The 71570-nt window shown below is 51.7% G+C and overlaps 2 protein-coding genes across 2 annotated transcripts in view; one reads left to right on the top strand and one right to left on the bottom strand.

Moving 5' to 3' along the window:
- Window positions 1–877, bottom strand: part of TMEM114 (transmembrane protein 114) — a gene marked incomplete at both ends in the record, with an annotated part of 12834 nt that extends 11957 nt beyond the window's left edge. The window contains 2 exons of the mRNA XM_080702850.1: window positions 249–326; window positions 658–877. Coding sequence (XP_080558976.1) covers window positions 249–326; window positions 658–877 — 298 coding nt within the window. The remainder of the gene's footprint in view (window positions 1–248; window positions 327–657) is intronic.
- A 36850-nt stretch (window positions 878–37727) lies between these two features.
- On the top strand, window positions 37728–50708 carry METTL22 (methyltransferase 22, Kin17 lysine; the record flags this gene model as incomplete). The annotated part of the gene is made up of 10 exons (XM_080702849.1): window positions 37728–37833; window positions 40161–40520; window positions 42447–42487; window positions 42568–42712; window positions 45100–45171; window positions 46374–46427; window positions 47291–47371; window positions 47578–47680; window positions 49108–49276; window positions 50673–50708. 10 exons carry the CDS (start codon window positions 37728–37730, stop codon window positions 50706–50708), a joined length of 1167 nt encoding a protein of 388 aa, XP_080558975.1.
- Between the last annotated feature and the right edge of the window lie 20862 nt (window positions 50709–71570).

Here is a 71570-nt window from a genome sequence, read left to right as displayed (position 1 = left end):
CCCCAGCCAACTCCCTCCAGGGCGTGGCCGGGGTATAAATCCTCAATCAGCTAGGTGCCTGGCACCTAGGAATCCTCCAGTCCACATTGGTTGAATGAATTCTAAACCACACATTACACGTAAAGCAAAAGAGACCCCACCCCCTTCTCAGACTCCCCTGGAGCTCCCCAGCCCTGCTATTCTCAGAAGGGGCCCCAAACTGAGAACCAGATGGGGGCCGCCCCTTCTGTCCGCCTTCCCCGACTCACTGAGAAGTTGTCGGCTGGAGTCGCTGACTGTCACGTCCTGCCAGAAGGGGTTCATCAGCGGTGTGCACTGGCTCTGCACTGGATGGATGGATGGATGGATGGATGGATGGATGGATGGATGGATGGACAGACGGACAGATGGATGAGTGGGCGGGGCCCTGGAGCTCAGACCGTGGTCGCCCTGAATGTCCCACCCGGGAGGCAGGGGGGGGGGCTGGAATAGTTGGAGCTGAGCTGGGCATCTATGAAGGGCTCTCCAGCCCCAGCCCTCTGCCATCTTCCCCCGCACCCCTGGACGTTGCAGTTGGGGGACTGTGGTTTAGGAAAGGTGTGCACCAAGCAACAAGTCCCAGGCGAGCAGGGACCCCGTCCGCGGCCCCAGCCCCGCTCCCCCACCCATGCACCTTACCCCGGCAAGTCCGCCAGAGGCCTGAATGGGAGCTCAGAGATTCGGGCTGGCTGCGGTTGGCGGCCCCCCGCCCGTCCTGCGCACCCCCGCCGCTCCTCTCCAGCCGCTCGGTGTCAATGATGTACCAGAAGTCAGTGCTGATGGCGGCCGCCAGGAGCACGAAGCTGAGCGCCCCGGTCAGCGCCGCCGCGCCGGCCAGCGCGCCCAGGTGCACCCGCATGGCCAGCCCGGCCCCGGCCCCGGCCCCTCTGCCGCGCGGCGGGCTCCAGCCACCCGGCCTCCCCGAGTCCAGACTCGAACCGCCTGACCGGCTCTGCCCTCGGACCCGCACCTGCGCCCCAAGAGAGCACGAGCTCGGCGCTCGGACAGCGCCAGGCTCCCCACGCCCCTTCCCTCCAGAGACTTCTTTCTGTGCCGCCGCCTCCCCTGGCTCCCGCTCTTCTCGCCTCCAACTCTGGACTCAGCTCCCTCCACTTCCCGCCAGGATCTCCACCAGACCTCTGTACAGCCCTCCACCCCACCCCACCCCCGCACCGCCCTGAGGGATCTGCCAGCCCTTCCCACAGGTCAGCTCCCAGCCCAGTGCGCATGGAGGGCGGTGCCCAGCAGGCAGGCGCCGAGGCTGGAGGGGGTGGGAGGGAGGGGAGCCTGCCCACACCTGGGAAGTAGGAGCAGCAGCCCCGCAGACCTGCCTGGGTTCCCAGATATTCTGCAATGCGCCCCTCCTTCTGCTTCCCATAACCCTGTTTCCAGAATCCAACTTCAAAAGGATTTTCTGCGCTGGCTACAGAGGGAAAAGGCAGGCTTGTTTCTTCTAAAAGTTTTTAAACCAATGGGGTAGCCCAAATTTTCTGAGGCCATAATATGATACATACCACCCAAGCCTTTTCTTCATCATCAGAGTTATTACCATTACCACCACCATCATCACCATCACCATCTCCACCAACACCATCAATCACCATGACCATTACCATCATTACCATTACCACCACTGTCACCATCACCATCATCACCACTACCACCATCATCATCACCATCTCCACCATCACCAAAGTCATCACTATCATTACCACCATCATCACCATCACCATCTCCACCATCACCATCAATCACCATGACCATTACCATCATTACCATTACCACCACTGTCACCATCACCATCATCACCACTACCACCATCATCATCACCATCTCCACCATCACCAAAGTCATCACTATCATCACCACCATCATCACCATCACCATCTCCACCACCACCATCACCATGACCATTACCACCACCACCATTAACACCACTGTCACCATCATCACCACCACCACCGTCATCATCACTATTACCGTCATCACCAACACTACTACTACCAACATCAGCATTACCACCATCACCATTGCCATCACCACCATCATCATCACCACTGTCATCATTATCACCACTGTTACCACCATCACTACTGCCATCATCACCATTATTCTATCATCACCATCTCTATCATCATTACCAACATCATCACCATCACCACCACTACCACCATCACCAAGACTATTACCATCACCATTACCACCACTGTCACCATCACCACCATCACAATCAAATCACCACCATCATCATCGCCATCATCATCACCATTACTAACACCAACATCACCACCATCATCATTATCACCACTGTTACCCATCACATCACTACTACCATTTCCATTATTCTACCATCTCCATCATTACCAACGTCATCACATCACCACCACCACCATCACCATCACCATCACCATGACTATTACTATCACCACCATTACTGCCACTGTCACCATCACCACCATCACTATCAAATCACCATCATCATCACCACCACCACCACCGTCATCACCATTACTATCACCAACATCATCACCACCATCACCTACATGGCCACCATCATCATTATCACCACTGTTACCCCATCACATCACTACTACCATCACCATTATTCTATCATCACCATCTCCATCATTACCAATGTCATCACATCACCACCACCACCATCATCATCACCATGACTATTAGCATCATCACCATTACCGCCACTGTCACCATCACCACCATCGCTATCAAATCACCATCATCACCACCACCACCATTACTATCACCAACATCATCACCACTATCATCTACATCACCACCATCATCATGACCGCCAGTTACCACCATCACATCACTACAACCATCATCACCATTATTCCACCATCGACATCTCCATCACCATCTCCAACATCATCACCACCACCATCACCATGACTACTGCCAGCATCACCATTACCACCACCACCGCTATCACCATGACTACTGCCATCATCACCATTACCACCACCACCATCACCACCGCCACCATCAAATCACCACGATCATCGCTACCACCACCACCATCAGCAACATCACGAAGTGTGCTTGATACTGAGACATGAAAGAGAGCAGCATATCTGGAGTCTGGTGCATAGAACTTAAAAAGAGGCCAATCAGTCTACAGCAGAGTGAGGGGAGTGAGGAGAGAGGGGATGGGGTGTAGAGGAAGGTGCTGCAGCTGGAGAGAGAGAGAGAGAGAGAGAGAGAGAGAGAGAGAGAGAGAGAGAGAGTGTGTGTGTGTGTGTGTTACTGGGGATGGAGCCCTGGCTACACTCCCAGACCTATTTTATATTTTATTTGGAAACAGGGTCTCTTAAGCCAGCAAGGCTGGCTTCGAACCCGTGTGATCCTCCCGTCTCTGCCTCCCAAGCGCGGGGATTACAAGTGTGCGCCACCACGCCTGGTGGGAGTTTGGGTTTTAATCCCAGCCTCTAAATGGATTTGAGCCAAGAACTCTCACTTCACTTCCAAAGCCTCAGTCTCTACAGTGATGTGAGTGCACAGAAAGAGTGCTCATGAGAAGGACACTGGCCAAGGGAAGGAAGGGAGCTGGTGTTTTTAAACTGAGAGGGTGGAGCCGGGCGCGGTGGCGCAATTTGTAATCCCAGTACTTGGGAGGCAGAGACCAGAGGATCGCAGGTGTGCACCGCCAGCCTCAGTAGCGAGGCCCGCAGCACTTCAATGAGACCCTGATTCAAAATAAAGAATAAAAAGTAGGGCTGGGGTGTAGGTCAATCCCCAGTATTGCAAAAAAAAAAAATTGAGGGCAAGAAATTGATAGAGCCTGGGAATCAACTGATATTGAGAATTATCTCTTCCCTGTAAGTGCCTTCCTTACCAACGCGGCCTTGATCTTCAGACCTTTGCCGCCCTCCTCCGCTCTATGAGCTCCAGAAGCATGCTGTTGGAGCTGTCACCAGCAAGCACAGCCTCCCTCCACCCCGCACCCCAGCTCCTCCATCACCCATCTATCTCCTTCTTGCCAAAGACCGATCTTCCCCAGCCATCCCCACTGGCAGCTTGGCTTCTAGCCCCTCGTGTGATTACCACGACCTCCACTTGCACCATCCCTGAAACAATTCACACCCTCAGTTCCACAGATGATGGTAACGCTCACCTGAGGATGCCCTCGACGTCGGGTCTCTCCTCCTCTCTCCCCTCTCGGTTGTTTTCCGCTTGCTTGCCTTTATTCTTCAAGTAAACTCAGCTGAGCCATAGATGCTGCTGTTGCAGTTGTGACCCAAACAAAAACAACCTCTCTTTCAGTGGTGCAGCCGGATTGCCAAAATAAAGCTCATCTCCCTGTCTTTGATCACACGCTCATCATGGATTCCTGGCCCAATCCTGGAGCCAAAGTAGGATAACTCAGCAGTTTTGGGGCTCCAAACACAGCAAATAAAGATACAGGATGTCCAGTTAAATCAGAAGTTCAGATAAATAATGAATACCTTTTAGTATAAGTATATCCCATGCACTACTTGAGATATACTAAAAATGTATTGTTTATCTGAGGTTTACTTTTAACTGGGTGTTCTGTGTTTTATCTGGCAAACCTAGCTGGGTTCCTAAAGGAAGATCAGGGTGTCTTTACCAAAACCAAAAGAATGGACAGTAGCAGGCAAAACCAGTAGATGTCCCTGGTCCCAGGCATGGGCATGCCTCTTCCCTGGACCCTACGTTTCTCACCTGCATAAGGAGACCTTATTCCAGGCCCTTGTGCAAAGACAATTTTGTGGGTCTTGAAAATTCTATTTTTCCTGAGGATTTTAATGTAATCTACTTGAATCATGCTCAGTCACTCCAAAGCGAACAGAAAGTAATGTTTTTTAATGATCCCAGGGAGGGAAAGAGCACATCGAACAAGGTGTAATATCAGCACTCAATCAACCAGTCAACAGAAGAGGCGGCAGGAAACTCAGGGCTCCCAAAGCGGGACCCCAACAAACCGCAGCACAGGGAGAGGAGAGCATTTGACAGATACCCCAAAGGCTGAGCTTACCCCGGCATGGGACAGGCCGAGTGAGCCAAAAAACAGTGATACTCCTCCCTACCAATCCCAGCCAAGCAACATGAAGAGGAGATGGAATGATGGGTACAAAAGTCCTTTATGGTCTGAGGAGCCACTCCAGTGTTCGTATTAAAAATAGGTGGAGCAGGGAGTTGTAGCACATGCCTATAATCCCAGGGCTGGGGAGGCTGAGATAGGAGGATCACAGGTTCAAGGACAGCCTCGGCAACTTAGCGAGACCCTGTTTCCAAATAAAAATAAATTAAATCGGGCTGGGGGTGTAGCTTAGAGGTAGAATGTCCCTGGGTTCAATTCCCAGCACCACACAAGAAAATATTTTATATGTATACATATATAATTACACATGTATATTTTATATAGTCATATATGTATGTATATATGTATGTGTATGTACGTATGCATATGTATGTGTATGTGTGTATATAAAGCACTGGGAGAAGGAAGTACATTTTAGCAGTTAAAGGAGAGCTTTCTGTGTGTGTGTGTGGTACTGGGAATGGCACCCAAGGCCATCCTACCTCTGAGCTACACTCCCAGCCCTATTGCATTCTTTTGTTTTGAAACAGGGTCTCACTAGGTTGCAGAGGGCCTCACTGAGCTGCTGAGGCTGGCCTCGAACCCACGATCCCTCTGTCTTAGCCTCCCAAGTCCTGGGATCATAAGCCTGCACCACCATGCCTGGCATAATTTAAAAGAAATAGGATGGTAGAGGAAGGCAGTGGGGTCTCATGGAGAATGTGTGTTTTTTGAATCAGGGAAACTTGGGTCTGACTCTCGTCTCTCTCTTATCAGCCTATGAATGTGAGTAGGTGGTGTTTGCTGGAGCCTCAGTTTCCCTATTTATACGTGGTGCTTGATGGCGTCACTCCAAGCATGGGGCCCTCTGCCCTGGGCACCTTTCCAGGCCTCCATATAAGGACACCAGTTCCTGGCTCAGGGCCAGCCCCCAGCCCAGTGTGAACTCAGCTGAATGCATTACGACTGCAGAGACCCTACTTCCAAGGAAGGGCACATTCTGAGGTCCTGGGTGCCCATGAATTAGGAGGGACATCATTCAACTCACAGTCACATGGAACCTATAGGGATCCGGCCACCCCCTTCTGAGGAGGGAGCCATGGTCTTCTTCCTCGCTGGACCAAGGGGTTATAGAGACAGAAGCAATAGTAGGCTTGTGCCTGAGCATAGGATCAGCTCATAGGGCTGCTTCCGCCTCACCCCTACACCTGCTATTAAAATACACCTGCTAGCCGGGCGTGTTGGCACACACCTAGGATTTGGGAGGCCAAGACTGGAGGACCGCAGGTTTGCAGCCAGCTTCAGCCACTCAGCAAGGCCCCCTGCAATTTGGTGAGACCTTGTTTCAAACTTTAAAAATAAAATAGGGCTGCAGTGGTAGCTCAAACCCAACACTACACACACACACACACACACACACACACACACACACACACAGACTCACCAGTTATTACCCCATGAGCACAGGTTTGAGTCTTACCTGGAAGCCCCGCCCCTGGGCGGGTCTAGAGGCCCTGGGCCCAGCAGGGACTTGGGCAGCTCGTTGATCACCCAGGTGACTGGCAGCTAGGAGCCAGCTGGCTTCACCGGCCCCTACCCGGGCCTACATGTCCCCACAGGGATGGTGCTCCTTCCCACCTCCACGCCACTCTTCCCTTTGGCTGGAACACTGATCCAAACCCTTCTCCTCCTGAACTTAAAATTCACTTTTTCAGAAAGGGCTCAGTGAGTACCCCACCCGAGTTAAAGCACCTGCGACTGGCTGGCGTGGGTGTGTCTGGGCTCAGCCAGGTCGCTCATGTCCATGGCTTCCTGCTCCACATTCCGGTGGCCCTGGCCCTCCACGCAGGCCCTCCCCCAGAGGGAGAAGGCGGAGCCCGCCTCAGGAAGCCCCCAGCCGAGGACGGATGGGCGGGAGGGTGGACAGCCCGCAGCCTCCTGCCCTAGGGGCCGGTTGAGTTCCGAGGCGTGTACTGCCCAGGAGGAGCCCAGGGGAGACAGTCCCTGCCCACGGAAAGGGCCTCTGGGTAGCAGGTCCTGCAAATGCGGTGGTGGTCGTTTGCATTACACTATTACACGTAAAACTATTACATACATAACTATTATAGGTAATACAAACGATTATGCAATATAAGCTTATACAAGACAGACAAAACTAGTGTGTATAAAATAGAACCCATTATTTATAATTAGACAAGGCAGAGCCAGGCGTGGTGGCACAGGCTTGTAATTCCAGTACTTGGGAGGCTGAGACAGGAGGATCACAGGTCTGAAGCCAGCCTCAGCTACTTAGTGAGGCTCTCAGCAACCTAGTGAGACCCTGTTTTTAAATAAAATATAAAATAGGTTCTGAGAATGTAGACCAGAGGTAGAGGGCCCCTGGGTTTGACCCCCAGTTCCACAAAAAAATTAGACAAGTCAGTCTATGAACATACATATATAAGAACAGTTTATAATACATATGTATTTTATATAAATACATACATTCTACATAGACAATGGATGGGGAGTAATTGCTTCTAAGCATGTTATCCTTTTAAAATGTGGGTTCTTGTCGGGCATGGTGGCGCACGCTTGTAATCCCCGCGCTTGGGAGGCTGAGACAGGAGGATCGCGCAGGTTCGAAGCCAGCCTCAGCTACTTAGTGAGGCTCTCAGCAACCTAGTGAGACCCTGTTTCAAAATAAAGTATAAAATAGGTCTGGGAGGATAGCCCGGAGGTAGAAAACCGCTGGGTTCCACCCCCAGTACCACACACACACAAAAAAAAAAATGTGGGTTCTTTTATAAAGTGGTTCTAGCAGGACCTGTATGAAATAATAAGAATCGACAGAAAATGGGTCATGAGCATGTGGCATGTATATATATATATATACATGTATATATATATAGTGATATGATCACACACATGCACGCGCACACGCACACGTAACACATACATACCACTAAAGGACCTAAAATAAATAAATATAGCATATCATGTCGTGTGTGTGTGTGTGTGTGTGTGTGTGTGTGTGGTGTTGGGGATTGAACCCAGGGCACAAACCCAGCACTTTTTATTATTTTTTATCTGGAAACAAGGTCTCGATAGGTTGCCAAGAGTCTCGCTACGTTGCCAAGGCCGGTCTCAAACCTGCGATCCTCCTGTCTCGGCCTCCCTAGTACTGGGACTACAGGTGTGCCCACCACGCCCGGCTAGAGCACCTCGTACACAGGTCTCCGTCCCCTGCCCTTCCCCATCTCAATCCCCACTCTCAAACCAGGGCATCCTACGGGCACCTTCAAGTAAAGCTCTCACCCTAGAATCCTCGTCTCGGGGTTTGCCGGGACATGTGCACTCCTCACTCCTCATCCTTCATGAGCCCTTCCCAGTGGCAATCGACAAGTATGTAGTGATGGAGTCATTTGCTACCTGCCTGTCCACTCCTTTGAACTGTGAGCCTCGCTTGGTCTTTAGGATGGACACTGCAGGATGACTCTTTGTACACCATTCTAATCCACCCACAACCATTTTCACACTTTGAGAATTTTTTCCAGCCAACGGTGTCCATATAACACAATTCTGATCACTGAAGGAAAAAGACAGTGTATTGGTAAGGACCTCCCTGAATAAAAACACAGGCCTTGGGAGGAGAAGGCTTTGGGTCCACCCGGAATGTACACATGATGCCTGGAAGTATGGCAGCTATTTTGTAAGCATGAGGATAAACATCCTCGTGAATGGCAAAAACAGAAAGGTATAGAGACTCTGAGTCCCCGAGAGCATCACTGAACATCTGACCCATCCTCAAATTGTCTGCCTCCCGATTTCTTAGTAGAAGACAAAAAATGGCCAGACGTGGTGGCGCACACTTGTACTTCCAGCACTTGGGAAGCTGAGACAGGAGGATTGCAGGTTAGCAGCCAGCCTCCGCTATTTAGTGAGGCCCTCCACAACTTAGTGAGATTCTGTTTCAAAATAAAGAATAAAAAATAGGGCTGGGGGTGTAGGTCAGAGGTAGAATTCCCCTGGGTTCCATCCCCAGCACCAAAAAAAAAAAAAACCCAAAAATATTAGTATAAGTCCTCTCTGAGAATCCATGTCTGCAACAGCAAATTTATGTACTGAATCATTAAAACCTGGCAGCAGACAGGACAGATGTATTTCTTATCTGAACTGTCACATCAATCAAACCAGAGATAAGTCTGATTATTAAAATCACATCACAGAAGAAGACCGACAGCAAGGCTCAGAGAGGGTAAGAGAGTGAACCAGTACCACTCAGCTATTTAGCAAAGGAGCCGATTCACACACAGGTGTCGCCACCATGTTCAACTAGCACCCCAGTCCTGGGAGGTGGACTTGGCCGGTGTCAGAGAGAACAGGGGTCCACGCTCCAAGCTCGGGGGCAGGCTGCCAGATCCGCCTGCTCCTGCACCTGTCCTAGCCTTGGGCCTCAGCCAGATGGGAAGCATCATGGAACCTCAGTTTCCCCATCTTTAGAGAAGGCATGAAGACAGTCTTGACCTTGCCCCAGGGCACATGGCTTTGAGTGACTCCCGCGCATTGTTGAGGGGGACTCCAGGTGGCCCTCAGTAGCCAGTGAACATCAGCTCCCACCACGAGCGCCGGTCCCCGTCCAAAACGCGGCACATCCGCCCAGCATCTGACCCGGCAAGGTCACACGGCCAGCCAGACACAGACTTGGCATTCAGAGCCAGGTCCGACTCCACACAGGGCTGTTGCCGCTGCCTGGGTATTAATCTGGACAATTAGGTCTGACAAGTCGCCTGCCCCAGCACCACGGACAGCTGCCAGCCTGCCCGCCCCGCCCCCTGGACGCATTTGCAATTCTCTGCAGATTGTAAATGCCAGAATGGTCACAACCGGGCCCAGGGCCAGCCTCCAGCCAGCTCCCCACAGCCCTGTGAGGCTGGGGCACAGAAAGGCCACGCCAGAAATCCGCTGGTGGAGGTTGTGAGCGTCACAAGGGGTGGAGGTGGGGGGACTGGAGTCAGCCAGCTCTCTGGGGTTGCCTTGAAACCGCCAGCGCAGGCCACTGGGCCCCCTTCCCCAGCTCTCTGGTGCTGGCCAGCACCTGTGCCATGCTGACTCCAAAGACTCCCACACAGGGCACTGAGTGGCCAGGCTCTTCTCTCTCTCTCTCTCTCTCTCTCTCTCTCTCTCTCTCTCTCTCTCTCTCTCGGCTTCAATGTTGTGCACGGATGAAGTCTCATCTTCAAAGCAGCCTGTTAGGATCCTAGGGTTGCTGTGCCAAATTATCAAAAAAGGTGGTGGCTCAAAATGACAGATAGAGCCGGGCGTGGTGGCCAGGCCTGAAGTTCCAATACACAGGAGGCTGGGATTAGACCATCACAAGTTCAAGGCTAGTCTTGCCAATTTAACCAGGTCCTGTTTCAAAATAACAAAATTAAAAAGAGCTGAGGGTGTAGCTCAGAGATAGAGGGATGGGTTTCAACCCCAGTGCCACAAAAATAAACGATAGATAGGAGACAGAGATAGATAGATAGATAGATAGATAGATAGATAGATAGACGATAGAGATTAGATGGTGTAGATAGATGATAGATAGATATAGATATATAGATGATAGATATCAATTAGATAGATAGATGTAGGAAAGAAAGAAGGAAAGAAAGAAAGGAGAGAAAGAAGTGAAAGAAAGAGACGAAAGAAAAATACAAAAGAAAAAGGGACCCTGCGTGGTGGCACACGTCTGTAATCCCAGTACTGGGAGGCAGAAACAGAAGGATCTCAGGTTGGCGGTCAGCCTTAGCAACTTAGTGAGGCCCTCGGCAACTTGGTGAGACCCTATTTCAAAATACACTAGGGCCGCAGGCGCAGCTCAGAAGTGCAGCCTGGGGTTCCCGTGCCACATCAGCGTCACTGTAGCACAGATTGATTATCTTGTGTGTGCTTCTGGAGGTCTGAAGTCCAAACACCATCAGCCAGCTAGCATCACTGCCTGGGCGGGGCTGTCCTCCCTGGGCGGGGCTGTCCTCCGCAGGCTCCAGGGGAGGACGACCTCACCTTTCTGGCCTCCTGGGCTGCTGTCTTCTGTGGCTTCCAGCTCTTCCTCCACCGGCAGGCCAGCGCTCGCCCTTCTCCTGCCTGACCTCTGCTCTGCGCTGCCCTTCACTCTCTGACGCTTTCACCTCCCCTTCCAATGACCCTGTGATCTCACTAAGCCCACCTGAACCATCCTGGAAAACCCCACCCTCAAATCCTTGGTATAGTCACACCTGCAAACCCCACTTTGCTTTGAGAGGTAAGGCGGCCCCAGGCTTGGGAGACTGACATGTGAATATCTTTGGGGACCACACTTCTGTCCCCCAGGAGCCCCGGCTAGGTAGCGACTCGCGACCACTCACATGTCAGACATGAGGGCACTGAGGTGGGAGCGACGCTGTGCTTGGGCGTGTCTTGTGCTATGTGGGTCTCTGTTGGAAGCTGGGGCCCCGTGTGGCAGTGTAGAGGTGGTGGGACCTTTAAGAGGCCCTTGGATCAGTGGGGGCACACCCTCAGAAAGGAGCTAGCTCTTTCTGGAGGGTTACTATAAAAGGTGCCAGCCCAAGCCAGGCGTGGTGGCGCACGCTTGTAATCCCCGCACTTGGGAGGCTGAGACAGGAGGATCGCACTGGTTCGGAGCCAGCCTTGCTGGCTTAAGAGACCCTGTTTCCAAATTTAAAAAAATATAAAATAGGTCTGGGAGTGTAGCCCAGAGGTAGAAGAGCTTCCAGGAACCCCAGTACCACCAAAAAAAAAAAAAAAAAAAAGTGCCAGCCCAGCCCCACCCAGCTCACTGGCTTCTTATTTGGTGAGGTAACTGTTTTTTGTGCATACCAAGCAGGATCCAAGAGGGCCCCCACCAGCCCAACTTTACCATGCAGCCTAGAGGCCCTCACCAGAACCCAGCGGAGGCAGGCTCCTAGACCCTGAACTCCCAGAATCGCAAGTTCAACAAACCTCTTTATAAAGCTAAGCAGCCTCTGGCATTTCGTTACGGTAGTGGAAAATGAACAAACATCGGAGGTAAAGTAGAGAGACACAAAAGGAACGGGGCTTTGAGCCCTGGTATGTGATCCCTGAGCTCGGGGTCCAGTCTCCACTCTGCTAGAACAGACAGTGGGCGCTCACGAGCAGACCAGCCAAAGAAGGCTTTGGGGTGGGAGGAATGAGCAAGGTAAACAGGGCATTCTGGGCTGAGCTGGAAGGCACCCGCCTGCACTTTCAAAATAGCACCACTCTCCATGCCACGTTGGGAGAGAAACCGGACGACCAGTGTCCCCAGAGCGCACCCGGCCAGCTTCCCCTGCAGCTATATATCACCAAGGCAAAATGACCTCGGTGGAAGAGTCCCCAGCCAGGCGGCTCTCTCTATCCCCCAACTCATTTGAGTGACTATTTTTTTTTTCTGTTCTGGGGATGGAATCCAGGGCCCAAACATGCTGGGCAAGAGCTCTAGCCCTGAGCGGCACCCCCGTACCCCTCAACTCATCTGAATGGGAGGCCTCTCTGATCAACAGTCTCCCGACTGAAAAATGGGCCCAACTGATACCTGTTACTATCTGCATATTGACGTCCTCTCTCCCTGACCCACTTCTTTTCTTCTCCCTGGAGTTTTTGTTGTTATTGTTTTTTTTTTGGGGGGGGTGTTTTGTTTTGGTGGTTTGGGTGTTTGTTTTATGGTACTGGGGATTGAACCCAGGGGCATTCTACCTTCGAGCTACACTCCCAGCCCTAGTATTTATTTATTTATTTATTTATTTATTTATTTATTTATTTTGGTGGTCCTGGGGTTCCTGGAAGCCCTTCTACCTCGGGGCTACACTCCCAGACCTATTTTATTTTTGGAAACAGGGTCTCTTATGCCAGCGCGGCTGGCTTCGAACCTGCGCGATCCTCCTGTCTCCGCCTCCCAAGCGCAGGGATTACAAGCGTGCGCCACCACGCCCGGCTTATTCTTTATTTTTAAAACAGGGTCTCACTAAGTGGCGAAGGGCCTCATCAAGTAGTTGAGGCTGGCTGCAAACCTGCTATCCTCCTGTCTCAGCCTCCCAAGTACTGGGATTACAGGTGTGCGTCACCTCACCTGGCTCTTGGTTTTGTTTTGTTTTGTTTTTACCAGGGATCAAACCCAGGGGCCTTCTATCTGTGAGCTATACTCCCGCCCTTTTTATTATTTTTATTATGAAACAGGGTCTCACCAAGTTGAAGGTGGTCTTCCTAACTTACTGAGGCTGGCCTCAAACCTGCCATCCTCCTATCTCTGCCTCCCAAGTGCTGGGATTCAAGGTGTGTGATAGCATGCACGGCTTTGTTTTGTTTTGTTTTTAATGGACTGCTTGGTTTTTTCAGAGCAGTTTATAAGTTTGCAGCAAAACTGAAGAGAAGACACAGAAATACCCCACCCACACCCTGCTCCCCACAATACATCCCCCCCCCCGTTACCCATGGCCCCCACAAGAGAGCTATGTAGGTGGACTCCCATTCATCACAATCACCAGAACCCAGCATTCTGGTCAGACGCATTTACCAATGTTAAGAAGGATCAGAATTCTACAGCAGGCGAGGGAAATAAAACGTCTAGACACAGGCCAGACAAGCCCGTCCTTACCCAGCCTCGGCCCGATACCTACTGTCTGCACAGAATCCCCCGGAGGACCTGTGGTCAGGACTCCTGGGCTCATCAAGCTGGGACGGAGCAGGACGGTTCATGATTAAAAAAAATAATAATAACTCACATCACGCTTTCAAATCCTGGGGAAAAGAAGAATGCAAGTCAACTCTTATCCCAACCAGAGAAACTTTTACTTACACGTCCAGCTTATTCAAAATAGTTTTCCTATGGATAAAAGAACAATTTTAGCACTGGTAGGGCTGTCTGTGAGGCAGGTCCCCGCTCTGAGTGTTTTATGTGTATCACCCCCATTTCTCAGGACGATCCTATGAGGCAGGGTTCTTATCCTCCCCAATTAGCAGGGGAGATTATCCAGATAGAAATAGACCTAAACGGAAGTCACCACGGCGAAGTCCACGGCACGGACTTTGGAGGTAGACTGCCAGGGCTTTTTGTGCTTCTCTGGCTTTCCATATTCCTTATGTAGTAATATTGGCACAAGTTGCAAATATATCCACAAGTGTATGTGTGTGTGCATGTGTGTGCATGCGTGCGTGCGTGCGTGTGCGTGTGTGTGTCTGTGTGTCTGTGTGTTTTACTGGTGATTGAACTCCGGGGCATTCGACCTCCAAGCTATATCCCCAGCCCGATTTTATTTTTCAGTTTTGAAACAGCTAAGTTGCCGAGGCTAGTCTCGAACCTGTGAGCCTTCTATCTCAGCCTCCCGAGTACTGGGATTACAAACATGCACGACCAGTGCTCAGCAACCAAGTTTTAAAATACAAAAGCTATGGAACGCCACCCAATGGAAAGCGCCCCTTTCTCCTGAGATCAGTCACCCAAAGGTGACCGTGATTTGCAATTTCTTTGGATGTTTCTAAAGATGCTTATGCAAACATGTAACTTTGTGTGCGTGTGTGTGTGTGTGTGTGTGTGTGCATACACTTTTACATAAGTGGTAGTATATCTGCACACCCCCCATCAACCTAGAAAACCATCTTGTGAGCTGTGACAGCTCAGTCAAGGGTGACCTGTCATCATCAGACGCTTCCTGCCACACCACTTGTCTCGTTCCACCTTTCACAGGTCATTGTGAGACGCAAATGAAATAGTGCAAGTGCACACCTACCCAGGGCCTTCCTTGCACACAGTAGGTGGGCAAACACGACTTGTTATTAGAGCTGCGACCGTTCTGAGTGTATCGTTTTTCCTTCCTGGGCCCTTGAACTAAAATTGCAGCGCTCCACTGCAAGTCATATTAAACTTCGATCTTTACCTTGTACCATCTACAGAAATTAACTCTAGGTCAGGCATGGTGGCGTGTGCACACCTGTAATCCCAGTACCCGGGCAGCTGAAGCAAGATGGCGGGTCCAAGACCAGCTTCAGCAACTTAGTGAGACCCTCAGAGACCTAGTGAGATCCTGTTTAAAAACTAGAAAATAAAAAGGGACTGAGGGTCCCTCTGCACCCACCCGGCCGCCCTGTTCGGTGATGATCGCAGCGGAGGGACTTTGGAAAGGCCAGCCCGCGGTCAGAGCCCGGCCGGCCAGCTCCTGTGCGCATGCGCCTCTTTTCCACGCGCCCATCCATCTCCCACCGTCTGCTCTAACCTTTTCAAACCCCAGGGCAGCTCAGGTGATGAGGACGGAAGGCTGCTGACAGCAGGACTGGAAAACAGCTCTTCCCCTGACAAGGAGCGAGCGCTACGCAAAGGTCAGAGCCTGCCCCCTCAGCAACTGAACAAGACCCTGCTTCTAAATTAAAAAAAAACAGAATCAAGGGGGTAGATGGGGAGGGTGTAGCTTGGCGTTAGAATGCCCCTGGCTGGGTCCAATCCCCAACTGTAAAAAAATAAAAAGAAGAGAATAAAGCCGCTAAGCCTTATTGGGTACTTCCTGTGTGCCACGCCCTGTTCTTAACACTCCAGCTATGTTGATGTAATTGACCCACTGACGAAGGTGCTCTCTTTATATCTATTCTATAAGTAGAGAAACTGAGACAGGTACGAAAGCAGACCTGCCCAAAGGCGCAGCGTTGAACGCAGACTCTCGTGCCCGTGACACTTTACTAGCTCGTGCTGGGAATCAGGACTTGGCTGCGGCCCTCTGAGTCCCACCACGAGCCCCACCCCAACACTGAGCTCCGCGGCCGCAGAATGCCAAGGAGAAGGGGCTCAGGAGCCCCCTCGCTCCTCGGTTGGGTCCTTGGGATAACCCCCAGCCAAGACACAGGAAGCCATGATTCCTAACACCCGTCGGCCACCCAGCGTACGCGTGGCACCCACTGCTGGCCGTGTGCCAGGGGCTGTGTGCCAGAGACTCACACACGGTCATTTAAACTTCCCCACGGGCCCAGCGCACACCTGCGATCCCAGGACTTGGGAGGCTGGGACAGGAGCATCACAGGTTCAAAACGATCCTCGGAGACTTAGCGAGGCTCCCATCAACTTAGGGTGATCCTGTGTTCAAATTAAAAAAAAATAAAATAGGGCTAGGAATGTAGCCCGGATGTTGAATGCTCCCGGGTTCAATCTCTAGCAAAAGCAAAGCAAAGCAAAGCAAAGCAAAGAAAGAAACTTAAACTTCCCAACTGCTCTGTGCCAGAGGCACTTACTTTTAGTTCATTTCTATTTGGAAGAAAAAAAAACTGTGGCAGAAAGTCTCATCTGAGACCACACAACTGAGTGTGTCAGGATTTGCACTCAGGTCTATTTGGGTCCAAAGCATGACACCATGGCTACCCCAGCCTTTATTTTATTTTATTTTATTTTATTTTATTTTATTTTATTTTGCAGTACTGGGGATGGAGCCCAGGGGCATTCTACCACCGAGCTATACCTGCAGCTCTGTTTTTTATTCTTTATTTTGAAACAGGGTCTCACTGAGTTGCAGAGGGCCTCACTAAGTAGTAGGTGAGGCTGTCTGCAAACCGCCATCCTCCGGTCTCAGCCTCCCAAGTGCTGGGATTACAAGCGTGCGCCACCACACCCTATTTTTTATTCTTTATTTTGAAACAGGGTCTCACTGAGTTGCAGAGGACCTCACTTAATTGCTGAGTCTGTGTGGTGAGCCGCCATTGAAAGATGGCGCCGGCTTCCTGCCTCTGAGCTTGATTAGGCACATGGCTGTGCAGGAAGCAACTCCATATTTGGAGGCTAGGGTTGCGTAACACATGACGTGGTGGTGACCTGACGAGCGTGAGCCAGTGAGTGAGTGAGATGTGGCAAGAAGTGATTGGGTGAGTTAATGTTTATAATGCCCTGCGCGAGGCAGATCTTCGCCATTCCGCCATTATGAGTATCCTGAATAAACGGCTTGCAAGAAGAGCTTCGTGTCGTGTCTTAATCGCTGGTCGAGGGACGCGACAAGTCTGGCCACAAACATGTGATCCTCCAGTCTTAGCCTCCCAAGTACTGGGATTGCAAGTGTGCAGCACCGCACCTAGCTCTCTCAACCCCCATTTTATAGGGGAGGGAGACTGAGAGTTTGATACATTAAAAACTCGCCCAAGTCACATATGTAATAGCTTTGGAAAAGAGTCAATACTTGAATTCACCACTCCAAAACTCGAGCCTTGGTACCCACACCACGGCCCCGGGTATTCCATCCTTGGTACCCACACCAAGCCCCCTGTATCCCACCCAGGGTCCTCAGCTGTGTGTATCCCAGCGCTCCAGCCTCCTCATCCAGCTCCACACGCAGCCTCTTTGCTGAGAGAAGGAGTTGATGGGGTGATCCCCTTGTTGCCTGCGCCCCTTCCTGCCCAGCCCCGGTCCCACTCCCGAGGCCCCCCGGCCCTGCCTGAGCTACCCTGTCCTCCCTTTCCCGCAGAGCTCGGCCCTGCTCTGTCTGGAACATATTTTCCCCAGCTGGGAAAGGAGAAATCGAAAATGTTGTTTTTGTACAATCTACCCTTTCGCCCATGGCTAAAATTCCCCCACAGGACAGCAGTAATATTCAAAATGATGCAAAAGTCAAGCTGGAAACTTGGCCCTCCATCAGCCAATATTCACTGAGCCTGCAGGGAGTGAGGAGACTGTCAAAGGGTGGAGGGCTTGGAGGACTGTAGGAACTAATGACCGGCCATTCCCAGAGCCAGCCATGGCTCTGCAGAAACGCCTGCTGCCCAGCCATTACAGTACAGCCACGGGGTTTGCAGAAACACCAACAGCTCAGCAGGCTGCGGAAGGGGCTGGGCAGTGGGCATCTGGGGACGGAGCTGCCCAGCGCCCCTTCCCCCGCCAGGCAAGCACGGTGCATCTCCGAGCCTCAGCCTCATGATCTGCCAGGTGGTGTGGGTCATGCCCCCTTGCCCTTAGCCAGCTGGAGACTCAGCGACCACCTGTGTATGTACCAGTGCGGCAGCAGGCCAGGCCTGGGGGTGCGGCCAGGGTGGGTGTGGCTGGCTGGGAGGGCGGGTCCCCATCACACAGCTCACCCCCAGGAGGAGCACCCCGGGAGCCTGGGGAGACCGGGACCCTCGCCAGCACCAATTAGATTTGGTTTGCAAAATGTTCCCAAGATGAAAGGAGCCAGATAATCAAAGCATAGTGGGGAGATCTGAAGGCTTGGGGTGTATGTGGCCTGGAAAAGAGAAAGGCAGGCTGCAGGGAGGAAAAGAACGAAAGACTGGGAAGAGGGGGAGAGAATGACCCCCGGCCGGAGCCCCGCCCACTCTCGGGGTGGTGAGGATGGGGAGGTGCCCCCAACGCACACACACATGCACACACATACACACATATATGCATATGCACATATACACACATACATACATAGACACATACACACATACACACATACACACATGCACATACACGCACATGCACATACACACATACATAAATATACACACATGCACATGCAAATATATACACATAAACACACATACACATACACACATAAATATACACAATACACATACACAAATATATACACATACGCATACGCATACACACACATACACACATATATGCATATGCACATATACACACATACATACATATACACATATACACCTACACACATACACACATAGACACATACACATACACACATATGCACATACACACATACACACATACATAAATATACACACATGCACATGCAAATATATACACATAAACACACATACACACATACACACATAAATATACACAATACACATACACAAATATATACACATACACATACGCATACACACACATGCACACATACACAAATATACACATACACACATACACACATGCATACATATATACACATATATACACATACACACATACACACATAAATATACACGCATACACAAATATATACACACACATACACACATACGCACATATATACACACATTCACACACATACATACACACCTATATACACACATACACACACATATATACACGTATACATACACACGCACACACACACGCGTGGGGAGTAAGCGTGCCCTGTTTCTCGGTCAGGAGGGGTGCTCGGCCGTCACCTGCAGCCCACGAGGCAGGCGCCAGCCCAGGTGCTCCAAGCCCTGCCTTGGCCTCCCCTATGCTGCCGCCATCTTCCCCGGGCGCGGATCCATTCTTTTCTCTATCCTGCAGCGAATTGCCACCACCAGGTTCTGCTTTTCTGTGTGTGTGTGTGTGTGTGTGTGTGTGTGTGTGTGTGTGTGTGTGTGTTTCTCCCATTGGGGGGGGGCACGGCCTCCCCAGATTACTGAGGCTGACTCTGCATCTGGGTCCCCCCGCCCCAGCCTCCCACGTCGGGCATCGCAGGCCCCATCTCAAACCACCGCACGTCTTGGACCCCTGCTCGGTACAGCGAGGACACGAGGGGCTGAGACGCGCAGGCCGGCGTCCACACCCAAGGCTCCCTCCCCGACCAGGCGACCCCGGTCCACGCTCCACCGTGAGGACAAGCCCGCACTGACGGCCGCAGAGGTCCAGGTCACCGCGGCTCAGCGAGAAGCCCCCCGAGGTGGCTCCGCGTTCCCCATAATGAAAGAGACCCGACGGGAGGAGCCCAGAAACCCAAGCGCGTTAGGGCGGCATTTCACCCCGACGGGCCGCGCGCAGTCTAGAACGGCCTCTCTGTGCACTGCGACGCAGCAAGGGATGTCCAGGCATCTGAAATTTGGCTGCATCGTTTTTGCCCCTCGTGGTGTCAACACAGCCTAAGACACTGGCAGAAACAGGGGCAAAAATGGCTGAAATGAAACCAGCTAAACACCCATCGCATTTATTTTGAACAAGCAAATCATTTATGTCCATTCCATGAAATAGCTTTTATTTTGCGGTATTGGGGATGGAACCCAAGGGTGTTCTATCTCCAAGCGACACCCCCAGCCCTGTTTTTTATTCTTTATATTTTGAAACGGGGTCTCACTGAGTCGCAAAGGGCCTCACTAAGTTTAGCTGAGCCTGTCCACGAACCGTGATCCTCCTGTCTCAGCCTCCCGAATGCTGTCCGTGAAATATCTTATTGCTATTAAAATAAATGAAGTTCACTGGACACAGCATAGACTGATTTTATAATACTGGGCTGAACGGCGGAGCATGGCGGCACACACCTGTAATCCAAGGACTTGGGAGGCTGAGATGGGAGGATGCAGGTTCGAGGCCAGCTTCAGCTTCGTAGCAAGGCTCTCGGCAACCTAATGATAACCTGTTTCAAAATAAATAAAATAGGACTGGAGTTATAGCTCAGAGGAAGAATGCCCCTGGGTTCGACCCCCAATACCACACGCAATATATATATATATATATATATATATATATATATATATATATATATATATATAACAGAGAAAAACAGGCAACAGAATAGACATGGTGTGATTCTATTTAAAGCTCAAAGCAGGCAAAAGTAAATTATTGCATGGAGTCTGGGGCAGGCAGACAACTGAACACCAGAGAAGGAAGGAAAATAGCCATTTCAAAGGAGGATGGAAATAGGAATACGTAGGGACCTCTTGAACCAATTGGCAATAAGATGGGTGTTTGCTTTATAATTATTTGTTACTCTATACACTTCTAAAGGATGAGTTACATGAGTGCTGTTTTCCTAATAGAAATGTTTGAAGAATGGCCCTAGGGGATTGCCAATTAAAACAGCCAAGGTACCTGGGAGGCTGAGACAAGAGGAGGGCGGGTTCGAGGCCAACCTCAGCAGTTTAGCAAGACCCGGATTCAAAATGAAAACTAAAGCCGGGCGTGGTGGCGCACACTTGTAATCCCCGCGCTTGGGAGGCAGAGACAGGAGGATCGCGCAGGTTCGAAGCCAGCCTCAGCTACTTAGTGAGGCTCTCAGCAACTTAGTGAGACCCTGTCTCTAAATAAAATATAAAATAGGTCAGGGAGTGTAGCCCGGAGGTAGAAGGGTTCCATCCCCAGTACCACCAAAAAAAAAATTTGAAAGGGGGAGGAGCTGGGGATATAGTTGAAAGATAGAATATATTTGGGTTTAATCCCCAGTACCAAAGTATAATAAAATTTTTAAAGGGATGGGGGCGTCGGTCAGTGGTTGAGTGCCCCTGGGTTCAGTCCCCAGCAAGGAAGGGAGAGAGGGACCCAAAAGGGTCACCGGCCGGGCATCCCCACCCCACCTCGTAGCTCCCCATTCTCAGGTGATGCCTGCGACTATTCTCAAGTGACTCGCCTCTGTCGACCCCCAGCAGCCTGCAAGAAATGGTGGGAGACAGCGAGGGAGGGAGGGAGGGAGGGAGGGAGGGAGGGAGGCAGGCTACTGAAAAGGGACAGAGCCGCTCAGAATCTTCCAGCACACCCCGGCCTCCCAGGGCCCTGGGGTGCCCTGAGGAGAAGGAACAGAGAAGCATGTGATGACTGGAAATGTTTATTATTGTTCAGGAGTCAGAGACAGAGGGAACAGGGTGACTTCTGCAGCTCATCTCAGAAGGGAACGCTTCGATCCAGGTCTCAGCGGATCACAGAGACCTCTTCCTCTTGCTGGGTGGGCGGGGTGTCAGGCGTCCATGGCAGCTTCTCTCCCCGCAGGGCGTCCAGAGCACGGTGCCTCTGTCTGGAGAGGAGGCAGAAGCCTTCATTCCACAAACAGCCTCCAGCAGCCTTCACCTGGGGCCCTTCAGTCAAGAGCCTTGCCTCCTAGCACCAGAGAACAAGGATTACATAGGCCTGTAATCCCAGTACTTGGGAGGCTGAGACAGGAGGATCGCAAGTCTGAGGCCTGCCTCAGCATCTTAGTGAGACTCTCAGCAACCTAGAAAGACCCTGTTTTAAAAGCACCTGGGCGTGGTGGCGCTCGCTTCTCATCCAGTACACGGGAGGCCGAGACCGGAGGATCGCGGTTCGCGGCCAGCCCCAGCTACTTAGTGAGGCCCTCTGCAACTCAGTGAGACCTTGTTTCAAAATAAAGAATAAAAATAGGGCAGGGGGCGTAGCTCAGGGGTAGAATGCCTCTGGGTTCCATCCCCAGTACCACACACACACACACACACACACACACACACACACACACACGTAAAAAGGGCTGGGAGTGTAGCTTAAAGGCAGGATGCCCCTGGGAAGGAAAGGAGAGAGAGAAGAGGAGAGGGGAGGGGAGAAGAGGGGAGGAGAACAAAGACAAGAAAACGATGTTCAGGTCCACAGGTTCAAGAAAAGAGTAAAACAGGTGCACGCAGAGCAGAGAGGCGGGCGGGCGGGCGGGCAGCAGGCGGTGCACAGGCGGGAGAGGGCTGGCCGCCGCGCAGGTAGCATTTAAGCCCTAAAGGTAAACGTAGGAACCAGCGTTGCATCCTGAAGCCGAGCCTCTGACCCAAGGGACCCACAAGAAAAGAGACTCGAGGCACCAATAAGCCACGGCCCGGCTGAGTCCCCTGAGCGCCCCCCTTCTGGAGCTCAGAAATTCAAAATGAAGGTCCAGGTCCGAGCAGTGCCGGCGCCTCCCGGAGACGCTGGGCATCTCTTCGGGCCTCTCTCCCAGCAGCTGGCAGTCACCAGCAATCCTGGGCATACTTGGGCTTGTAGATGCGCCACTGTGGTCTCTGTCCCTCTGGTCATAGCTCCTGTCTCAGCCTCCCAAATACTGGGGTCAAAGGCGGGCGCCACCACACCCAGCTAATGTCACCTTCTTACAGCGCCGCCGTGGTCCAGTGGCATTCCACACACGCCCTTCTACTCGGTCCCAGGATATTTTCATCACCCCCAAAAGAAATTCGGTTTCCTCTTTGTCTTCCTCTCAGCCCTGGTAACCAGCGGTGTGCTGCTGTCTCGATGGATTTGCCTTTCCACGCATGCCAGGCACACACAACGTGTATCTGGCATATTCCTTGCAAGGCCCGTTGTCATGTGTACCATTGCTCCGTTCCTTTGGCACAGCTGAACACTATTGCATTGGGCATATCCTCCCATGGTATTTGTCTGTTCTTGGGTTGGTGGGCACTGGGGTTGCCTCGGCTTTTTGGCTACTATCTATAGCACGGTTATGAACATCTGCTTGCAAGCATTTGTTCATGGACCAGTATTGGAATGGCCTAGGAAGATTTGGGAAAGCTATGATTATTAATATATTTTAAAAGAAAATAACTGGTATATTTCAAAATAGTTGTATCAAAATGGCGGCAGACATGGGTAAAGAAAGGACTTGATTTCTGCCTAAAATAGGCAGCTATTCCAATGTAAATTAACCTAGCTCAAAGTAATGAACCCGTCAATAGGAGAGGAGAACTAGGCCTGTCTCTATCTAAAGACAGATCTTAAGAGAGAACTAGGCCTTTCTCTAAAGACAGATCTACATGATTGGATAAGCTAGCTAAGATGGTAGGAGGGGTCGACCTTCATGAAAGGAGACACCTCGCCACACCTTGCTAGGGGAGGTACCTTACAGGGACGTTCTCTACGTCAGAGTCACGCAAACAAGATGGAGGTCATGGGTATAAAAGGCCGAGTCCACGTGTATGCCCTTTGGTGTGGTCATTCGAGTCATCCCCTCATGTCATTTTGGCATGGGGCTGTATTTCTATGTCCTGTATTTCTTTTTCCTCTTTTTCTGTTTTTTTCTTTTTCTCTTTTTCTGTTTTTTTGTTTCTTTGGGGAGTTTTCGGGGAATTATTCCCAGGGGTCTAACACAGATCCCTGGGGACAGTTTCCCCAATCCATAATAGTTCACACCCCTGTTTCCATGGATTATTTTTATTCCCTGTGTCATATCTTATTCTTGTGAGGGTCATTTTATTACTCATATTGTCTCACATTTGGACGAGAGTGTCTTTCTTAGATGAATTTTTAACTGCACAGCTCTGAACATTGCTCTTTTTTTTTTTTTTTTTAATCTGACAATATGAGTTGGTGAAATGGGCAGACACTGTCGATAGCCAGAAGCAGCCAGGGGAGTCGCTGTCATCAGAAGTAAATTTCTGCCGGGCGTGGTGGTGCACGCTTGTAATCCCAGCATTCGGGAGGCTGAGACAGGAGGATCTTGGTTCGAGGACAGCCTCAGCTACTACTTAGGCCCTTTGCAACTCAGTGAGATCCTTTTGCAAAATAAAAGAATAAAAATAGGGTTGGGAGTATAGCTCAGAGGTACAATAACCCTGTGTTCCATCCCCAGTTCCACAAAAAAAAGTAAATTTCTACAACATTGTAAAAACAAACCAACACCTTTGAAAGCAGCTCCGCGAGGTAAATTTTGCTTTTTGCACAAAGGGATCCCTCCAACAGGGAGTCAGGCAGGCGGGGGCAGCATGGTGGAATATTTCTGGGCATTTTGTTTCCAGCACGGGACTTCTGTGCTGTGCTCCTATTGGTGGAAACATAGCCTCGATCTTTCTGCCATTGGCTAAAAGGGATGCGGGGGAGGGGTTGGCACTCAGGATTTCCAGGAAATTCTACCTTTACAAAAATACAAACATCCGTAAAGCTACACAATGTCAGTCGTACAAAATGGAGCCCAAGCCAAGCTATCCTTTCGGTAGAAAAGATCGAATTATGTTCTCACATTGTCTGGGATTTCCAGGTCTTCTCACACCCACAATTCCAGGGAAGTATTGTTGCCAAGGGCCTCGCATGTGAGAAGCTCTCCAAACTCAGGGACTGGAGAGATGAATACGGCTGGCCAGCGGCTGAGCTGGGAACTGGAACCCGGCTCTGTGCCCCTGAGGATCACCCCAGGCGCGAAGAACCGGAAGCACAGTGCTGAGCACGGTGCACCTGAGGTGCTTGGCCCTGGGTGGGCAGCGAGGGAACGGGACTCCAGGGAGATAAAGGTTGGAAGGTGGATCCATGTTGTTCATTGGACCTGAACAGGAACAATTAAGCGCAGAGGAGTAGAGCCAAGATGTCAAGAACCAAAAACCGTAGTGTTGTCCTACATAGACCAGGGGACAAACATATGGACCAGTCTCATGACCGTGGGAAATTAACAGCCATAGATGGAAAATTAAGCCAAGAAAAGATGAAAAATGGGGACTTTCTTCACCGGTTGATGTCTACATGGAGGGGCGTTGAACATACATAAAGCCCTAGGCTCAGCACCAGTACCAACTACCATCTCGGGCCCCTCCCCTGCGTGGGAACTTTAACTCGGCTACTCTCGGTGGATGGAGTGGAGTCTGGGGAAGGGCGGGCACAAGTGATGGTGCGTAGTCCGGGCTCCACGCAGTTAGTGCCAGAGGCCCCGAGGGGTGAGCTGCCTCTCGGCTTGGCTTGCTCTTTTAGAATAAACTTCCTCCTGGCCGGGCGTGGTGGCGCACGCTTGTCATCCCCGCGCTTGGGAGGCGGAGACAGGAGGATCGCGCAGGTTCAAAGCCAGCCGCGTGCGCTGGCTTAGGAGACCCTGTTTCCAAATAAAAATGTAAAAATAGGTCCGGGAGTGTAGCCCGGAGGTAGAAGGGCTTCCAGGAACCCCAGTACCACCAAAAAAAAAAAAAAAAAGTAGGTCTGAGAGTGTATCCCAGAGGTAGAAGGGCTTCCAGGAACCCCAGTACCACCAAAAAAAAAAAGAAGAAGAAGAAGAAGAAGAAGAAGAAGAAGAAGAAGAAGAAGAAGAAGAAGAAGAAGAAGAAGAAGAAGAAGAAGAAGAAGAAGAAGGAGAAGGAGAAGGAGAAGAAGAAGGAGGAGGAGGAGGAGGAGGAGGAGGAGGAGGAGGAGGAGAAGAAGAAGAAGAAGAAGAAGAAGAAGAAGAAGAAGAAGAAGAAGAAGAAGAAGAAGAAGAAGAAGAAGAAGAAGGAGGAGGAGAAGAAACTTCCTCCTTTCATTTTCTTTGCATCTGTGGATTTCATTCTTTGACTCTGTAAGACAAGAACGGGTAAGAAACTCAGTACTCTATATAAGTAGAGGCAGCTGGGAGCCGGCCGGGGGCAGGGGCAGCACCATGACCACCCGCTTTCTGTAAGTCCTGAGGTTCAAGCCCTCTCTCCAGGAGGACAGAGTCTCCTAGGGCTGATGGAAAACACACCCAGCGTTTGCTAAAGGCACAACCTCTGGAAGAAGGGCCGATCTGGATGACAAAGGGAATAATAATCGCTCGATAGCAATTTCCTATAAGCTGGTTTCTGGCCACCGATCTGGCGGTACCTCGGCCTTCCCTCTGCCGCATCCGTGATTTGTCATTAGCACAGGCGCTGGGAGCAAGGGACAGTCCAGCCTCTGTGAGCCTGTGGCTTAACACTTGCCTCGCCAGGCCAGGGGAAGGCTCTCGAAGGAGAAGACCTGCCGGGGTGATAAAAGGGCCTTTTGGGCTAAGGCTCCGACCACGGTGGCTGGGCCATTTCTGAGTCCTCGCCCCTGCATCTCAGCTCGGCTGCTCGTGGCTGGGGACTAAATGTCATTCTTCATCCCCTGACCTTTGAGAATGCTCGTGGGGATGAAGGAAGAGGTCAGAGGTGACAAGCCGGCAGAGCGCCCCCAGCCGCACCCCTTCAGGGTCCTGCCAAGAAGTGCAGGCTCTATTTACCCCTATTCCAACAAGTTATTGCCCTGCTGCAACACACCCCAAAATGTAGTCGATAAACCATAAGCTTCGCCGGGCGTGGTGGCGCACGCTTGTAATCCCCGCGTTTGGGAGGCTGAGACAGGAGGATCGCGCTGGTTCAGAGCCAGCCTTGCTGGCTTAAGTGACCCTGTTTCCAAATTAAAAAAAAAAATAGGTCTGGGAGTGTAGCCCAGAGGTAGAAGGGCTTCCAGGAACCCCAGTACCACCAAAAAAAAAAAAAAAAAAAAAAAAAAAAACCATAAGCTTCTTGTACCTTCGCGGATTATGTGAAGGCCCATATGTGGGAGCTCCGGTCTCAAGACTTAATCACCTCCCAAGGACCCCAACTCTAACTCTAACACCCTTGCATTGGAAGTTAGGTCTCCACATACGAAGGCTGTGCGGGGTGGGGAGGACCACAAGCACCCAGACCACAGCAGGCAGGAATCTGGGCTGGAAGCCAGACGTGGTGACACCTGCTTGTAATCTCGGTACTTGGGACGCTGAAAATGGAGGATCATGGGTTCAGGGAGAGCCTCGGCAAGCAGGGACACTCTCGGCCACCTATGGAGACCTTGTTTCAGAATAAAAATAAAATAGGGCTGGATGTGTAGGTCGGAGGTAGAATGCTCCGGGGGTCACCAGTAGCCCCCCTACACACACACACACACACAAATGGAATCTGGTCCGAGCACAGCAGGGCTGGCTTCTCTCTGCTTCTGGTGCCTGACTCACTGCTGGGGCCCAAGAGCGGTATCCAGAGCATGCATTCCAAGCTGGTTTCAATTGTGGGTCAAATTGTGTTCCTTAAAAAGATACATTCAAGCCAGGCGGGTGTGGTGGCTCACACTTGTAATCCCTCTAATCAGGAGGCCGAGACAGGAGGATCATGGTTTGTGGCCAACCTCAGCTACTTAGTGAGGCCCTCTGCAACTTAGTGAGACCCTGCCTCATCAAAAATAAGAATAAAAATAGGGCTGGAGGCAGAATGCCTCTGGATTCAATTGCCAAAAAAAAAAAACTGTTGAAATGGAAAAAGGAATTTATTTATTTATTTATTTATTTATTTATTTATTTATGGAGGAGAGTACTGGGAATGGAACCCAGGAGCATTCTACATCGCCAGCCTTTTTTTTTTTTTTTTTTTTTTTTTTGTGCGTCTGGGGATGGAACCCAGGGGGCATTCGACCTCCGAGCTACACCCTCTGCCCTATTATTTATTCTTTATTTTTGAAACAGAATCTCATTAAGTTGAGGAGGGCCTAAGTAGCTGAGGCTGTCTGAAAATCACAATCCTCCAGTCTCAGCCTCCCAAATGCTGGGATTACAAGCATGTGTCACCAGGGCCAGCCTTATTTTATTATATATATTTGGTACTGGGGTGGAACCCAGGGGCTTTTCTACCTCTGGGCTATACTCCCAGACCTATTTTATATTTTATTTGGAAACAGGATCTCACTAAGTTGCTGAGAGCCTCACTAAGTAGCTGGAGCTGGCTTTGAACCCATGCGATCCTCCTGTCTCAGCCTCCCAAACGCTGGGATTACACGCCTGGCTAATTTTTTATATTTTGAAACATGGTCTCACTAAGTTGTGGGCTGGGTGAACCTGCGATCCTCCTGCTTCAGCCACCCCAATACTGAGATGACACGTGCGTGCCACCACACCCGGGGTTGACTTTTGTTTTTAAAAGATCACTCTACTTGTTTTACTATCACAAGTTTGAAGACAGAAACTCCCAGGGATGTGAGCGCTGCCTTCCTCGGGTATCTGAGATACCCTGGGGTATCTGAGAACGAGAGCCCACAGGAAACCCCAGAGAACCCGGACTAGAATGTGCTACAAGGGGCCCAACTGGCTCTCTGCGTACTGTCCTGGGAGATTTCAGGAACATAATCTGTTTCCTTTCATTCTTTTTGTTCTTATTTGTGCTGCTTGGTCATCCTGTCAACCTCTGTGTTTCATCAACAGTAACCATGAATTGATGTTGACTCACTTGTGGGTATTTATTTATTTATTTATTTATTTTTGGTGGTACTGGGGTTCCTGGAAGCCCTTCTACCTCCGGGCTACACTCCCAGACCTATTTTTACATTTTTATTTGGAAACAGAGTCTCCTAAGCCAGTGCGCGCAGCTGGCTTCGAACCTGCGCGATCCTCCTGTCTCTGCCTCCCAAGTGCGGGGATTACAAGTGTGCGCCACCACGCCCGGCTCACTTGTGTTTTGAAGAGAAAGCTCTGTTTAAGAATCATTGAACAAAAGGGTGCCAGTGAAGGGTGTGTGTATGTGTGTATGTGTGTATGTGTGTTATGTGTGTATGTGCGTATGTGTGTGTGCATGTGTGTATGTGTGTGTGCGTGCACGCGCGTGCACTCACGCATGGTTAGGTGGACACAGACACTTTGCACCTGTGACCCACTGACCTTGTCCTGTGCGTGTCTGCTGAGCTGTGGTCTGCGGGTGGGCACTGTAACGGTGTGAGATGGAGCTGTGGGTTCTTGTTCTTAGCTAATTTTAGAAAACAATAGCCGGAACTGTTCTGCTGTAAGCTTAAGCAATCTTTATTATCACAAAGGTAGAAAGAAGGGACAGAATATTATAAAGCACTACATCAGAGCGTGACATAGTGGAGTGCCTTGAAAATAAGACGCTGAGGTTTCTGGATACAGAACAGTTTTTATAAAGATTTGTTATCTTCCATCTTGCCTAACCAATAGTCTTCCCAACCCTAGGTGTGGGCCCACCCATTAACTCCAGGGCAAGCCTTTTGATATGATGATGTGGATTCACTATCTTCCATCCTGTTTAGTCCTTCCATTTGCTCCTGACCTGATGCAGGTGTCCTCTGGCCCCTGTACAAGCCCACGTCTTTGTTAAGACCCAAAATGTGTTATTTGATTAACAAAGTCAGGGGTCACGTGGTGTCTGTCCCCTTTGACAGAGGCCTGTACCATCCTCTCGTATCCTTGAGGAGTTTTAGCCTACCTGCTAGAAGTTATTTTTTTATGCAAACTTGTCTTTAAAATATGAAGTCCCGCGCCGGGTGTGGTGGCGCACGCTTGTAATCCCCGCGCTTGGGAGGCGGAGACAGGAGGATCGTGCAGGTTTGAAGTCAGCTGTGCTGGCTTAAGAGATTTGTTTAAAAAAAAGAATATATATATATATATATATGTGTGTGTGTGTGTGTGTGTGTGTGTGTGTGTGTATGTATGTATGTATGTTAGGTCTGGGAGTATAGCCCAGAGGTAGAAGGGCTTCCAGGAACCCTAGTAACACCAAAAGAAATATATATATATATATTTATGAAGTCCCTGGGCCACAACTCTTTTGTGTACTTGCTAATCACTTTTGGTGAAGGAACTCTGCATTGTAACAAGCTGCCTGAGTGCCCGGCAGCAACCAGGCCCTGACTACTTTATACATTTTGAAATTAATACCAAAGCCATTTTCCAATACCGGCACAGGCACAGTTGTGTGTCTGCATGTGTCTGTGAACACAGCAGTGTGAGGCACATCCTCCGTGGCTCCTTGTCCCACACTCAATAAAATCCAGAGCTTACAATGGACCCAGAGCCGTGGCGGTCACATCCTGGTTTCCTGGCAACCCTTCCCCAGCTCACTGCATCCCAGCCAGACTGACTTCTACGCTGCCACTGAATACTCATAACACAGACCTGCCCCAGGGCCTTTGCCCAGGTTTCCCCTCCTACATAAATGCTCTCCCCAGACACCCACACGGCTGGCCCATGCCTCCCTTCCACCTCTGCTCAGATCGTCATGGAAGCCTGGCCTTCCTAGGCTGTTCCCATTCCCTGACCCCATGCTCTGTACCACCCATCACCACCGGGCACCCAAGCTTGTATGACACATTTGTCATCTGCCTCTTCCCCACCAGGATGAGGTCTTGTCTGTCTTGTTTTATCCTCTGCCCCACACCTGCAATGGTCTGACACTGTTGTGACCTACCCAGGCGAAAGTAACTGTCCACAGCCAATTATTAGTCCATCAAGCCACACTTTATTGCAGGTTCAAACCTGGACCCAAGCACACCTGGCACAGCAGAACTAGCATGGGCCCCAATCGCCATTTGGGGAGAATTTTTATACAGTTTTACAACATTTTGCAAGTCATTCTGTTACATCATTGATGACGCTTTTTGAATTTTACAGCTTCCATACATTAAGGTAACTTGTACAGACAGTTTTTAAGATAACAGGGTAGGGGTAGGGGGTTTCTTATCTATGGTATGCGACCCGGACTCTGGTGGATGCTCTTAGCTTTTCCAGGAATTCTCCTGTGAGCCTTTACCCACCTAGATGCCTGGGCCTGCAACTTATAGGGAGACTTAAAGTTTAAACTTATTTAGGACTACTTAACTTTAAAAAACGCTCTTGTCACTATTTTATTATTAATTACCACAAGCTTATTATTTAAGATTTTGACTATTATTGACCATTATTGACTTATAATTATTATACACAATATTATTGATCAACATTATTAGTTTAAGCAGTTTCTTAGCAACTACACCACACTGCACTCTTATAGCACACTTTGTTACAAAACTTTAACCTAAAAATTTAAACACAACAACATGTAGCAGGCACCCGATGTATAAGTAAGAGCAAATATCCCAGGGAGTCTTGTGGTGTCTGTGGGTCTGATGTAGGATAGAATAAATAAGTAGGTAGAAAGGAGACAGGCAGGAAGGAAAAGTAAAATAGAACTTTATTTTTTTAATAATTATTATTTATTGGTGCACTGTATTCATACATCATAATGGGATAAAAAAAACTTTTGTAGACATACATGCACACATCGCCCAGTCAGCCCCTACCCGATCCCCACCCCGTTCCCTCCCCATCCCTCCTTCCCATGCTTGGCTTAGTGGTTGACATCTAGTATTATAGCAATTTATCCAATATTAACAATGATAATCTCACATAACTGCTTCATTTGTCTGATACCAAGCTTTTGATGACTTAAAGATAACATTTCAATATTTCTTTTTGCTTTCTTTCTTACCAGAGAATATTTTCTTCTTTTCTTTTTTTTTAGGTGAAACTATCATACATTTATTTATTGATTTTTCAGAAAAAAAATCTATCCTAATATGGAATATGGACTCTAGATACCCAAAACAATCTCAAAAAAGAACAATGCTAGAAGATGTATATTTTCTGATTTCAAACCATATAAAGCTACAATAATTGAAACAGTGTTTAATATAAGAGCCTGGAGCTGAAGTGCTTCAGCCTCTAGTCCACAAACCCGTTCTCTTTCCCAGGCCCGACTCTCTCAAAAATTCCTGGGAAACATGTAGATCCTAGAGTTATCAATATTTCTGAGAAAAACCGATAATTTAGGATATTCTGGGTTATCCGTCAATCCGCTAATGAGGACCCCAATCAGCCTGAGGACCCTAAGGCCACCAGACAACCTGCCCACCATAAACTGCCTCGGGACCACCGGGCTGAGCTGATCCTCACATACTTTCTCTAGCCCACCCCTCACGAAAGTCCCCCATAAGAAGAGAACCCTGAACTCCCCAAAAGGCCTTCCTCATCTTGAGGTGTTCGCATTCTCTCGTGAATGTGTATTTCCTTCCTTTTTCCCCAAATAAACCTCTGTCCATGTCTCTAACTGGCACGTGCTGAAATTCTTTTCCGTCATATTAGCCAAGGGCCCCGCAGACCCTGAGTTCCTGAGCTGAGGGCTCACCCCAACAGGTCTACAGGGAGCATTTGTGCACTTCTGTCCTGGCCACTGCACGGGCTCACCTGTGTGGAGATTATATGTGTATCCACCTGCATGTGCCAGTGTGTCTTCCTGGGTCTGTGCAGTTAACGTGCCTCTGGGCTGTGTGTGTCCACTGGGGTTGAGGACAGAATAGACCAACGCTTGTTTTGAAGCAAACAGAGGCAGGAGCTTTTGTAGGCCGCTTTGCCCTTAGAAACCTGCTGCCTGGCTGGGCAAGGTGGTGTACGCCTGTAATCCCAGCACTTGGTAGACTAAGACACGCGAGTTGCAGGTTCAAGGCCAGCCTCAGCAACTTAGCAAGGCCCTGTTTCAACATTTAAAAAATAGGGCTGGGGGTATAGCTCAGAGGTAGAATGCCCCTGGGCTCAATCCTCAGTGAAAGACAAAAGAAAGAAAGGAAAAAAGGAACAGAGAGAAAGAAAACAAGCATTTGCCAAGAAGATGTGACTCTGATGACTTCAGTTCTGTGTAAGTGTTGTCCTGCTCAAAGGGACAGGGAGACAGCTCACCCAGGACGGGAGTCCCCTCTGGGTTTCCCTCAGTGTGCTCCCCTGCTCCAGAAGTCCTGCACCCATATAGAAAACACCTTGTAAGCCGGGCATGGGGGCGCACGCTTGTAATCCCAGCATTCGGGAGGCTGAGACAGGAGGATCACGGTTCGTGGACAGTCTCAGCTACTCAGTGAGGCCCTTTGCAACTCAGTGAGACGCTGTTTCAAAATAAAGAATAAAAAATAGGGCCGGCGGTGTAGCTCAGAGGTAGAATGCCCCAGGGTTCCATCCCCAGTACTGCAGAGGAAAAAGAAAAAAAAAAACAAACAAAAAACACCTTGCATAGGTCCACTGGACCATGAACAGAGGCTTTAAGATTCGGGTCAGCTAAGGCCTCCAGGGACCCTTCGGGCTCTCCATTTTCAAGCTTCAGGATGCTTGGAGGTAGAAGTATAACATTTGCGTCGCATTTCAATTTCCCGTTAGACTCCAACTAGGACTGAGGTCCTGGGTTCACCCTGGTGCTGGAGACTTGAGGAAGGGAGGACTGAGTAACTACCTACTATTAATAGCAAGGAGCAGGGCTGGGCGTGGTGGTGCACACCTGTAATCCCAGCACCTGGGAGGCTGAGCCCGACGGGCCACAGGTATCCAGACTCCAACTTGGTGAACCCTTGTCTGAAAATAAAAAAAATAAATAAAAGAGGGCTGGAGGTGAAGCTCAGAGGTAGAATGCCCCTGGGTTAATCCCCAGTAACACACACACACACACACACACACACACACACACACACACTCGCAGGCACGCCCGAAGAGCAGGAACAACCGTGATTAAAAGTAGCTGGCGCTTGCTCGTACTGGGGAACCATTATTATTATTATTATTATTATTATTATTATTATTATTATTATTATTATTTATTGTTGTTGTTTATTGGTGCACTGTAGCCATACATCTTAATGGGATAAAAGACTTGTGGAGACATACATGCACACATCACCCAGTTAGCCCTTACCCGATCCCCACCTCACCCCCTCCCCAGCCCTCCTTCCCATGCTTGGCTTAGTGATTGACTTTGATATGTTTAAGTACACCCTGTGCTTTAGAGTTTCCCTCCCCCATCCCCTCGGATCGCCTTCTTTGCTCCTTAGAATCTTCTGCATCTAGATTTCCTCCTGTAACCCATTTCTCCCCAGCTTTCGCATGTTAGGGAAAGCATCCGATTTCTTATTTTGTGAGTTTGGACACTGCTGCAGAGGTGTCCCCACCTGGGCCGACCTCCGCAGTAGACCCAGACAGGTGACAGAGCGCGCCTGCGCCCGCGGCCGTCCGGCCACCCGGGTCCCCGAAGGCGCATGCGCGGGCTGGGCGTGGTGGGCGTGGCCACAGACAGGCAGGCGTGGCCACGGGCGGCGCGGGCCGGTGACGTAATCGGGGAGGGCCGCGCCTGCGCAGGCCGACTGTCATGGCGGCCCTCTGAGTCCCGTGGTGAGGGGCTGGGTGGGACTCTGCGCTGGGGGCTGCGGCGGGTAAGCCCTGGGAGAGGCGGCGGGACGCGGTGGGGGTACACCCCGAGCCTGGCTGTGCGGTCTGGGCTGCCATAAGCCGGAAGCGTAAGGCTGATTCCACTCAGCCTCAGTTTCCCCCTTCTAAACCGTGTGCTGGGAGGAGTCCGTGTCCTGGTCGCAGTTTCCGTCCTGGGTCCAGGCGGCCCCGCATGATGTCGGGTTAGGAAGGGAAGGCGATGCCTGATCTAGGGCTGCCTTTCAGGAAGGCAGCGCTTAGCCCGCAAAGGAGGAGGCAAGGAGAGAGGCGACCCCCGGGGACGAGGACCCTGGAGCCGTGGCCAGGCCAAGACACTGCCTTGCACACTGAGGCCTTGGTTCCTCCAGCCCCCTGGTCTACACACCTGCTGTCCGTCACCCAGCACCTGGCGGTGAAAATTCATGGAGTCGCGCCCAGTTCTGACCGCTCAGTGAATAAGTGGGTAGCGCCTGTCAGAGAGAAAGATTAGGAGGGAGTTTCAACACCCCCCCACATCCCAGCAAACTGCTTTTTGACTGGGGACCCTTAGAGGACGGAGGAGGACATTGTCCAGGTCCGGCTCCCACAGCCTGGAAGCAGAGGGTGGCAATTTCCACTTGCTGTCTGGGTCTGCTTTCTTAGCTCTGCCCCAAGGAAAAGAGCCGGAAACTCATCTAGTCCCAGCAAGTCTTTTGTTCATAAGTACAGAGACTGATCACCACCTTCTCCTGTCTTCCCAGCACAGTCTTTAGTAATTATTATGTTGCTATAATGATAATACTTACTATTTTTATAGTAAAAAAAAAAAATGGGCCCAGCATGATGGTGTACACCTGTAATCCCAGTACATGGGAAGCTGAGACGGAAGGCCCACAGGTTCTCCCCCAGTCTCAGAAACTTAGTGAGGTTCTCCGCAACTTGGACCGTTTCAAAATAAAAGAATAAAATGGGGCTGGAAGTGTAGTTCAGAAATAGAATGCCCCTGGGTTCAGTCCCCAGTGCCACCCAAAAAAGAAAAATTGCATTGGGATAGTCTTTGCTGTTCCATGGCCCAGGGTTATGGACAGGTCTGAGTCAAACACCTGAAACCAACCCCAGACCAGAGAAGTTGCTGGTATTTTATTAACACCTGCTATGAGCCAAGGATTCTACTCTGCAATTTACTTTCCAGTAACCCTGCAAGGTAAAAAATGTAGCTGAAGAAACAGGTCCACAGAAGTAAGGCAATTTGCCCTAGGTCACACAGCTAGGAGATGGGGGCCAGGGTCTACACCTGGTCCACCCAGCTTCAAAGCCCAACAGACTGCCGCTCTGGGGAGGGAAATCCATCCTGGTTTGGGCCGGTTGGCCTCAGGTATGGTGTTCCAAATTCTGGTTATGGCCCCGTCACCTTCATAATCTCCTCATATGTAAATATCACCTGCGCGGTGCATCCCTGCACTGCTTTTCCTTAAATACACTGTTTAAATTTAAGAAGAAAGCTTTAAACCCACAAATACCATGTGGGGTAGGTGATGTCAGCTTCTAGAATAAAAAAGCCTAAAGGACCAAACAACTGAATGAATGAATGAATGAATGAATGAATGGTGTAAATTGCGTTTGGATTCTGTTTTGGGATGAAATTGTGAAAACACTTGTGAGCCAGGTGGAGGAAATTGACACCGCCATGGATTGTAGGTGCCGCGGATTGTTGGGGAAGCATTGTCCTGGGTCTGCTAATGCTTTTAGGGTCATGTTGGAAGACGTACTTAGGAAACAGTCACTGAAGGGGAACTGAGGGGCAGTGTGTTGGGATGTCTGCAGAGTACCCTCAGAGAGTCAAGGAGAAGAAAATATAGATAAATTAGATCGATGGTAGCACAAACCCACAGCAAAATGTTTATAATCATTGACTCTATAAGCCGGGCGTGGTGGTGCACGCCTGTAATGCCCGCGCTTAGGAGGCTGAGACAGGAGGATCGCACAGGTTCGAAGCCAGCCTCAGCTACTTAGTGAGGCTCTCAGCAACTTAGCGAGACCCTGTTTCCAAATAAAATATAAAATACATCTGGGAGTATAGCCTGGAGATAGAAAGCCCCTGGTGTTCCACCCCCAGTACCACACACAAAAAAAATGTTTCTAATCATTGAATCTAAACCCTGGGTATGTGGGGTTTATTATGCTACTTCTGTTACTTTCTTGTTCATTTGAAGTATTTCATCATCATCATCATCACCATCATCGTCATAAAAGGTTGGGGGAAGCCGGGTGCGCTGGTGCAGTCCTGTAATCCCGGTCCTTGGGAGGCGGAAACAGGAGGATAGTAGGTTCAGCACCAGCCTCAGAAACTTAGCGAGACTGTTGGCAACTTAGTAAGATCTGTTTCAAATAAAAATTTTATTTTGAAAAACAGAAAGATCTGGGGTGTATAAGTAGAAGTTAGAATATCCCTGAGTTCCATCCCCAGCACCCCCAAAAAAAAGGGGGGTTGAGCGGAAAAAAAGGAAATTTATCATCATTTACGAATGGAAAGTCAGAAGCCAGGCGTGGTGGCACATACTTGTAATCCCAGTACTTGGGAGGCTGAGATAGGAGGATCCCAGGTTCGCTGCCAGCTTCAGTTATGTAGTGAGGTCCTCCACAACTTAGTGAGACCCTTTTTTAAAATAAAGAATAAAAAAATAGGGATATGGGTGTAACTTGGAAGTAGAATGCCCCTGGGTTCAATCCCAGTTCCACAAAATAAATAAGTAAATAAATAAACAAATAAATGTTAAATAGGGCTGGAGATTAAACTTAAAGGAAGAATGCCCCTGGATTCCATCCCTAGTACCACAAATTAAGTAAATAAACAAATAGATGTTGTAAGGCTGGGGATCTGACTTGGAGGTAGAATGCCCCAGGGTTTCATCCCTAGTACCACAAAATAATTAAATAAATAAATAAATGTAAAATAGGGCTGGGATGTAATTTGATAGAATGCCCCTGGGTTCCATCCCCAGTGTCACCAAATAAATGAATAGAAACTCAGACTCCTTGCTGTAAGGAAAAGGTTACTATGACAATGGATACAGCTCAAACAGAATAACAGGCAATGCTAACTGGGTTCTTTTCTCCTGCCCAAGGCTCTCAACTTTCTCCTTAGGAAAAACTACAAGGGAATTGGAAGAGAAAGCGCTTTCTCCCGGGCGATGCGAAGCCACCGGCCACCTTGGTGGTCCTGTCTACACTGCTGTCTACACTGCTGCCCTCAGGGAGCTGAGGACCGGTCCTCGCCTCTCGGGTGTTCCTGTCTCAGGAATTACGCGTAGCTGTAGTGTGGCCCGGCCATGGATGAGGTCACCTTCAAGAGCGACACCGTGCTGTCAGATGTCCACCTCTACACCCCCAACCACAGGCACCTCATGGTGCGGCTCAACGGCGTGGGGCAGCCCGGTAAGCACCCCGTGGGCCCCATTTGCTTCTCTTCCCTCATCTTTTGGGGAAGCGATCAGAGGACTGGATGGCCTGACCGTCCTCACACTGCCAGGTGCCTTGGTGTGCTGGGCACACGGGTGTGCCATCCTGGGCACCGCCTGGGTGCCAGCCCCAGGAATGCAGAAGCGGGCGAGATGCAGCAAACCCACAGTCCCCAGAGGGAGTCCCCCACTCCCCAGTCCAGCCACCCCCTTCCCGTGCTTTGAGTCCTCCAGCTGGGCCCCTGCCCCACCTAGCCTCCCCCACTCAGCACCCAGCAGCCAAGAGGCTCTTTTGACAGCGGAACTACATCCCAGCACTCCCCGGGCTCAGACTCCCCAGTGCTTCCCAGTGTTCTCAGGGTAACAGCAGGCTCCACTGCTCTGATCTGCGCGCTCCCCTCCATCCTCACCCTCCCTCCACAGCTCTGTGGCCACGCTCCACTCCTTCAAACACTGCACTGCACCTGCTTCACTCCTTCCAGCCCCGCAGGCCTCAGGCAGAGCCCCCACACCCCGCGTCCCTCCCTGTCCCTGTTTATTGCTTGGTGTGAATACTCACAGCCCCTTTCCCTCCTGTCCCAGCGGGATGGCACATTACGCCAGGGGCGGGTCACACCTGGCCACAGCTTGTGTTTGAAGGGAGCTCCTTTGGAAAGCCACCAAGCCCACTTGAGTACGTGTTTGGGTGGCTGCCATGACAGGGTGGGGTCACTGCAGTAGAGACCGCTAGGCCCACATAGCTTGCTCCCTCGGCCTTTTTTACTTTTTATTTCAAAACAGGATCTCAGTAAGGTGCTAAGACTGGCCTCAGACTGTGATCCTCCTGCTTCAGCCTCCCGAGTTCTGAGGTTATAGGTGTGAACCACCACACCGAGCTCTTAAAATATTTACTACTTAACCTGTTGAGGGATTAAGTTTCCTCACTCCCATATTACATGCTTGTCATATTTGTCACATGCAAAAAAAAAAAAAAAGTTTTACTGTATCCATGGACACTAACTTACAATCTGTAACTGTCCTGTTTGCTTGTTTACTGTTTTGTTTGTGTGTGTGTGGTACTGGGGGTGAACTCAGGGACTTTCTACCTCCAGGCTACACTCCCAGACGTATTTTAGACTTTATCTGGAAACAGGGTCTCACTAAGTTGCTGAGAGCCTCACTCAGTAGCTGAGGCTGGCTCTGAACCTGTGCCATCCTCCTGAGATTACAAGCGTGCGCCACCTCGCCTGGCTTGTTTACTGTTTTACCACCACCACCCCTAAGATACCGCCCTCGGCTTTGTATCCCTAGCACCTGTCCTGGTACCCGGCACACAGCGTTAGTGGGTATTAGAGGAATGGGCGAGTGCTCCAAAGCGTGGCATAAGCGCAGGATGTGCTGGAGCCTGAGCTAAGTCCTAAACCCTGGAGAGGACCTACCCGTCCAAGTGCAGGACCGGCCTTCGGGAAGAGGGGACAGAGGCCACAGTGCCATGGGCCTGCCTTGGTGTCCACAGTCACCATTCCCCAGGAGACAGGCGGGAGAGCTGCGAGCGCCCTCTGGTGTAAGGCGAGGGGGGAGGGAGAGGGCTTGACATTGACACAAGCAAGCACCCTAACCAGGGACTTGCCGGCCACCTGCTCTGAAGTCCCCGCCCCGCCTCCAGCCCCCTCTTCTGTGCACTCTTACTGACACCTGTGCCCAGGTGAGGGACCTTCATGTGCTCATCCTGCGGGCCAGTCGCATTTGAATGTTGCCTTGGTCAGCTGGCTCGGCTGCTAAGCCTCAGCTCCCATGTTTTTAGGATGGAGCTCTTGTCTCTTTTGCAGGTGTGTGTGTGTGTGTGTGTGTGTGTGTGTGTGTGTGTGTGTGTTTGCGGTACTGGGAATTGAAGCCAGGGGCATTCTACCTCTGAGCTACACCCCCAGCCCTGTTTTAAGTTGCCGAGGGTTTCACTGAGTTGCTGAGGCTGGCCTTGAACCTGCCATGCTCCTGTCTCAGCCTCTCAAGTCCTGGGGTTACTTGCCCAGCTGTTCTGCTTTCTTCAGAGCCGCTGTGAGGATTAAAGGAGGTGGGGTGGCCCGGGGCCCCGCATCGGAGGTGCTCACAGAGCAGAGGCTGCGCTGGGCAGCTCCAGCTGCTCCGGTGGCCCCAGCCGGGGGCCGCTGCAGTCCCAAGGGGCCTTGTCTGCCGTGTGTGTCTTTTCTATTCTGTGTCTCCACCCGGCCTTTAAGAATCTCTCCAGCTGGTCACACATTTCTCCCAGAAGGTGGGGCCAAAGACGCCCAGGAATGTTCTCACCCTGAGCTTCATCTCGCCTCACAGTTTTCCTGTCCCAGTTCAAGCTTCTGTGGAGTCGAGACTCTTGGACAGAGCCGGGGGCTGCGGGTGGCCGTCACAGAGGTGCTCAGACACGGGAGACCCCTCGTGCGCAATCAGGCAGCGTGGGGCCCCCTCCCGGGAGTGGCCACCAGCCTGAAGACTCGTCCCTCCAGGAAGGGGCAGGAGCTCGGCTGGACGAAGATGGAGACCTGGACGTGGTGAGGAGGCCACGGGCCACCTCCGATCCTGACCCCACAGAGCCTGGGAGAGACAAGGTACACCCCATGATTCTAGCACAGGAAGAGGACAACGCCTTGGGTGAAGAAGCCCAGGAGAGCTGCCCCCACGACGTCATCAGGATAGGTAAGTAGGGCTCTGGCCCTCCTGCCCTCAAGGCTGCCGCGCAGTGCCAGCCAGGGCACAGGACCGCTCTGTGGGTTGACTGCGTGTCTGGCCCAGGCCAGGGCGTTCTAGGAAAGTGGGGTCAGAGCCAGCTCCAGTGAAGCTGGGGAGCGGGCAGTGCCTCTTCACTAGCAGAATGCCTACAGGACATGGGTCAGTCCTGGGGCTCCCCCGTGGCCCCCAGCACAGGGCCGATGACTGCCCACCAGGCGGAGTGTGTCGTGCCCCACAGCTTCAGCTCACCCCAGCATCTGCCCCGGGCCCTCGCTCAGGCTCAGGCCCCCTGCTGGCCTCGCGGTGCTGCCTCCGTCCTGGGCGCCTGCCGCCTGCAGGTGCTTTCTTAGCACGTTCCTAACTATTGTGCGCTCCCGGCTGAGCGTCTCGTCCAGGGAGCCTCGCTGGGGCTCTGACTCAGCGGGCTGGGAGTGGGGCAGGGCAGGGCTTGTAGAAGACCTTGGCCAGACTGGGCTGGCGCCAGGGACCAGGAGATGGAGAGGGACGTTGATCCACAGCTAATCTGGTATGGGTCGGGCATGGACAGGGAGCTGGAGTACAGTGGAGGAGCACAGCCGCCGGGGGCTGGCGAGTGGATTTCCGTCCTGGATTCCAACCACATGGCTACACGTCAGGCCAGAGCACTCCCTTCCAATCCTTCTAACGAGGGTCGTTTATGGAAAGGGGCCCCCAGACCTCGCTCTCAGACCCAAGATGCTGGGAGACAGTGCACAGGTTGCTTCACATTCAGAGCTCAGATTCTAAGTCCACCTGTAGGGCAGAAACCTATGGTCAGTCGTATTCTGGAAAAGCCTCCAGAGCAGCAGTCCAGGGCCCTGGAGGACCCCGCACAGCCTTGGTCACCTGGCTTGTGTCCAGGGTGCTTGGCTGTTTCAACACAGCAGCCCCTGGGCACAGTGAGAGGCTCACACTGAGAGCTTGTGGGGGAGCAAAAAGGCCAGGGAACACAGGCCCCCGGGGAGCGGGAGGCCGCCCTCCCACAGCTGCCCTTGCTCCTTTCCCCTCTTGCCTGCGTGAAGGTGTGCTGTGGGCCTGTGCGCTGGCTGAGCAGCGGACGCCACCCCGGAGCTGTGAGCAGCTTCACCCACCCCTCAGGCCTGCTCTGACGCCAGAGCGAGCTCTGAGCGCAGCACAGCGCAGACGCCGTGTCCTTCCTCTCTCTCCCGGGTCACACTCGCCCTGCACCCTGGCACCAGAACTTGCCCAAATATATTTTGTACTTGGGAATACTCATACTGCCTATCATATTTGTCTTCAGCTTTTTTAAAAGGATAGAAACTCAAACTTATTTTGTGTAAGAAAGCATTTTGGGATGAGGTGTGATCATCATTATTATCATTATTATTTTTATTGGTGCATTGTAGACATGCATCTTAATGGAATACAAGATGGTAGAGGCATACATGCACACATAATAGCATCATTATTATCATTGTTGGTGTGGTCGTGGGGGTTGAGCCCAGGGGCATTCTGCCTCCAACCTACACCCTCCGGCCTTTTTTTTTTTTAATTTCTGAAACAGGGTCTCGTGAAGTTGCTGAGGCTGGGCTGGAACCTGTGACCCTCCTGCCTCAACCTCCCGAGTACTGGCTTGTACCACCTGCCTGGCTTGACTATTATCATTTATATTAGCATATAAATGTCTTGCAGTTTAAGATTGCAGTTGCTGGGCATACAGTGTCGGGGGTCCCTGTGTGACTAGGCCGGGTCAAGACCTCGGCCAGGGCAGGGTCACGGGCGAGCCCTGCCTGCAGCGTGGCCCGGGCTTCTGCATCTCCCTACCGCCGTGTGCAACGTGGCCGATCGCTGTGCACCCCCACCCCTCAGCCGTTTTCACAGTGGCCATTTCTCTTTTGGTCCTGTTCCATCCAGAGCACACCATGGCCACCCCCCTGGAGGACGTTGGCAAGCAGGTGGGTAGCCGTCCACGCCGTGCGGTCCCGAGCGTCTCTCTGGAGCCCCGTCACTGGCCTCTTCGTCCTGTCCCCTGCAGGTGTGGCGGGGCGCCCTGCTCCTGGCAGACTACATCCTCTTCCGGCGGGACCTCTTCCAAGGCCGCACCGTGCTGGAGCTTGGGGCGGGCACGGGGCTCGCCAGCATCGTGGCAGCCACTGTGGCACGGACGGTGTATTGTACAGGTACCGATGATACTGTGGCCAGGTGAAGGGCGGTGCTCGCGTGATCAGAGCCCATGGAGAAAGGAGGCAGAGGTGCAAGAACAGGCTGGTGGCTGCCGTTGATTTCGCCATACTGTCCCCGGCCCCTCCTCCCTCCGCTTTTTCTCAAGGTCAGAATGACCCAGCAACACCCAGTCGGAGCCACAGTGCCGCCCAGCAGGCACCAGATGGTTGGGTGTCTGGTGCCCTCTCTCTGTTACACCCAAGAAAGAATAAACATCTTGGAGACCAGGAAGATCGTCCCTTTCATGAGGCCTTAAAAACAAGCTTACCATTTGTTCCAGATCGTAGACATCTTACCTATTCTTGGGGATGATCGTAAAACAAATAAAAATTGCTCATAATTTTACAAACCCCAGACTCATCCAACAACATGTTTGTGCAGTGCCTGCATACGCCCAGCAGTTGGAGATGCAGGAGATCTCTCAGTGAGGGAGCAGCCAACTCACTGTCCTCGGGACCTCACACTTTAGACTCTGTGTGTGTGTAGCACTGGGAATTGAGCCCACGGGCATGCTGCCTTCGAGCTACACCCCCAAACCTATTTTATTTTATTTGGAAACAAAGTCTTGCTCGGTTGATGAGAGTCTCACTACATTTTTTTTTTGTGTGTGTATGGTACTGGGGATGGAACCCAGGGGCTTTTCTACCTCCGGGCTATACTCCCAGACCTATTTTATACTTTATTTGGAAACAGGGTCTCACTAAGTTGCTGAGAGCCTCACTAAGTAGCTGAGGCTGGCTTCGAACCTGTGTAATCCTCCTGTCTCAGCCTCCCAAGCTCTGGGATTATAAGCGTGCGCCACCACACCTGGCTGCGTCTCACTACTTTCTGAGGCTGTCCTCCAGCCTGCGATCTTCCTGTTTCAGCCTCCCAAGTGCTGGGATTACAGGTGTGCGCCCCCATGCCTGGCTATAGACTCTGTTTTAACAGTTCATATGTATGTTTTTATAGTGCTTTTCCTTTTGATAGTTTGTACAAACTTGCAAAGAATTCTTTCTTCTTTATATATAGTAGTCTATCCCACCAAAATTTCTAAATTGTTAGGAGCATTTTCCCACATCACTAAAGAATATTCTAAATATGATTTTTGGTAACCTGGTAACCTTTAGTCTTTTTTAACCCTTGCGTTGCTGAGCACTCGAGCTTTCCGTGTCTCCTGAGTTTGTCGGTCGCACTGTGCTAGAACGCCTTTGTGCACTATCGTCTGATAATCCTTGGACCAGGCTCCTAGGAGTGGGCACAGTTGTCCCGAGCTTTTGCTCCATAGTGCCAACTGATTTTTAATTTTTTATTTTGAAATCATGTTAAACTTGTCCAGAAGTCACTAAAATAACCTGGAAAGTGCCACTGCCCTTCACGCAGCTTCCGCCACTGATAACATCTCACACACCATGGTGCGGCAACCTGGAGCAGTAGCTGGCGTGGGTGAGGGGAATCCGGCCGTGCCGGGGCGTGTTAGGAAGAGCGCGCCAGGCTAGACAGGGGCAGCATTCTCAGAGATGAGCGTCCTTGCTCTAGTCAAGTCTTCAATACCTGCTAGGCGTGTGCAAGGGCCTGGGCTCCCTCCCCAGTGCTGAGATTTTAAAAATAAAAGCCGCTGAAGCAGCCATGTGCCATGAGGGTCCCGCCAGCAGTGTCCTGGGGAAGGGTGAAGTGTGTGCCTTTGGGGAGCAGCTCCCCTCCCGAGCTCTGTGTGATCCCTGGGTGTTTGTGGGGAGGAAGTCCTCACCCTCAATACTGCCTGCATCCCCACTAATCATACCCATCACCCCTCTTGCTCCGTCAGTTTTCTGGGGTATAAAGAGTGAGCTTAAATTTGGAGTCAGAGCAGGGCTTGGTGGTGCATTCTTGTTATCCCAGTACTTGGGAGGCTGAGACAGGAGGATCGCAGGTTTATAGCCAGCCTCAGCCACTTAGTGAGCCCCTCTGCAACTTAGTGGGACCTTGTTCCCAAATAAAGAATAAAAAATAGGGCAGAGGGTGTAGCTCAGAGGTAGAATGCCCCTAGGTTTCAGTCCCCATTTCTGCAAAATTTGGAGTCAGCCTGGGTTTGGGTCCCATGTCTTGCTCCCACTGGTTGTGTGATCTGCTCACATCACACAGTCTGTGATGTGCGATGCTGATACCAACTCCCCCAGTGGCGAGAAACAGGAAAGGAGAGCACCATGCTTGCATCCTGGGCTCCAGGTTTGTTGAGCGCCCTCCCCTCCTGGGCTGCATGCAGAGCTGTCCCCACCAGGGTACACCGTTGGCTGCAGTCCCAGGCGCAGGTATTGGTCCACAGGAGAGGTGCTGCTCCACTCTCCGGGCCATGTCCTCACAGCCTGCATGTCTGTCCTTGCAGATGTTGGCGCAGACCTCCTGACTATGTGCCAGCGAAACATTGCCCTCAACAGCCATCTGGCCACCGCTGGAGGTGAGACCCAGCACAAGGGAGGTGTCTCAGCTGCAGACAGGAAAGAGCGGGGGTCGATCGCCCTGTGCCCCTCCACGCCGGGCGCATGGGGAGCAGGTGCCCTGGCTCCGTGTAGTTTCGAGCAGAGATGATGGATCCTTAGACACTGCCTCTTTCCCACATACTGCCACATCCTCCTGCGCCCTCCTCTAGCCTGAATGTCAGCACTGGCCTCCCAGCTCCTTGTCTGAGCTGTCCATGCAGTCCTCCATGCCGCATCCAGAACCACCTTCCCGCATTGCCCGCTTGATACCTCTGCCCCAATGAAAACCCTGCAGGGATCCTAGCCACCGGGGACAGGCCAAGCTTCTGGCCGTGCTGGCTCGGGAAGCCACACCTCCTCTGCTGACAGCACTCTGCCAGGCTGTCCCCACCCACCTCTGCCTGACCGGCCAGTCCCTGTGCAGCCTGCAGGAGTGCGCTCACCTGCCCACGTGGACCTTCTCCCCAAGCAGCCTGCACAGCTTTTCCAGACGCAGATCCATCCCACAGCTTTGGGTCTATCGCAGATTGCCATCGCTGTCCACATTGAGACACCCTCCTCAGGGTCTGCCCCTGCCCCGGGCCCCTCCTCTCCAGCACCCTGGCCTCCTTGGGGTCCCCTCCAGGCTCACTGGCAGCTCCTTCTCCCTCACTGCTCGGCAGCCCCTCCTCACTCACGCTCGGGTCTCCAAACAGGCAGGCTCTGGTGACAGCATTCCGACGACACTGCCATGAACCCGTCTGAGTGGTCGCCATGGCTGGATGCCCAGGGTGCGGGAGGAGCTGCAGGCTCCTGTTGAGGCTCGCTCCCTCACTGACACCCCCTCCGCCTGCCTGGGCTCCATGTCACATGGCCCTGACCTACAAGTCTTTAGTTGTCTGTCAACCTGCCAGTCTCCTGCAGTGGCCGGCCCCCAAGACGGGCCAGGACTTGTAAACTTTTCCTTTTCTAGTGCCTGGTTCAGTTGCCGGCACTTAACACTCAGAGACTGCAGGGGTTTGGGAGGGAGGGAGAAAGAACGGCTGGATGGGATATGGATGGGTTGAGGGGGGAAGACGCGTCGAGGGTGGGTGATAAGTGGTTAGGAGGTTGGATGGGTGGATATTGGTGTATGCTGCAAACATTTGTTTATTCCTGATCCTGTGTACAGGTAAGAATTCCATTTGTTTTCATTTTACAGGTGGTGTCGTTAAGGTCAAAGAGCTAGACTGGCTACAGGATGATCTCTGCACAGGTGTGTCTTCCTTGGCCCCCTCTGACTGGTTCCTCTGTGGTACCGCAGGCCTGGGCTCTGTGGCCCCAGCTGAACAGCAGCCCCCCCCCCCAGCTCAGGATCCGCTCCATCAGCCACCAGGCGGCAGCTGTCGTTTTCTGAGCACCAGCCACGTGTTGGGTCCCTTCTGTTCATATCCTTGTCCAGACTCCTCAGTGTCACCGTGTGGTGGGCATGAATATCCCCAAGTGCAAATGGAAACCAGCACTCGGAGATCAGTGCCTGGCCGGGCCACGCGGCTGGCACTTGGCAGGGTCGGGGTGTGACCCCAGGGCTGTAAGGCTCCTGGGCACAGACCACTTCCCAGCAAGTGATGGGGCTCCAGGAAACCCACTGGGTAGGGGAGCGTCCTAAATTTCATCCAACTGCTTCAGACCTGGGTGTGAGCTCTGTTTATAGCCATCTTTCCTTTCCCTGTCAGAGGTCACTGGCGGGTGGGGAACCCTGGTGGAGTACCTGTCACCCACCAGTCCAGTGCACGCCGCAGGTCCTTCGACTTCCCAGGAGTCCTGAGAGGGCAGTGTCATTCGGCCCTCTCTGTGTCTGCAAAAAGTGAAACCCAGAGAGATGTGGCAGATTTCTTAGAGATCCCTGGACAGTGGTGTAAATCATGATGGAACAGGGCTGTTGGCCAAGGCAGCAGTGTGATCCTTCTGTCTTCACAGTGGGGCTCTCCCCATGGTCAGCCGAGGCCCTGAGCCAGGCCCTGGTATGCAGGTCTGCCCAGCGCTGCTAACTGCACTGAGCTACCTCAACCCTGCCCATTGTCCTGAAGCCAGCAGAGATAGGAATGAACCACAGGTCCTCTTCTTTTTCTCTGGTAGACCCTGAGGTCCCCTTTAGCTGGTCGGAAGGAGACATCTCAGATCTGTACGATCACACCACCGTGCTATTTGCAGCTGAAGGTGAGCACAATCGCCGTCATACATGTCCCCTGCAAAGCATAGTTTCCCCTCGCCTCCACTGAGATCCTTGGGTTGAGAAGCATTTTTCAGAATGTTCTGCCACACCCATCTGTCTGTGGTGATGAGGACCCCCTCAGCTGTCTCCTTGGTCCCCTTGAGAGGCTGCTCTGGGACTTGCATGTTCTACAACACCCTTCTCTACACAGTGTTCTATGACGAAGACTTGACCGATGCCCTGTTTAAGACGCTGTCCCGCCTTGCTCACAGGCTGAAGAATGCCTGCACTGCCATCCTGTCAGTGGAGAAGAGGTGAGCTCTGTGCTGACCACATCCTTGCCCAACTGCGCCACCATTTACCTCATACCTGCTGCCATTTACCGAGCACCTGCTGTGTGCGGCCCAGGCTGGTCTTTCTGCACATCAACTTAGTTCACATAAAGTCCCTGTGTGGGTACACCCGCGCTGTCTGCACATGTAGAGAGGAAGGCTGAGACATACAGAGGGACTTTCCAGGCTACAGCCAGGTGGTGACAGGCGAAGACCGGAGGCTGCCCAGGGCTGTCACTCTAGCCGCGGCACACCTGTCACCTCCCAGGTGCCGAGGCCATCATCGGCTGCCGTTAGCATTGTGTGCATTTGTTACTATGACAAAAAGAGCACTCTGTGTCCCTGCGTCTCTACCAGAACCCCAAGCAAAAGGCCCAGTGGCTGATCATGAACATAGGAGGGCCACGGTCTCTGACAAGGAGCACCATTTCATGTGTTAACCCTGTGCCTCCTGCTGGGGCTGCCTACCAAATACCGCCTGGCCTTGGGGTCACCCCTTCACTGGAGTTTCGCTCAAAACTACGCTCTGGCACATTCATGACAACACTGTTCACACCGAGTCTAGACCCATCAGCCCCAGCACCGCACTCGCGTTTGGATCATAATGTTATAGACTGTGCAGGGAAACCTCGAGCAGCCTGGAAATGCTGAGCCCGGTGGAAATCGTTAGCTCTGTCTCGGGTGAACGGCATCAGCTCGCGGTGCACCTGACATCCTGCAGAGAAATGCCCTGACTGGCATTTGCTTGTTGGGTGCCGTTTTGAGGAGGGCCTCAGAGCAGGGGTGACGAGCGGCCAGGAGCTGCCGGGCTGAAGCTGTGATGGATCCACGCTAGCTTTTTAAACTGCCCGTGCTCCTATGGCATATTTATGAGTTTTCGTAATGAATTTGAGGAAGACAGGAAGAGCATGAATTGCAAGGCAGATGATCCTGCAGAGTCTGGTGTTGAAAGGTACAAATGGCAAGGTGGACTCAGCTCTCTCCTCTGCCCCTTCATCTCTGCAACCTGCCAGCTTCCTGTTACTGCCATGGCCTCCGCTGGGCTCTGCACCTCCCTGCCGTGGCCTCTCCATCATCCCACAGAGCGCCCACTTGGACTCTGCCGGCGCAGCTCTGCAGAGGTCTGGGCAGTAACTCTGCCCTGCCCCAGTCTGCAGCTCCGCGAGGCAGGGACTCTGTCTTGCATGACTTGGGCTTGCTAGGCCTCCATTTCTCCATCTGTGAAATGGAGCCGATAACCATTTCCACGTCCCAGGCTGTCATATGACCCAGGAGGGAATCTGCGCAAGTGTGTGGCACACAGTAGGCATGGGAGGTGAAAGTCCACCCAGAGGCCACGTCGGTGAGCGGCAGGTGGCGCGCAGCAGGACCCGCGTGACGCGGTGTGTGTTGTGCCGGTTGCTCTGCAGGCTCAACTTCACGCTGCGACACCTGGACGTCACGTGTGAAGCCTACGACCACTTCCGCTCCTCGCTGCGCACGCTGGAGAGACTGACCGACGGCAGGCTGCGCTTCGTGGTGGAGCCGGTCGAGGCCTCCTTCCCGCAGTTCATCGTATACGAGCGCATCCGGCAGCTGGTAGGTCCACCTGTGCACGAGGCTGCTGGCTCCTGGCAGAGCGGGTGTGAACAAACCCTCCATGTGCAGGGCCGCAGCCAGGCCTCCACCAGCAACCTAGCAGCACATTCCTCCTCTGTGGGCAGCCCAGACTCCAGAGCAAGGGGTCACGGGTGGGAGATGGCAGGGCCCCCAGGGGTCGGGCTGCAGGCTCATCTCTGGTTGCTCCTGGCCCAGGCCCAGCGGGGTGCCCTCACGTCCGGCTCTTAGTAATCACCCTACAGTGGTAGCTAACGCCTGCCAAGCACCAGGCCGGGCTCCTTGGTCCACTGGCTTGGTTAACACAGAAACAGCCGACGTGGGTGAGTCATCTCACCAGGAAGCGGCAGAGCAGGGGCTTCATCCTGCAGCCACGCCACTTCCAATCGAGCTTTGAAACCAGCAACTGGGGAACATTTGAAAGGCCAGAATCACCCCTAAATCGCCAAAAGCGGGATTCAAAGGAGTCTCTGTTCTCATTCTCTCTGCCCTTTGGCTGCGGCCTGTCTTCCTCGGGGTCCTTGGGGCTCGGGTCCCGTTCTGGGGAGGACAGGGAGGAGGAGAGAGGGTGGTCTCTCTCACCTTCCCGTTCCTTTTCCCAGGATGCAGGATGCAAGATTGGCCTTGTGTGTTTCCTCTGTGGTGTTCCAGAAAGTTCTTTCCTTCCATTCGTTGCCTTGCCCGCTCTGGGCAGCCTCCCTGCCTCTGTCCCAGTCGGCCTCTACACAGATGGCACACAGGCTGTTCTTGCTCGTAAGGACCCAAGGCTGCCACCAAGAACTTGCTGAGCATGTGTGTGTCCCCGCCAGCTGGTGTTGAGGGGCAATGGCCGGGCGTGGTGGTACACACCTGGAGTCTCAGCACTTGGGAGCCTGCGGCAGGAAGATCCCAGGTTCAGGGCCTCGGCAGTTACGCAACACCCTCAGCAACCCAGTGAGACCCTGCTTCAGAGTAAAAGTCATAAAGGGCTGGGGAGAGCTGGGGTAAAACGCCCTGCTTCCAATCTCCAGCACCCCCAAGAAAGAGCGCCTTACATGACCCAGAAGCGCAGCTCCTAGGGAAGTCCGCAGTCTCAGGACAGAATGGTGAACCCCTCAAAGAGGGAGACCGTGACGACGCGCTCCCTCCCTGGTCCCTTACGACTGTGTGACGCCCTGATGCCCTGCGGCTGACGCTGGGCCTTGTCCACGCAGCCCACCCGCCATGATAGAGTCAGGGGAACAGCCCAGCCTCGGGGGACGGGCGGCCCTGCGCCCGCACAGGCCTCCCTGCCCGTGGCTCCGCAGCGAGTGCTCACCTGCTGCTTTGACTGGCTGTTTCCCCTGATAAACCTGGCACCTCGCTGCACACCTCAGGAGCCGTCCTCTCTCTGTCACAGGAGCTCTGGAAGGTCATCGCAGAACCAACACCTTGACTCGTGGTCTCGGCGAATGTGGCACTTGGACTGTTCTCATAATGTAGCTCTAATAAAACCAAGAACTCAGGCACCGTCACTGCAAAAGCATGGTGAGTGGACCTCAGGCCCCAAGGCGGCTTCCCGGCCTGTCGCTGCCCCATGCAGCCGCCAAGAGGCCAGTGCCCCAGCCAGACGCCCTCAGCTGGCCTCGTGCTGGTCACACAGCCTGGCCTTTGGAGCTGCGTGGCCTGGGGTGGGTTCCACCCACAGGTCGTCCAGCGAGCCTTGCCAGCCCTGTGGGCCTCTGCTGCTCGCAAGTGTCTTCGGTGCCCTCACCACAGTTGCTGCAGCAGCGCCACTGGGCACAAGCGCCGCGTTGCCTTCCAGGCTGCCTGTGCCCCCAGCCACACACCGCCGACCCAGACCGCATGGCAGGCAGTCTGCCTCCTGGGTTCCCCTCCATCCCGGCTCTCCTTCCCTTCCCATGGTCTCCCTCTCCATCCTGCCCTGGCACAGTCTGTGTGCCCCTCTTCCCATCCCCGTCATTCTCCGGTCCCTCTCCATCCTGGCCTGGCACGGTGTGCGTGCCCCTCTTCCCATCCCCGTCATTCTCTGGTCCCTCTCCATCCTGCCCTGGCACAGTCTGTGTGCCCCTCTTCCCATCCCCATCATTCTCCGGTCCCTCTCCATCCTGCCCTGGTACAGTGTGCGTGCCCCTCTTCCCATCCCCGTCATTCTCTGGTCCCTCTCCATCCTGCCCTGGCACAGTCTGTGTGCCCCTCTTCCCATCCCCATCATTCTCCGGTCCCTCTCCATCCTGCCCTGGTACAGTGTGCGTGCCCCTCTTCCCATCCCCATCATTCTCCGGTCCCTCTCCATCCTGCCCTGGCACAGTCTGTGTGCCCCTCTTCCCATCCCCATCATTCTCCGGTCCCTCTCCATCCTGCCCTGGCACAGTCTGTGTGCCCCTCTTCCCATCCCCATCATTCTCCGGTCCCTCTCCATCCTGCCCTGGTACAGTGTGCGTGCCCCTCTTCCCGTTCCTGTCATTCTCTGGGTTTCTCTCCCAGTCTTCCCCCGCTCTCCTCCTCCTCTCCAGTTTGGCCCACCTTCCTGCCACTGCTGGCCTCCTTTCCTCCCTCTCTCCCTCCTTCCCACAGCTCCAGGGCCTAGCACGGCCCCTCCCGACTGCCCCTCGCGCCCAGCTCTCCTCCTGGCTCTCCTGCCCAGCTCTCCTGCCACCCTCGCTTCTCCCAGTACCAAGCCCAATTCCCACGCCGCCGCCACAGCCCAGTCGTAGCTTTATCCTCACACCCAGGGCCAGGCACCTGCAGTGCAAAGCCAGAGTATGTACCCAACAGATCCGAGAGTCGGCAGCATGGCTATGCCCTTTTACAGTTGAGAAGAGCCAGGCTCCAGAAGGAAAAGGTCTCCATGGGGTCAGGGGCCTTGTTTGTCTGGAACATCACCATATTCCTGTGCATGGCGCAGAGTGGGTACTCAGTACTTAACTGTCAAATGAACTATTACTATAAGGTACTAATTAGAACAGTGCTTCCCAGCCATGGATGATTTGACCTCCAGGGGCATTTGGCAGTATCTGGAGATATTTAGGGTTGTCACAGTAGGAGAGACAGGGTGCTACTGCCGTCTAGTGGGTGAAGGCCAGGCCTTTAACATACAGGGTGCCCTCAGCAGAGAGTGGGCCAGCCCAAGCCATCGGGGTGCTGAGGGAGAGCACCCTGCCCTGGAAGAGGAGAGCCAGCTGCTACGGGGAAAGAACACGGGTCTCAGCTGAGCCTGTGGCGCAGGGGACACAGAACACGTCTCCCCCACCGCCCAGGGAGCAGGAAGGAAACCTATGTCCAAACTTCATCTCTAAAGAGCCTCAAGGCAGAAGTGACCTCCATTCTACCTCTGAGAAGGTCAGAGAGGCTAAGCAACTTGCCCAACATCACAGCTTCCGGGGCAGTCTGCCTGGAGCCCAGGCCCGCCGGAGCCCCGGGCGCTGCTCTCCCCACACCCCCACGTGCTCCCTGGACCAGCAGCAGTCAGGGCGCTTCTGCTGGGCCCTCGTGAGAAACGCAGCGGTGCCCCGGCCCCCACGACCTGGATCAGAATTTGTTTGCATGGACTCCAGGTGCTTTGTGTGCAGGGTCGTGCGGGGCTACAGCAGAAGGTCTACCCTTTCCTCTGCCAAGATTCCTCCACAAACCAGTCCCTGAGCGGCACTTCCAACCACACAGGGTGTATCGCGAGCCTTCAGAACAGCCCCACTCGACAGCCCGGCTGGCGCTGCCTGAGCACAGCAGTGACATTTTCCTAGCACTCCTGGGGACAGACCCATAAATGTAATTGGCACCAAGCAATAGAGTTGTCACCGCTTCCACCTGGCGCGTTAGGGCAAACTGCTTTTATGTCCACAGCATTTGGCCCAAAAGCTCCCTCTTAAGTAGAGCCAGGATTAATCTTGCTCCTCTGTGATTCAAAGCAGTGTCACATTTCCACGCAGAGGTGCAGCATGCCCCAACCGTCTGTTTTACGGCCTCGCTTGTGCCTGCAAGTGCTCGTTTGACAGAGATATTTGAGAAGCATCAACCCGTCGAGATGTACCGCTGCGTAATTAACCCGGGCCATTCTTTTTGGACACATTCTAATATTTTCAGAGAAATCTATGGCTCACAGAGGAGATGGGGCTGTTCAGCTGAAGCCCACAAAAAGATCATCTGTTAAGCCCAGCAGAGCACGATGCCGCAGCCCCAGCGCTTCTCCCAAGGCTGCTCGGGGGCCACGGGGGTCTTGACAGGTGCAGACTCAGACCTGGGTCCTGGAAGGTCCTGACGCTGCAGTTCTGTTGTTTCTGGGTCTCCCTGTTCCTAACTAAATTGCTGCAGCTGGCCTCAAAGCCACAGTCCTCCTGTCTCAGCCTCCCAAGGACTGGTATGACAGGCATGGACCACCACGCCCACGATGAGGCTACAGCTTAGCAAGCCCTGAGTGATGCAGGTGATGCTGGTCCAGAGGCCACGTTGTGCGTGCTGCAGAAAGTCATTCACAGTAAAGAGCACTAACTCATACCGCAAAGACGCAGGTTCGAATCCCAGTTCTGCTGTGTACTGGCCGGGTGACTTCACCTCTCTGAACCTCAGCTTCCTCACCTGTCGAACAGCAGGCTTCTTTCTTCACGGAAGTTGAAGCTGGGCTCGGCACTGGGTATGTCTTCAGTAGGTTGCAGACGTTATCTGCTGTAGAGCTTTCTGGTTTCGGGAGCATTTTCCATTTGCACACCATTGGCCTGCGTGATTTATAAGATTTGATGGTCTGGCACCATCGTCTGCTGGAAAAATCACTGAGCAATCTCTCCCTCTCTCTATAAATAAAACGGATCCTATTTGCTACCCTATCCTGGAGGGATTGCTGGAGAAAGAACAAATCTGAGACGTCAAATTGCAAAGGCCCGACTTCAATTCCAGGCTCTGTGTTGTACTCGAAATTCACTTTGGAGGGCCCAGGAGGCCCTCAGAGAAACAGGTATGGCTCTCTGTGCTGCTGTCCCCGCGCCCGGCAAGATGCCTGTGGCTGTCCCAGCTGATGGAGAAATGCCACCAGGGAGGTAACCTCAGGGCCTGTGTTCTTCAGTTCAGAGTTAAGAAAAAGTAGGTGCGTCTGTCCATTTCCTGTGAAACTCGCCTGGGGCAGACCTTGGCTCACCTGCAGCAGCCTCACGGCCCGCCCGCAGTGATGCAGGCAGGGGAAGCTCTTGCCTGGGAGCCGGTCCTCCCAATGGCATGACGACGCCATGTTTCCAGCCGGCGTCCAGACAGATGCAGTGATGTGAAGGAAGAGTGAAACCCATTTCACCTCGGGACCCAGTCTCTGCTCAGCCTTACACACACACACGCGCGCTGAGCTGCTGGTGTTAAGAGCACAGCGCTTCCAGCCTGGGAGCCCAGCTTTAGGCTGCTGGTCTCACGGGCAGCCCAAATCAGGCACCAGCACCATTAGCCTCTTTGGCAGTGCTTAGTGATTTGCCTAGGCACACTGGGGTGGCCAGCAGGAAGTTTTTAAATCCATGAATTGAGCCAGGCGTGGTGGCCCATGCTTGTAATCCCAGCATTCGGGAGGCTGAGACAGGAGGATCGTGGTTCGCGGACAGCCTCAGCTACTTAGCCCTCCGCAACTGAGAGAGACCCTGTTTCAAAATAAGAATACAAAATAGGGCAGGGGGTGTGTCTCAGAGGTCAAATGCCCCTGGGTTCCATACCTAGACCCACAAAAAAATAAAATCAATAAATTCATGAATTGGTCGTTGTTGGTTGGTTTTGGTTTTCAAATTTTGTGGTATACCAGGGGCATTCAACCTCTGAGCTACACCCCCAGCCCTGTTTTGTTCTTTTATTTTGAAACAGGCTCTCTCTCTCAGTTGTGGAGGGCCTCACTCTTGCTGAGGCTGGCCATGAGCCTGTGATCCTCCTGTCTCCGCTCCCAAACACTGGGGGTTGTAGACGTGCACTGCCGTGCTGCTCATCGCTGTTCTTCATGGTCTTTCTGCAACAGATGGATACATCAAGCTGATTTTTTTTTTTTCGGGTCTGGGGATGGAACCCAGGAACATTTGACCTCCGAGCTACAACCCCTGCCCTAATATTTTATTCTTTATTTTGAAACAGGGTCTCACTAAGTTGCGGAGGGCTTCAGTAAGTAGCTGAGCCTGTCCGAGAACTGCAATCCTTCTGTCTCTGCCTCCCAAATGCTGGGATTACAAGCGTGTGCCACCACGCCCGGCTCCTGTGTTTTTTTTTTTTTTCTTTATTTAGAAACAGGGTCTCACTAAGTCGCGGAGAGCCTCACTAAGTAGCTGAGACTGTCCACAAACCACGATCCTCCAGTCTCAGCCTCCCGAATGCTGGTATTACAAGCATACGCCACCAAACCCAGCTTCAACCTGATAATTTTGTGAATTTTTAAAACCATAAAGAGCTACAATAAGTTTTATGTATAAACCGAAAATGAGGGGACAGAGTCAACACCTCAGACTGAAAACAAACCGTAAGTTTGTGAGGTGACAGATGCCCGGGCTCCGAAGGAGAGCCTGATCTCCATCTCCTCGAGGGCACTGGCTCTTGTCCAGCCAATCGATGTCCAGGGAATTCACTTCTCCATGCTGCCGGGGTGAAGGGAGGGGCGTTCTACGCGAGGAGGAAGCAGTAACTAGCGTCAGGGACTAGATGAGCCAGATGAAGTGCGGTGTACAAATAAATTAATAAAGAAATCCATTTCAATCGAGAGGTGCCTGGTCAGCGTGGGCCTTGAAGCGGGTTCCCACAGGAAGGATGTGGTGGGTTTTACTGGCAGAGCCATAATGATTAAAATGTGTCTGTATTCCTAAACTACGGTGGCAGTATTAATTAACCAGAGGGTGGCTAATTAAACCATTCCCCATAGCTTCAAGGCACGGGCCTCTGGAGGGGAGCACGGGATGGGGCTCAGGGACCATCCTCTGTACCTGCACACTGGACTGGGAAGACCCAGTGGAGAAAGACGGCCAGAGGCCGGAGAGCTGCCGCGCTCGATGCTACCGCTGGGCTGCGGCAGAGCACTGTGGAGTGAGTTCAGCGCAGGGAACGGACATTTGGGGCGTTACCAAAGCACTCCAGGGAGAGCCTGGCTTCGATCCAGGCAGAAGCTGAAGCGCCTTCAAGACAGCAGCGCCCACACCAGCCATTGCCTGCATCCCAACAAATGAGCCGGAGTGGTGACCCCACTCTAGACGGGGCCGGGTAGCTCCCCCGAGGTGGCCCAGGAGGGGAGGGGTGGAGCCGGGACTCCCTCACTGGCTCCAGAGCCTGAGCGTCCCTGCCAGGCCCACAGAACAGGAACCAGGCTCTATAAGTCTCTAAGGCCCGATCTTAGTAGTGATACTCACACACACGATACTGGGATTTGAACCCAGGGCCTTATATTTGACCCATTGCTGTGGGTGTGGGTGTGGGTGTGCGCGCGCACTAAAAATTGAACAACCCAGGGGAATTCTACCACCAAGCTATACCCCCAGACCAATTTGATTTTTTTATTTTGAAACAGTGTCTTACTAAATTGATGAGGCTGGCTGCAACCCTCCTGTCTCAGCCTTCCAAGTACTGGGATTGCGCCACCACGCCCAGCTTACCCCATTGCTCTGTCCTATTCAGTCCATTAGAAGTGAGCCAGCAAGCCCAGCCCACAGGAAGGGAGGGGGCTATACCTACACCCCCACCGAGGCTAATTCTCCTAAGGACCACATCCTCATTTGAACGCAGTTTTTTTTTTTTTTTTTTTTCCCAGAGTATGGCAGGTTATGATCCCATCTTACTGGGGAGGTTTCAAGTGAAAAAACTACACATCTCTCTCCTTGGTGTGCAGTAGCAAGGTTCAACTTCTGGATCAGCATCTTGCCAACCCCTCCACTATCTCAGCTCCCCACATTCTTTCATTTGTACCTTGGGAGCCTTTATTCCCCTCCCAGTGGACCCCAGGTCCAGAGATCAGGCTCCAGCATGGCCACTGGCCGGGAGTGATCAGAATGCAAACTTGCAAGTAAGAGGCTCTGCTGCGCCGAGTGTGGTGCGCACACTTGTAATCCCAGTGCTTGGGAGGCTGAGACAAGAGGGTCACGGGTTCACGGCCAGCCTCAGCTACTTAGTGAAGATACTCCGCAGCTTGGTGAGACCCTGTTTCAAAATACGGAACACAAAATAGAGCTGGGGGTGTAGTTTGTAGGTGGAATGCCCCTGGGCTCAATCTTCAGTACTGGTAAGAAAATGAAACAGAGAGGTTTTGCTGCTGATCATAGCTCCGTGAGCTGGGGAGGTAGAGCAGGCAGGAGAGGCACGGGGAGCCCAGCAGGAGTGGCAGCTGGCCCCGTGACTCCACCTTCCTCTGACTCTCCTCCGGGTACCTGGGCAGCACTGGGGCCTGGTCTGTGCCTGGTGGCTCTACCCTCCCCTAAAAGATTAACCCAAGGGGAGCTCGTCCCATAGCAAGACAAGCACGGCTCCACCTCAAGGAAGATTGCTGTCACTGAAAGACCCTACAAAACCTGCTGGAAGTCACCCTTGTGCCAGTCCAGCAGTAGAGCAAACCTCATGCCCTGTGCTGTGTATTGCAGTAGTTGCAAACCAGAGACATGAAAATATCGTTGCTTGGTTGAGGCTGAGTTGATGGTGTTCAGAGTATTTAAATACAGTATTAAGCCAGGGCTGGTGGTGCATGCCTGTAATCCCAGTACTTGGGAGGCGGAGACAGAAGGATCAAAGGTTCAAGACCAGCCTCAGCAATGTAGTGAGACTCAGCAACCTAATAAGACCCTGTTTCAGAAAAGGGACGGGGAGTTGGGGATGTAGCTCAGACGTAGATTGCTCTTGGGTTTAATTCCCAGTACCACTAAATATATATAAATAAATTATAAATTTATATATAAATTATGGAATATATATTTATTATGGGGATCACATATCCCCAGTACCACTATGCATACATAATGTGTCATAATGCAAGCCAGGAGCAGATATAATACATATGACGGTGCTGAAAGGAGGGTAGAATTGAAGAAACGCCAAGGACAGCTTTGCCGTCCATCTCGGCCTGCCTCCTGTAAAGGCAGGAAGACACATTCCTGATGAAACTAGCGTGTGCCTGACGAGCCCAGCTTACAGGAAGAAAGGTGTATTTGGTTCACTGTTCCAGAGGTCAGTCCATGGGCAGCCAGCTCTCTGCCAGAGCTTGGGAAGAGGAGGGGGAACAGCTCAGCTCCTGCAGCAGAACGTGGAGGCTGGAGTCTTGTCCTTCTTTGTTTTTTGTTTTTGTTGGGTGGGTGGGTTGTCTGGCTGGCTGGTCCAGGGGCATTCTACCTCTGAGCTATACCCTGGGCCCTTTCATTTATGTGTTTGATTTTTTTGTTTTTGTTTTGTTTTGTTGCCATATTGAGGGTGGAAACCAGGGGCATTCTACCCAGGTGCTACACCCCAGCCCTATTTTTTTATTATTTATTCTTTGAAACAGGGTCTCACTGAGTTGCTGAGGCTGGCCTCAAATCCTCCTGTCCCAGCCTTTCAAGTACAGAGATGAACAGGCATGGACCGCCAGGGCCCACCGAGGATTGTGTTTCAGTGGTTTGAGAATTATAACCCTGGCAGTGTTAACCAGTGCTAAACAGACGAGCCACATGGGAGTAGAAGGGGGATAGCCGCCCCAGGAAGGCAGGGTCCTGAGGAGGAGGGGCCGGCTGTGTTGCAGGGAGCCGATGCCGGGATTAGCGACTCGGTGGAAGCGGGAGCAGCGCAGCTCGCTGATGACAGGCGAGTCGCTGTTCTTTGTCTCCCAAGGAGCCTGGAGGCCGCCTCGCCCAGGTTTCAGACTTGCCCGCGACAGCGCCCGCTTCCGCGCCGCAGGTCCCGGCTGGATCCCCGGACACCTGTGACCACGAGGGGGCGCTCTAGCCCCATGGATCCACCGCAGGGCCTGTCTGGAAGGAATCCCGCGCAGTCGGCAGTCCCGGCCGCCCCTGCTGTCCGCTCCAGGGCCTGGGTCCTCGGTAACTCTTGGAGGCCCCTGAACAATCAGTTATACATTAACTCAGGAGCTCAGCATCAGTTCTGAGAGCCGCCAGCACCCAGGGAACCTCGTACCTAGGTCAGATCAAACCCACATTAATCCCACAAAGTGCATTAAAAGCTCCGCCCTCTTTTTTTTTTTTTTCCCCAGTACTGGAGATTGAACCCAGCGGCATTCTATCTCTGAGCTACACCTCAGCCCTGTTTTTTTTTTTTTTTTTTTTAATTCTTTATTTTGAAACAGGGTCTCACTAAATTACAGAGGGCCTTACTAAGTTCGACTGGCCACAAACCTGCAATCCTCCTGTCTCAACCTCCTAAACACTGGGATTACAAGTGTGCACCACCACACCCAGCTCCCACTTTATATTTATTTATGTATATATTTATTTGGGTACTGGGGATTGAACCCAGGGGCATTCTTCCTCTGAGCTACACTCCCAGCCCTTTTTATTTTTATTTTTTTGTTTGGAAACAGTCTCATTAGGTTGCTGACAGTCATAGTACGTTGCTGAGGCTGGCCACGAACCTGCAATTCTCCTGTGTCCACCTGGGATTACAGTACTGGGGTGATGGGCATGTGCCACCATACCTGGCTTCTCTCCCCACTTTAGAGGTGGGCGAGATAAGGCTGAGAAGCTTCCAGAGGCCGCTCAAGGCCACAGGGCTCAGTCTAAAGCCAGGTCCATCTTTGCTCGGAAGCCCAGTGTGTACCTGCTGAGATGGGTGTTGCTGGTCTGCAGGAGCCCCAGGTGCCTGGAAACTAGTGGATGGGAGACCAGGCTACGCCGTTGTCCTGGGAAGGGCTGCAGGGTTCTGCCTGCCAGGGCTGAGATGTGATCACAGCCCCGGGCTTCCTTCCTCAGACTTCAGGTCATGACAAACTTGAAGCCACGCAGGAACCTTTCTATGGGGAGAGAGCGCTGACTCAGGAAGAAACCAAGTTCCACAACACACTCCGTGGACACGTGGCGTTTCCAGCCTCAGCTCTCACCAGAGAAAGGACCTGAAGCTGGTGGTTTGGGAGCTGGGGCCCAGACGCGCTTCATCTGGCGTTTCTTGAGAGGCAGGAAAGCCGGTGGTGAGAACAAGGCTCCCGGCATCTGAGCTCAAGCCAGTCCTGACACTCAGCTACCCAAGCCTCAACATCCCAGCCTGTAAAGTGGGCTCATGGCTAGTACTTCTGTCTCCGGGCTGCGCTTGACCATGCATCTAAAGCACGCAGCACCTAAGTCAGTGCCGGGGAAAGGTTCCAAGAATGGTAGCCAATGGGCGTCATCCTCATTATTACCCGGAGTTGCATTCCTATGAACTGGCTGTCTCGGGAGGGATGGAAATTCCCCGCGTAGCTGCCTCGCTCAGCGGTTAATAATGGTAAAACAATCTCGCTCGTCTAACCACTTCACCTAAGTGTCGCTTGACTGACAGGGTGGGTTATTTTGGGGAAGGCAAAAAAAAAAAAAAATCAGCGGAGTTCTTAAGTGCACTGTGCCTGAAAGGTTCCCATGACAACACGCACCTGGATATTCCAGGGGGAGGGCACACATGGGGAAGAGCTTGGAACTGAAATCAAAAGGTGGGGTGTGGGGGTGCGGGTCCTTCCTGTCCTGTGTGTCTGCTGTGCTTAAACAGCACGGCTGTTCCGGCCTGGGCAAGATGTTTAATCTCTTTTCAACTTCCCCATGAGCTGGGAGTGGTGGCACACGCTTGTAATCCCAGTACTTGGGAGGCTGAGACAGGGTGATCACAGGTTCATGGCCAGCTTCAGTTACTTAGACCCTCCGCAACTTAGTGAGACCCTGTTTCCAAATAAAGAATAAAAAAAAAAAATAAGGCTGTGTAGCTCAGAGATAGAATGCCCTTGGAGTACGGAAAAAAAAAAAAATCACCACGAGCCAGGTGTGGTGGCGCACGCTTGTAACCCTAGTATGTGGGCGGCTGAGACAGGAGGATTGCAGGTTCGTGGCCAGCCTCAGCTACTTAGTGAGGCCCTCCAAAACTTAAGAATAAGGCCGGGCATGATGGTGCATGCTTGTAATCCCGGCACTTGGGAGGCTGAGTTGAGACAGGAGGATCGCACAGGTTTGAAGCCAGCCTCAACTACTAAGTGAGGCTCTCAGCAACTTAGTGAGACCCTGTTTCCAAATAAAGTATAAAAAATGGGTCTGGGAGTATAGCCCGAAGGTAGAAAAGCCCCTGGGTTCCACCCCCCGTACTATCGAAAAAATAAAAATAAAAATAAAGAATAAAAAATAAGGCTGGGGTCTAGCTCAGAGTTAAGATTGCCCTGGGCTCAATCCTCAGTACCACACACACACACACACAAAAAAAAAACCCTCCCCACAGCCCTATGGGATAAGTATCTTATCCCCATTCTTCAAATGGAGAAACTGAAGCTCAGAGAGGTCAAAGCTTGGCCGAGGTCCGTGAGTCCGGACTCACTGGAGTTCCATCTGTCACACTGGAGGAGCCTGGTGGGCACCGTGGGCCCCTCGGGCAGCACGAGCCTCTGGCGTGGGGCCCTCCTGAGCGCTGTGGGCTGCTCAGCAGTTCTACCCATAGGAGGTGGAGCCCCTTTCCCTTCCGCCACCCGGGTCCTGACAGCCATCGCTAGCCTTGGCCAGGGGTCCCGGCTGATAGCCGTGGGGCCGGGAAGTCGCTCTGTCCGCTCCTGCTTACACAGCACTCTGCGTTTATAAAGATTCACAGCACCTGTTGCCCGTGAGCCCTGTGCTCCTGGGATTTACATCCATGCCTAGGGTCCTGCTCAGGGCCTGGGCAGCCCTGCACCTGAGCCCGGGCTTAGGTCAGTATGTAACTCGCCCATCTCACCTGCTTGCCTGGCAGACCCGGCTCACAGCGTCAGCACCCTTTTGGTTTGTGTTTGCAGTGCTGGGGATTGAACCCAGGGACATTCTACCTCCAAGCTACACCCCCAGACCGATTTTATTTTTCATTTTGAAACAGAGTCTTGTTAAGTTGCCGAGAAGCCTCACTAAGTTGTTGAGACTGACTTTGAACCCATCCTCCTCCTGTCTCAGCCTCCCAAGTACTGGGATTACAGGCGTGCACCACCACGCCTGACCATCAGCTTATTTTAAGGTTAAAAAAAAAAAAAGCCAGGTGTGGTGGCACGTGCTTGTAATCCCAGTACTTGAGAAGCTGAGACAAGAGGATCACAGGTTCAAAGTCAGCCTCAGGAACTCCATGAGACTCTTAGTGACTTAGTGAAACCCTATTTCAAAGTAAAAAATAAAATAGGGCTGTGGGTGTAGTTCAGAGGCAGAATGAGCCTGGGTTCAACCCCCAGTACCACAAAATAATAATAGTAATAGTAATAATAATAATAATAATAATTAATAATACATAAAACGAGGGTTCCTGAGTAAGAGCCCTGGAGTCCCACAGCCTGGACATAACACTACAGAAGAACTCAAATGAGCCTGTCCAGAGCAGTGCCTTCCACTCTAGCTCCTCAAGACCCCTGTCCCAAACCAGACCCCAAAGGTCTCTATAGGGCCCACAGCGTAGCTCAACTCAGCTCTTGGGCTGTGGTAGACTTGATGGAGACCAAGGTCCAGCCTAGAGCCATGGGCACCCCAGCTCTGAACCCACGGTGGCAGACATCAGACCCCCCAATCCTCCAGGGACATGGGAAAGTGGCACAGGGGAAGTGTGTCACCTTCCCTGGGAACTTCTGGAAGATGCTTCAACTGGAGCAGCTCTGACCGATTGGTCCTCATCTTCCTCATGGAAGGAAGATGATTGGGCCTCTCAGATTGATTCACCAAGCTACACGCATGGCTGCCTCAACTCTCTCAGTGGCCTGCAAGAGAAACCTCCATCGCAGGTTAGCAAGCTGAGGCTCAGACAGAATCAAGCAGCTGGAAGCCACAGCTGCCCGGGACCCTCCGAGAAAAGCCCCTCCCTCTCTCTGCTGCTTTGGAATTCAGCAGGGAGCAGCAATTTCAGGCCTGAATCCCAGGACCTCCCGGACCCACCCCCACAAAGATGCTTCTCATAGGAGGATCATTTAAAACATCAGTTAAGGAAGTACCCATGTCTGCCAATTCTGGACCCTAATGCTAGGTCCTGTTCAGAACAGAAAAGAAGAAAAGAAAAACTACTCTGTTCATTGTCTTTAGCTTAATCAAACACATCCCAAGCCCTGCTTTGTGTCTATGCTGTGCTAGGTACCAGGCTTGAGAAAATGAGCTGGAGCTGCTTAGCCAGCGAGAGACACCCCTGGAATAGGTCCCTTAATACCCTGGTGCCTGCGTGTAGCAGGAGGAACCATGCCAGAGTCCTGGTAAGTGAGAAGGATGTGTGAACAAATAAATGAGGGCGTCAGTGAGGACTTGAATCCACTGGAGAATTCATGATTGAGTGGCTGAATTTGTGAAGTTGAGCACAGAGTATGAAGATCCAGTTGGAGAGGCCTCTGAAGCTTTAGTGGTGGTCTAGTGAGTGTCATGATGACAGTGATGGTGATGATGACAATCATGATGGTGGTGGTGATGATGGTGATGATGGTGGTGACGGTGATGATGGTGAAGGTGATGGTGATGATGATGATGGTGGTGGTGGTGATGATGATGGTGGTGGTGATGATGATGGTAATGGTGATAATTATCGTGATAGTGATGGTGATGATAGTGGTGATGATGGTGGTGATGATGGTGGTGATGGTGATGACAACAATGATGATGATGATAATGATGGTGATGGTGATGATGATGATGGTGGTGGTGATGGTGGTGGTGATGGTGATGACAATGATGATAACGGTGATGATGACGGTGATGATGATGGTGGTGATGGTGATAATTATGGTGATGGTGATGATAGTGATGGTGCTGGTGATGGTGGTGATGGTGATGATGATAGTGATGATGGTAGCGATGATGGTGGTGGTGATGGTGATGATGGTGATGATGATAGTGATGATGGTGATGACGGTGATGATGATGGTTTAGGTGGTGGTGGTGATGATGATGATGATGATGATGATGATTATGATTATGATGGGGATGGGGATGGTGATGGTGATGATGGTGATGGTGATGATGATGGTTTAGGTGGTGATGATGGTGATGATGATGGTTTAGGTGGTGGTGGTGATGATGATGATGATGATGATGATGATGATTATGATGGGGATGGGGATGGTGATGGTGATGGTGATGGTGATGATGGTGGTAGAAAAAAAGAACACAACACCTAGCCTAGCATATTCTATTTCTTTGGGTTTTGGGGGTTTCTTTTTTGGCCACCTGAGCCTGCTCAACCTGAAAGGGACAGGCTAAAGTGCTTGGGTATGGACACTGAGCAAGTGGCTCTGAGTGAGGAGGGCACTGGGGATTAAACTCCTGCCTCTGAGCTACAACCCCAGCTCTTTCTAGTTTTTGTTTTGAAACAGAGTCTTGTTCATTTGCTGAGACTCTCACTTTTGCTGAGCCTGTCCTCAAACCTGAAATCCTCCTGTCTCAGCCTCCCACATACTGGGATCACAGGTGTGTGCCACCATGCCCAGCAGGCAAGCAGCCCTCGACCAATAACTGGGAGTGGCTGGTGTAGAGATGAGCCAGCTCCCTTACTGCTCAGTGGGATAACTGAAGTCAGTACACCATGCAGGCTCCCAGCACTCCCCAGGAGAAGGGAGCTGCAGCTCCCCCACCCCAGAGAACCCGCAGCTCATTATCCACCCCCAGGAGTCTCTTGGTAAAGTCTCCCATTAAGCACTCAACTCCTTGTCTCACCTTGGTCTGTTTCTTAAGAAAGCCAAGCTGAGAACAATGGCTCTGACAGTGTTCATAATAGTGACTAATATTTGTTGACCGTTTGCTGTATAAAAGCTTCCCCTGTGCACACTACACACTCCAAGACATTTCTCCCATTTGACACAGTGACAGCCCCATTATGCAGGCATCTCCATTTTACAGGTGAAAAACTCAGGCTCAGAGATTTTGGTAATGGGAATAAAGTCAGACACATCACCGGCCCGGTCTCTGTAACCCCAGGGTTCGAAGACAGACCACCACCTCCTGGCTCTTGTCTCCAGAGTCCATGGAGAGGAGGGTGAGGCTGTGAAGCAGGAAGGGCCTGCAGGTGTGCTGCTCCTGGGGGGCGTTCCCACTTGGTCTGGGTTTTCTACTTTTCTGTGACATTTCAGCAGGGAGCTGCTGGACAGCTCCTTGGGGCAAAGACCTCCCCCGAGGAGGGCCGAGTCCTGCCCTCGTCAGTAAAATTAAGTACCATGCACTGAGCACTGTCAGAGACCAGGGCGAGGATCTCAGCAGGGATTGCGGGCTGAGCTATTTTCTCCAGCTGTGAGGATGACAGGTTTGTTGGGGTTTTTTGTTTTACAGGACTGGGGATGGAACCAGGTCCTCACGCATACTGGGCAAACACTCTACCGCTGGTCTACACCCCAGCCGTCCACAGTGAACATGAGGAGCCACGCTCCCTGGGATCCCCGAGGTACCATGGGCATAGAAGGTGCTCCGCCACTCGCAAAGGGGTTACTGTCTAGCAAGCAGCACCGCTTCTTTCTTTCCTTCTTCTCTTCCCTCCTTTTCTTTCTTTCTTTCCTTCTTTCTTTCCTTTTTCTCTTTCTTTCATGTGTGTGGTACTGAGGATTGAACTCAGGAGCATTCCACCTCTGAGCTCTACCCCCTAGCCCATTTTAGTCATTTATTTTTATTTTTGAAGCAGGGTCTCCCTAAGTGAGGGCCTCACGAGGCTGCTAAGGCTAGCTATGAACCTGCGATCCTCCTGTCTCAGCCTCCCAAGTACTGGGATTACAGGTGTGTGCCACTATGCCTAGCCTGATCAGACTATCATACGTGAAAAAATCACAAGTCCCAAGTAAGTTGCCTAACCCTATCAAGCATCTATGGCTCAGGCTGGCCTACCTTAACCACTCACATAGCTTACAGTTAAGTAAAAATCTCCCAATCAGAAGCTGTGTGTGTGTGTGTGTGTGTGTGTGTGTGTGTGTGTGTGTGTGTTTTACTTGGGATGGAACCCAGGGGCATTCTACCTCTGAGCTACACCCTCAGCCCAATTTTTTTATTCTTTATTTTGGTTTTTTTTATATTTATGTATGTATTTATTTATTTATTTTTGTAGTACTGGGGTGGAACCCAGGGGCTTTCCTACCTCCAAGCTACACTCCCAGACATATATTTTATTTGGAAACAGGGTCCCACTAGGTTGCTAAGAGCCTCACTAAGTAGCTGGGGCTGGTTTTGAACCTGTGCGATCCTCCTGTCTCAGCCTCCCAAGCACTGGGATTGCAAGCATGCACCACCACACCCGCTATTCTTTATTTTGAAACAAGGTCTCACTGAGTTGCAGAGGGCCTCACTAAGTAGCTGAGGCTGTCAACAAATCACGATCCTACTCTCTCAGCCTTCCAAATGCTGGGATTACAAGCGTGCGCCACCACACTCAGCTTCTTCTTTTATTTTAAAACAGGGTCTCACTGAGTTGCAAAGGCTGGCTGTGAACCGCGATCGTCAGCCTCCAACAGTACTGGACTTACAAGCGTGCACCGCCACGCCCAGCTGAGAAGCCTGTTTTGTAACTAGTGTTGACTACGCCATGTAACGCACTGAGGTGAGCCGCACCATTAACACACATGGCTGAGACCACGTCCTGAGTTGGGCTACAGTGAGTCGGCTGTGTGACGGGGGCGCTCCAGCACAGGTCCCCAGTTTCTGGCTGGGAGCTGTGGCTCACTGCCAATGTTTAGCACCATGAGAATATGGTACCCTGCTAACCCCAAAAAGATGTCAAAATTCAAAGGACAGTTTCTGCTTTGACTCCACTATAAAGAAAAAATCTATAAGTTGAACCATGGTAGGTCAAGGACTGTATGTTTTGACAAGAATGGGGGTGACTGCACAGGGCACCCCTCAGCCCCAGGAGGAAGGGATTTGGGCTGTTCGGTTCCTTCCATGTGCTTGGAACTATGCAGGTCCTCAGCCTCGGCACTATGGGCATTCCCAGCAGGATAAAGCCGTCCTGTCATCAGAGGCTGCCTGGGCGCTGCCTAGCTGTGTGCTCTGGGGTCGGCTGTAGGGATAACACCATTGCCCGGTCACTTCAGTGTGTCCTGAGCTGGGGGGTGGGGGCGCACTGTTGTGTCTCTTTCTAGCAGGCATCTCTGGAGGCCCCAGTCTTCACAGTGACAGCGAAATGAAGCTGGGTGAGATCTGTGACGTGCTGGGTGCCCGGCAGCTTCTGTGGGCCCTGGCTCGCTTACCGGGGCTGGTCCGTCTTACCAGAGTCTGCAGATAGGGAGACTGAGAGGCAGCCCCAAGGCTCCCAGGAGCCCAGCATGGACAAAATGCACAGGACCGACCCCAAGGCAGGTTCTCGCAGCATTCTGGCCTCAGATAAAATGTCCAGTCCTTCCAGAAGAGCCCGGCCATCATGACTGATGTATGCAACCCGGCACAGCGTCTTATTCCTCATTCCTTCCAAGCACGTATTGTCAAAAGCTAGCTTCCCTGGCTACGTGCTTGCGGTCCCTCCTTCCCTCTCTCTTCCCCCTCTTTGTGTGTGTGTGTGGGGGGGGTGCAATAGATGGAACCCAGGGGCATTCTACCTCTGAGCTACACCCCAAGACCTTTTTATTTTGAAAAAGGATCTCTCTAGGTTGCCGAGGCTGGCCTTGAGCCTGCGATCCTCCCATCTCAACCTCCCAAGTACTGGGATTATAGGTGTGTGCACTGTGCCTGGCTCATAATTATCTTCTTAAACACTGTCTCCCAGAACCAGAGTGGAAGTCCTCCTGGGGGCAGGACCTGGAATCCCCAGTGCCTGGATCTGCGTGGCAGCCGGCAGCAGTAGGTGCTAGGTGCATATTTGCTGTGTAGACTAATGGATGGAAACACTACTTAATACGTGAATGGATGCACTCTGGTCCTCCTCCCACAAGCAATCAGGGAGTGTGGTGAAATTAATACAAATAGCATCTGCGAAAGCAGGGATGCCCAGCAGGGTCCAGGAGCAGACTTCTCTCCTCGACCGTGCCCACTGACTACAGTGGCAGGTACTTTTATTGTACTAAAATATACACAACACAAAGGTAGCCATTTTATATAGTACTACTGATGTTATTATCATTATTATTGTTGTTGATGGTACTGGGGGTTGAACCTAGGGGCATCTCACCTCTGAGATACAGCCCAGCTCGACTGCTTACTTATTTTCTTGCTTGCTTGCTTGCTTGATTGATTGATTATGGTACTGGCGATTGATCCCAGGGGGCATTCTATCTCCAGGCTACAACACCAGCCCTATTTTTTTTAAAACAAGGTCTCATTAAATTGCTGACTGTCTTGCTAAGTTGTTGAGACTGACCTCAAACCTGCAATTCTTCAGTCAGAAGGTAACCACTGTACGCCGGGCGTGGTGGCGCACGCTTGTAATCCCTGCACTTGGGAGGCAGAGACAGGAGGATCGCGCAGGTTTGAAGCCAGCTGCGCGCACTGGCTTAGGAGACCCTGTTTCCAAATTTTTTTAAAAAATGTAAAAATAGGTCTGGGAGTGTAGCCCAAAGGTTGAAGGGCTTCCAGGAACCCCAGTACCACCAAAATAAATAAAGAAAGAAATAAGGTAACCACCGTAAAGTGTGCAGCTAACTGTCATTCAGTACATCCACAATGTTGGGCGAACATGGCCACTCTCTAGTTTCAGAACTTTCTTCTTGCCCCAAAAGGAAACCCATTGAGCTGTCACCTCCCACCACCCCGTCCTCCGCAAGCCTTAATCTGTGTTTTGTTTCTTTGGATTTTTCTATTCCAAATGTGTCATGTAAGTGGAGAGTCTGTTTGCAAGAGTCATCCGTGTTGCAATGTATGTCAACACTTCACTCCTTTTTGTAGGTGAATACTATTCTTTTGTAGGGCTACACCACAATGTATTTATTCATCAGTTGGGTATTTTGGTTGTTTCCACATAGAGGCCATTGTGAATAGTGCTGCTAAAGACACTCATGTATGATATTTTTGTCTGAACACCTGTTTTCAGTCTAAGAATTTATAATTGCAGGTCTTATACATAGGCCGTTGGTCCATTTCGAGTTAATCTTTGTATATGGTGTGAGGTAAGGGTTCAGTTTTATTCTTTGACATGTAGAACTTGTGACTGATACTTTAGCCAGTTTACAGACGAGAACACAGACTGATAGGTGGCAAGTGTCTTGTCCAGCCTCATGTGCACACTGGGAGTTCGAACTGGGATTCAGTATCAGACAGATCTGACTCTCAAGCTGGCCCCCTTCTCAGCCACACCCGAGCGTTCTCACCGATGGCCCTTCGTGGTTTTTTGAGCAGGATGCTCAGGAAGCACAGACCTAGGAAGTCAGATGTGCATTATAATTTGGTTCTGGACCATTTGTTCTTCCTCCCTGAGCCTCAGTTTTCTCTTCAGTACAACAGGCTGCTGGTCTCTAGGGGACTGGCACCTCTGGGGCCGCATACCCGGCTGCTTCACCTTTATGTGCCTTCCTGGGACATGCTCCTTCCCAGCAGAACTGCTCTTCTGGAAGGAGCTCCAGAAACAGAGCATGGCCAGTCCTCATCCTGGGCCTCAGCATCCTCTGCAAAACATTCTCAGCATCCCCAGGAAGACACCTGCTGCCCTAGCAGCCCCGTCGGGAAACCACAGGACTGCAGAAAACACAAGCTCAGCTAACGTGAGAAGGGCTGTCTCCACCTGCCAACAGTTTTCTTCGCAAGTATCACAATGGAGCTATTTGAGAATCAGCTGGCAAAGCACCCAGCTCTAAATATTCCTCCTTAGCCAGGAACGAAGCAGTTCCATCAGAGCCCTGGGAGGCCTGGACCAGGGCCTGACCCACCGCGGGTGCCCAAGTACGCAGCGGATGATGCTACAGAGATGAATGAGATCACTGGCGCACCGGCTTCCCTCTGGTGGCCTCAGATCGGGGTGAGGCAAACTTTTCCTGAAAAGGGCCTCTCTTTGCGGCTGCCGAGCTCCGCCACAGCAGTGCCAGGGACACAAATGAATCCACGTGGCTGCGTTCCAAGAAGATTTTATTTATGCCCACCAAAATTGTAATTTCATATTATTCTCAGAGGTCTTCTTTTCATTTTTTTTCTCCAACCATTTAAAATGTAAAATCCATTCTTAGCTCTTGGGTCAAACCAAAACAAATGAACCATGGGCGTCACGTGGGTCATAAGCTATAGTTCGCCAACCTCATCAGCCTCAGACTTTGGCTTTCTTTTTTCATTTGGCTTTTCACCTTAAATTTTTCCCTTAGTACAGAAATACTATGTATTCGTTACAGAATCATTAAAAATTATTTGCAACTTGCAAGTAAAATAAAATTGAAATCACCCATACTTTCTATATGCAGAGAAAACGATTCCTACTCATGGACAGAATTTGTTTTTAACTTGGTCTAGCTACATTGTTGGTCCATATCTAGCCATTCTATACATGACTGTTAAAATTACATACAACTAAGAATTCAGTTTCTAGGTCCATGAATCATTGTAAGAATTCAGTGTCAGCTGGGCATGGTGGCACATACTTTAATCTCAGTTCTTGAGAGGATTGCAGGTTCAAGGCCAGCCTCAGCAACTCAGAGAGGCCCTATGTTTTGAAACACAGCGAGACCCTGTTTCAATATAAAATAATAAAACAAGGCTAAGGGTGTGGCTCAGAGGTAGAATGCCCCTAGGTTCAATCCTCAGTACCACACACAAAAAAAAAAAAAAGAAAGAAAAGAGATTGGGGTGGGGGGAATTCAATGCCTATACAGCTAGCCACCATATTTGACATCTCAGAAGGCCAGATATAAAACATTTCCACCATTGTAGAAAGTGCTACTAGATAACACTGATCTATTTGTAACGATGTATATAGCTTTAATAAAAATGGGACAATACTAAGCACACTGTTTTTATGAATATCTGCGCCTACTTATCGCGTTGAGATTACGTGTCTGGACCATTCGACTTTCAGCGCCTGTGTTTATTGTTTAATTTCACACCGTGGAATCCTCTTTTGAGTCCCTGCTGTATACTTGTTTCCCTTTGGGGCTCTGATAAACAAAAAGACAACAAGCCACTTTTTTTGTAGTGGTGGTACTGGGATTCCAGGTGTGGGCCCCCACATCTGGCTTCCTCTGAATTACTCTCGTCAATTGCTTATCACAGATCACACTAGGAGGTGGCTGGTAGGTGGTTTTTTTTATCCATCTGTTTGCTTTATATTTTTGGTACATCATAAATTTTACATCCTTTGG

This window comes from Muscardinus avellanarius (genome assembly GCF_963383645.1).
Source record: "Muscardinus avellanarius genome assembly, chromosome: 10".
NCBI classification, from domain to species: domain Eukaryota; kingdom Metazoa; phylum Chordata; class Mammalia; order Rodentia; family Gliridae; genus Muscardinus; species Muscardinus avellanarius.
The sequence above is the reverse complement of the archived record's forward strand: the minus strand, read 5'-3'. Positions and strand labels throughout refer to the sequence as shown.